Genomic DNA, 72,089 nt, shown 5'->3' on the forward strand with positions numbered 1-72,089 from the left:
CCCACTCCATGTCGGCACTGCTCGGCTTCTCCGACCAGCTCTTTTAGCTCTCCGGAATGTGGTCGACGTCGCAACAGATTGCAGGGTGGCTTTGCTTCATGTAGAACCACCTGGCGTTCCACCCCTTTAGAGAAGTATTCAGCAGTACAATGATGTACTCACTCACCATTTCATCCTAGAGTTGTAGATATACGCCGCCGACCACCTTGGAACCGCCACTGCCCGTCTTCTTCAGCCAGAACAGGTGTCTAAAGAGGTTGAAGTATGGAAGAACCCCTAGATATGCCTCACAAAAATGGATAAAGATCGAGATGTGCAAGATAGTGTTTGGGTGGAGATTGCACAAACTAATTACCTAGAACTCCAACAGATCCCTCAAGAAAGGTTGAACAGGAAATCCCAACCCACGCCAGAAATAATCCTCAAACACCACTACTTCATCAGTATGGGGCTTTGGGAAGCGCTCACCACTGGCTAGCCACCATCCAGCGGTGACTTGGTCAGGAAGAATGCTCGCCTCCACCATCTTGTTAATCTCCTCCCCCATCCTCGATGGTACCCATTCCTCATCACGGCTGGCTATGGCGGCCGCCTTGTTTGGTTTCACAACTCCCTTTTTTGGTGCTATTTCTCAGATCTGATTTGGGATTGGTGACGGAAGCACGTATGGATCTGGAAGCATAATGACCGAGGAGGAAGACGAAATGGCAAAGTGGCAAAGGTGGGAGTGCGGGGTAAGGTAGCACAGTTATAAAGCACTCCCCCACCTTTTCGCATTTGAGGGTTTTTGGGAAACCATTCCCATGATTTGTGCCTCTCCAAATTCTCTAAAACAGCAAGGTGGGCTGTTACCTAGGCTATCACGCAACCGTAGCCTATATCGCCGATTTGTCTCTGCAATTTGTTACGGCTCGCCGAATATTCGCTGACTTCTCCACCAACCGTTATGGCTCAGTAATTACTACTGTACAGCCATTACTTTGGTATTTTCTCTGTGATTTAATTTCTCCAAAATTTCCTCTTGTGGCTCGGGGACTGCGTCAGCACTATGTCTCGGTTCCTCACCACATTGGGGACTTTCTCCTGTTGACCATTTTTTCTAACCCTGGCACCACGTGACCACGTCACCTACTATCAGACTCGGGGACTAAGTGGGCACACTTCACCTTGCGGTGAATGTGCTTTTTCTCACCTTAGGGCTACGCTCGGAGACTGGCTGCCTGCTTGGCTGGTCTTTTACTATTCTTCTACTTTGTACCCTAGCACCACATGACTACGTCATCTACTGTTAGGCTTGGGGACAAACTAGGCACACTTCACCTTGTGGTGAGTGTGTTTGCTTTAATCTGGACAACTTTGTGCCTCTTGAAGCTAAAGAAGACTATCTCCCTTTCTTGTGGTCAGACTCTAAGTGGGCACACTTGGTCCACTGCAAAGAAATTTTTGATTCTGAACTTGAGCTCCTTACACCCTTATGGCAAGCCGTACTTGGGTTACACTGCTCGGCGGCAGTTCACACTGCTCGGCGGCGGTTCACACTGCTCAGTGATGGTTCACGCTGCTCGATAATGGTTCACACTGCTCGATGATGGTTTATGTTGCTCGGCGATGGTTCACATTGCTCGGTAACCACTCACAACTGCTCAGCAACTCATCACGGTGGTTGGACCATGAGTTTGACTACTTGTCTTTGTTTGCACTTGCTCAGACAAGCTCAAGATGGTGTTGCACAATGGGTACAAGGCGCTCAGGGACTAGCTATGGAGGGTACAACCCTAGATACCCATGGCAGGCCACATGGGCCATGCCCCCATGGGTGGCCTAGCCCACAAGATGAAGCCTTGTGGGGCACAACATTGCTCGGCATCTCCTACAAGACACTAGGAAGATATCCTAAAGATACTACGAGATCTATTAGGATACATATGATCCCATGATTCCTATAATCTGTTATTACTTTCTGGATATCTCTTAGATCTAACTAACATGTAACCCTACCCCCCGAACTATATAAGGCGAGCAAGGACCCCTCCAAATGCACGCAATATGATACGATAGCCAATACAATCCAACAGACCACAGGAGTAGGGTATTACGTCATACTGATGGCCTAAACCTATCTAACTCATGTGTCTCTATTACCTTCTTGTTCTAGATTACACGCATCTCTATCGATCAATCTACCTTCGTGGGATACCCGTCGGAGGACTACCGACGATAGTCTGTCGACAACAAGGCACGGATGATTCCTTGTTTGGCATGGTCAAGGACATGAAGGTTGAGTTTAGAAACAAGAAGAAAGAGATAGAGGGGACAACGATAAGGAAGAGAAAGCATGATAAGATGGAGGAACCATCTGTCATTGTTTTTTTCAAGAAGAAGTCGATTTTCTTCAAGTACCTATCATACTGGAAAACACTAGATACAACCCATGCCATCAACTGCATGCACCTACAGAAGACTGTATTCGAAAGCACAATCAGCATTCTATTAGACATCAAGGGAAAGATGAAGGATGGTCTAAAGTCACAGATGGATCTTGTCAACCTAGGCAATAGGCATGACATTCACCCACAACCATCAATGCAGAATGGGAAAGTCAACCTCCCAAGTGTGGGCTACAACCTAATGAAAGAGGAGCGGAGGGTTGTGTGCTAGTAGCTTAGGGGTGAGAAGGTGCCGACCGGTTTCTCTTCCACCATCAAGAGCCTGGTCTCGATGAAAGACCTCACAATGACCAACTACAACTCACATGACTACCACGTCATGTTGATAGTGTTCCTTCCAATTGTGATAAGGGCCATTGGTCTAGAGTATGTGAAGATGGTGATCACACGGTTGTGCTACTTCTTTAACTGCAATAGTTCATTGTGGAGACTCTTTGCCAGCTAGAGATGTGCTTCCCACTGTCTTACTTCAATATTATGCCACACTTGATGATGCACATGGTTGATCAGATACAACAATTAGGCCCCATGTACCTACACCAGATGTGGACATATGAGCAGTTCATGTCAACCCTCAATAGATACATCCTTAATCATGCCTACCTGGAGGGCTCTATGATCGAGGCATACACAACCGAGGAGGCCGTGAACTGCTGCATGAAATACATTTGAGATGGGAGGGCGATTGGGTTGCCCATACATCAGCACGAAGGCCGAACCTTGGGGATGGGGTGCATGGGGCGGAAAGTATGCACCAATGTAGAAAACAAAACGGTGCAACAAGATCACTACAACATCCTTCATTAGTTAGTGGCCATGGAAACCTACGTTGAGAAGCACCTAGACGAGATCCATGCCGCTCATGATGGGCAGCACATGGAGGCATGGGTGCAGAAATAGCACAAGAGCAGTTTCATGGCGTGGCTCCAAGAGTAGGACATACCCCATGGAGAAGCTAATGAAGCAGAGACCGTTAAGAGGCTTGTGTCCAGCCTGTCCACCCAAATCACCACATGGCAAGGGTATGACATCAATGGATATAGGTTCCACACAAAAGAGGACAAGAAGAGTGTAAGGGACCATGATGCCTAAGAGGGGGGTGAATTAGGCAATTTAAAATTCTACTTCTAACTAAGGCCTCTATTTCCACCTAGTCAAAACCTATGCAAGAAAGTAATCGATCTAAATGTGCAACTACGGTTTTGCTAGGTGTGTTGCTACCTCTACTGCAAAAGAGTTATGCTCCCTAGGTTCCAATCCTATTGACTAACCTATCAACTAAGCTAGGGATGTAAAGCACACAACCAAGGTAGCAAAGTAAATGAGGAAGGTAAAGATGAGGTAGAGATGCAAACTCCCATCGGTGACTCCAGTATTTTTACCAAGGTATTGAGAAGCGCTCAAGCTTCCCCCTAGTCCTTGTTGGATCCCCTCACAAGGGCCAAGCTCCCAGTTGGGAAACTCCATGGATAGACCCGAGCCTTCCCCACTAGCAAGTGGGTCTCTAGTGTGCCTTCCGGCAAGCCTCTCCCGGACCGCTCCCCATCATCTTCGCTATCAAGCTTCCACCCAAACCACCATAGGCCTTGTTCCCTTTGGTACATGGTGGTGGCCACACCACAAATGCAGTTGGTGTGGTCTTGCAAGACTACAAGCCCCTCCGATGTACGACAATGGTGCGCACAAGCACTGAGTGGTAAGAGGTGTGCAAACCTCACTAAACACTAGGCCTAAACCTAGAGCAATCACATATGAGCATGGTCTAACTAACCTAAGCACTTCACAAAGCACCTACTCTAATCACCAAGTGATCTTTAAGCTCTATGCGTGTGGAGAGCACCAAAGTGGTGTAGCAACACCCTAGTATCCTTTCCTTGCCCCCTCACTTAAAATGGCCAGTTGGGGCATGTATTTATAGCCGCCAAGTTGAAACTAGCCGTTGTGGCCAAGATCCTATTCTCTGTGAGGTCATCGAACAGGGCGGTGCCTAGCATTGGATAGGGCGGTGACCGCCACGTGGACTAGCCATTGCTTCACCAACAAGCTGACTATTGGGGCACTATGCACAGGGTGATGCACCGCCACCCTAGGGGTGGTGACCAGGGCAGTGCCCAAGTCCCCAAGTTGCTGCTCTCTAGAATTTTAGGGTAGGGGCACCGCCACCCCCTGTCTGGTGCACCACCACCCCATGGCGGTGACTAGGGCGGTGCACACATTACTGTCCGGTGCCCCCTTGTTCTTCCAGTTGTAGCAGCCCTTCTTTGGTGGCACCGCCACCCCTAGGGCGGTGCCCACTCAGCGACCGTTCGCTTTTGTTTCTTCGCGTGGCTTTGTTTAGGCTTCAAAATCTTCACATCTTGGACTCCTTGCTTCACTTCTAGGCTATCAACACCTCCTCCAATGTCTTCTTTTGAGTGTTGATCATTTTCCTTATGTTCCAAAGTTGATCCAAGTCCGTGTTGCATTCTATTGAACTATAAAATAAACCTAGTAAACACATTAGGCCAATTTAGTTGTGTTGATCATCAAACACCAAAATCCAAAGTAAATGGGTCTAGGGTCCATTTTCCTTACAATCTCCCCCTTTTTGGTGATTGATGACAACACGACCAAAGCAAGCAAATAATAATAAATGCAGAATTTTAAAAACTATCTACTTTCTAGCATGCAATGCAAAGGCAAGTTTAAATGATGCAAAAAGATATCACTTGTGAGAAACTTTGGAAACTTATCTTGCCCTTGCAAATGTCCCCAAATGGCATTATGGACTTAAGCCTCCCCCTTACTCCATAATCCACTATTCTCCCTTTCTCAGACCATTACCACATGTAAATTATTATGATCATGCTTGCTTTTGGTCCTACAAATTCTCCCCCTTTGGAATCAAACACCGACTTGGAAGACATTAGTAGCACAAGGTAGGGTCAAACTTTGTGATCCTTTGTATGGAGTGGAATATGTCACAAAATTTGACTCTAACATTACATAGACTAAACTTCCCCTAAATATATGCATACATATGATGGAGGATGTAGTATATGCATAAGTGGCAAATTAATGCTCAAGGGAGTTTAATCTATATAATGCATAGAGAAAGCATATAAATATCAAAGTGAAATCAACATGATGATATCGATTTAGAAATATCACATGTGGAAATCAATTTAATTTATACCACTTGCAATAGGTGGTAGATATTTGAAGTATGATGCTTAACTCCGGGGACTCTATTTTCCTTGCAATGAGACTACTACTGTAACACCGTTGGTGTTATGCCCTAAACAAACTACTAAATCATGTCATGAGCATCATGTTTATGTAATAATGCATGTGATAGAAGATGTTGATAAATTTCTTGTAGCCTAAAATGACCCAAAAAAATGTTAAATGGGAATTTATTCAATAACTCATGTTATGTCAAGTAGGGTGGAAAACCAATTTTTATTGAGTGAAAGTATTATAGAACATGTGTGTGACACCTAAATAAGGTTTGAAGTGCAAACTTTGTAGATGACAATGTAGCTCTTGCTGTAGAAAAATAATGTGACTAGCTAGTATTTCTAATGGCTTGGAAATGGAACTTGAAGTAAAATTCATCTCAAGGCTTGGAAGAATTTTAAGTTTGAAAATAGTGTGACAATGCCATGTTGGTGAATTAATTTTGGAAAATTTAGTTAAAGGTTAATGCTATGTTTTTGCTCCTTATGTGTCGACAGAATATCATCGACAGTCCTCCGAGGGGTATCCCACGAAGGTAGATTGATCGGTAGAGAAGCGTGAGATCAAGAACCATAAGGCAACAGAGACACATGAGTTAGACAGGCTTAGGCTGTCAGTATGATGTAATACCCTACTCCTGTGGTATGTTGGTTTGTATTAGCTATCGTATGATATCGCGTGAGTTTGGAGGGGGCCCCTGCCCGCCTTATATAGTATGGAGAGCAGGGTTACAAGTCGGTTAGATCTGAGAGATAACTAGAAAGTAATAACTGATTATAGGAATCTTGGGATCATATATATCCTAACAGATCTCATAGTATCTTCAGGATATCTTCCTGGTGTCTTGCGAGAGGCACCGAGTAGAGTCGTGCCCCGTAAGGCTTCATCTTGTGGGCTAGGCCGCCTCTGGGGGCACAACCCATGTGGTCTACTGTGGGTATCCAGGGTCGTACCCCCCATAGCTAGTCCCCGAGTGCCTTGTACCCATTGTGCAACACCGTATTGAGCTTGTCCGAGCAGGTGCAAACAAAGCCGAACAGTCAAACTCATGATCCAACCACCATGATGAGTTGTCGAGCAGTTGTGAGCAGTTGTCGAGCAGCATAACCCAAGTACGGCTTGCCATAAGGTGTAAGGAGCTCAAGTTCAGAATCAAAAATTTCTTCACAGTGGACCAAGTGTGCCCACTTAGAATCTGACCATGAGAAAAGGAGATAGTCTTCTCATACTTTAAGAGGTGTGGAGTCTTCCAGATTTAAGCAAACACACTCACCGCAAGGTGAAGTATGCCCACTTAGTCCCCGAGCCTAACAGTAGATGACGTAGTCATGTGGTGCTAGGGTCCAAAGTAGAAGAATAATAGAAGACCAGCCGAGCAGACAGTCAGTCCCTAGGTGTAGCCCCAAAAAGCACATTCACCACAAGGTAAAGTGTGCCCACTTAGTCCTTGAGCCTGACAATAGGTGACATGGTCATGTGGTGCCAGGGTCAGAAACAATAGTCAACTTGTAGAAAACAGAATCGCAGAGAAATCACCAGAGTAACAGCTATACAATAGCAATTACTGAGCCAGGCTCAGGTACCAAATTGTGAAGATAAATCAGCGATACGAGCCGAGGTTGTGCAAAGGCCCAGGTAATGGCCCACCTTCAGTTATGGAGAATTTGGGGTGGCAGAAATCATGGGAATGATTCCCCAAAAACCCTAAAATGCGAAAAGGTGGGGAAAGTGCTTTATAACTACGCCGCCGCATCCCGCGTTCCCACCTTTGCCACTTTGTCATTTCATCTTCCTCCTTAGCCCTCACATTTCTAGATTCGCATCCACACTTGCTTCCACCACCAAACCCTAATCAGATCTGAGAGATGGCACCGAAGAAGGGAGCTGCCAAATCGAAGAAGACGAGCCCTAAGAAGGCGAGCGCCGAAGTCTGGCTTGACGAAGAGTTGGTGCCATCTCGAATAGGAGAAGCAAAGGTCAACAGATTGGTGGAAGCTAGCGTTCTTCCTAACCGCGCTACCGTCGGATGGTGGCCGGCCCTCGGTGAGCCCTTCCCAACACCTCATACCGATGAAGTGGTGGTATTCGAGGATTATTTTTGGCATGGGTTGGGATTTCCTATTCATCTATTCCTAAGGGATTTGCTGGAGCTTTGGGTGGTTAGTCTGTGTAATCTCCACCCAAATACCATTTTACACATCTCTATCTTCATCCATTTCTATGAGGCATATCTCAGAATCCTTCCCCACTTCAACCTCTTCCATCACCTGTTCTGGCTGAAGAAGAGAGGCGGCGGTGGTTCCAAGGTGGTTGGTGGAGTGTACCTTCAGTTGCGTAATGGAATGGCGGGGAGTACCTTACTATGCCACTGAACACGTCACTAAAGAACTAGAACGCCAAGTGATTCTACATGAGGCAGAGCCACCTGACTGTCCGCTGCAGCACCGACCATATCCTAGAGAGCTAGAAGAGCTAGTCAGAGATGCCAAGCAGCACTAACATGGAGCAAGTAAGGGAGCTCCTTAACTTAATAAAGGGTGTGAAGACCAACGATGGATTGGTGGTGGTGAGCTTTATAGTGCGTCGCGTTCAGCCCTGTAAGGAGAGAGCCCACCTCACCTTTGAATTCAAGGGAGAGACTAATGGTACCCAGGAGAGGCCAGAGATGCTGTCGAGGGATGTTGTGGAGGAGCGGGCTATAGAGCTATTCACTCTGTTTGCCTCATTCAGTATGTTAGGGTATACGAAGCCCTTTAACTGCAATAATCTACCTTAGGTAAATATCTCAACTGTATGTTCTTGATGCTTGTTACCTTTTGTCATTTCCGAGCATTGGAATGATTCACTTATGTGAAGATCCACTCGTAGGATAGGATGGTGTACTTCTTGGGCATGCCGAGGAGTGAATGGCTAAAGGGAGTAGATGCTTGGCCACCGCTGTAGCCAGAGGAGCAAACTGTCAGCTTCTCTTTAGAGAGTCCATCCCTAGTGTCAGAAAAAATCCAGGGGAAGAGGGCAGCAGCAGACGAGCTGGCCTAGAAGAAGAGAAAGACGACGATCGTTGCTCCCCTAAAACTAGGCGACATCTCGCTTGGTGGCGACCAGACCACTCGAACGTGAAGGACTATGATGTTCGAGTGGTTGGATGATGATGAAATTCTGGTGGCTGCTCCACCGAGCACTAAAACACCTCCACTCAATAGGTGCATAGAAGAACAATCGAAGGGAGGTGAAGAAGTCCCTGAGTAGCAGGCGAGGAGAGTCCCTACGTAGCAGGCGATGGAGGCCTCCACGGAGCAAGCAACGGGAGTCCCCGAGCAGCATGCGAAGGAAGTCCTAGAGCAATGGGTAGAACAGAGGTCAATGCTGGAGGAGGTAGCACCTCCACCCAAAGCATAGAAGTCAACCCCCACTACTGCGCCCGGGTGCTCGGGTAGGCATCACCGGTTCAAGAAATTGTACCGATAGAGCAAACCGTAAGTATCCTTGCCTTGGAGTTACTTTGATATCGTTTTTTAACTTTTTTGGTGACTGCCAAGAAGATCTGATGTAGTGCAAAGCGTGTGGAGGATCTGGCCTCACCCGTCCAGACTATTGAGCAATCGAAGGCTAGTCTCGGAGCAGAAAAGGTGCCGGTAGACCCATGCCGGAGTCCCCAGTTGCTCGGCAGCCTATGGAGGAGTCAACCGTAGCTACTGGCGGACTTGGCAGCAGTGAGAAGTTGGATTCCGGGTCAGCGATGGTGTTAGAGGTGATGGTGGAAACCGTCGGATCTTTAGGGGTAGAGGCTAGAGCTACCGATTCTACGCCAGCGTTAGGCGCGGAGGGGCCTATGGTGCCGACGGAGTAGATGGCACTGCCTGAGGCATTGGAGGGTGTGGTCGTACATGCTATCCGACCAGCAAGCCCCTAGGTAGTGCCTCTAGCTACAGCGGAGGAGGATGAGGTGGAAGAGATCGAGCATGATGAACCTTGACCTCAATCTATCTGAATCCTCCGCAAGCGTGGTGATGAGGTGGTGGTTGTTGAGGAGGAGGACACCACTAGGGAGATGAGGAGACTGAAGTCTGCCCTTGGCGAGGTGATGAAACAAATCAAGGTTAGTACCGCATCAGGAGTGCTTGTCTTTGACGTTGTAGATTGAAATTCATCATTATCATTATGCATTTGTAGGGAATAACTCAGACTGCCGAGTAGCAGCACCAGCTGATAAAGAGGATGGAGCCCCTCACTGAGGAGAATGAAAAACTCAAGGCGGCGATGAACCTCATAGAGAGAAACATCCAGAAGGCCCAGCGCGAGCGAGACCTTGTAGAGTCCAACACGTGGGACCTAGAGTACCAGAAGGGCATCCTATCCGAGTGGCTGGCAACCGCATCCGAGTAGCTGCCAAGCAAGTCCGAGCAGCTGGCCACTATCTCCAAGCAGCTGATGGGTGCTTCTGAACAGTTGGAGTAGCTGCGGAAAGTCTCTGAGTAGAAGAAAGGTATGTCATATCGACGAATGTGCTTTGTATTGCTAAATAGCTATATCTTTGGTGATGAATGTTGTGCTTGTAGAGCAAGATGCGGAGCTCGCCTAGCTATGCTAGGCCCTCGAACAACTCTGAGAGGAGAAGGCGAAGAAGTCAGAGCGAGCAGACAAACTGGATGAGGAGCTGAAAGGTGAATACCTCCTGGTCAGAGTTACTGTTGAAGTAGTTTCCTTGTATGATGGAACATTGTAATGCTTGTAGGCTGCCATCATAAATCCAAGGCATAGTTTGATGTGCTGGTGCAGGAGGCCAGGACCCAAAGGGATAACTTCGATGCTGTAGTCGCCATAGTTAAACCGGTGCTCAACTACGTCGACCTAGAACTAGCTCCTTAGCTCGATAGCAGGCGACAACATTCGAACACCATCACCTAGAGGTGCAAGGCAGCATGGGAGAACTTCAAGAGCTTCAACCGCGATGCCATTATTACTACCGCTGCTCACACCCTTGCTGTGGTTCAGTCCCACTATCCAACCATTGACCTTCAGGCGATACGGGCTGGATTTGCTAAAGGGCTGAGCAAGGCAAAAACCTAGCAACTGGAGGATGAGGTCGAGGACGTGGTGAAAAAGCTGGCCGGCGACATCGACCTATGTGGTGAGATGAGCGGTGATGGTGAAGCTTGGTAATCTGCTCGGAGATTATCATCTATAATATCTAGACAGTGTAGTTAGAACGCGCAAAAGTGCAAAAAACATTTATGTATGTGTATAAATGTTACAAGGTGCATGTGTATGCACTTTGTTGGCATTTCGGTGAAAAAAATCTTCATAGTTTTAACCATATCGCAATTATACGTAGTATAAGTAGCGTACGAGTAGTTAGCTCGCTACTGAGCCCTATGGCCTCGGCTAGCCCACAGTCCATAATGTCAAGCATAGAGCCCGTGCACGTGTAGGAGTTGTAGGTGTGACCAAGGAACCATAGCCGACCACCCATAACGTAGAGCGCAGAGCCCGTAGCACGTGTAGGGAGAGATCGGAGAGTGGGTCTTCTCCATAGAGCGTAGAGCGGAACATCTGCTGCTCAGCATTTGGCAAAATAACTTGGAGATAAACGTAGTATAAGTGGCGTCCGAGCAATTAGTTCTTTACTGAGCTCTCGGCCTTAGCTAGCCCATAGTCCATAACATCGAGCATGGAGCCAATGGACGTGTAGGAGGAACAGGCATGACCAAGGAATCATAGCCGACCACCCATAACACAGAGCGCGGAGCCCATGGCATGTGTAGGGAGAGATCAAAGACTAGGTCTTCTCCGAAGAAAACAGAATAGAACATATGCTGCTCGTTGATCGGTGAAATATCTTGGAGATTTGGAGCAAAATGTTCGGTGATTTGGAGAAAACATGTTCGGCGATTTGGAGAAACTCGTTCGGCGAAAACGTGGTCAGCCTAGTTTTAGCGATTTCATATTGGAGTTCGTTATGGAGTAGCTGAAGGCTCGGTGACCGTAAGTGTAGATTAAACCATAATGGAGAAATAATGGAGACAAATTATGGAGACCAAAACTTTATTCATCATGAAGTGGAGAGTATATATCTGGAGTGTTTCAAGGATAGAAACGTATAAGGTGCTCGATGTGCCATGAATTGGGGACATCGATTCCATCTAAGTCACATAGGCGATAACACTCTAGTCGGGTAACCACTTTGACAAGGTAAGGCCCTTCCCATGGGGAGGAGAGCTTGTGCATCCCTTTGGTTTTTTGTTTCCTGCGGAGAACAAGGTCGCCAATAGCAAATGAACGACCTTTGATGTTGCAGTTGTAGTACCTCCGCAAGCCTTCTAGATACTTGGCTATGCAGACACAAGTGATTAGGCGTTCTTCCTTGGCCCTATCGATGTCCTCTATCCGAACAGCTACGGCTTACTCTTCATCATAATTTTCCACCCTAGGTGCTTGAAAGGCAATATCCGCTGGTAGTATGGCTTCTAAGCCGTAGACCAAGAAATATGGAGACACACCGGTGCTGCGACTAGCTTGAGTGCATAGTCCCTAGACTATAGCTGGTAGCTCCTTGTGCCATCTGCCCAGATGCTTTTCTTCTTTCTAATATAGCCTCTTTTTGAGAGCATCAAGGATCATGCCATTCGCCCGTTTGACCTGGCCGTTGGCTCTAGGATGGGCAACAGAGACGTACTTGACAGAGATGCATCGGTCTTCGCAGAAGTCCCAAAAGTGATGGCTATTAAACATAGTTCCAAGGTCAGTGATGATGCTGTTTGGGAGACCGAATCTGTGGATGATATCTTCGAAGAGCTCGACTGCTTTCTTTGCAGTAGCCAAGACGAGTGGTTTATACTCAATCCACTTGGAGAACTTGTCAATGGCGACGTAAACATACCAGAAGCCACCTGGCGCTGGCTTGAAAGGCCCAAACATATCCAGTCCCCAGCATGCAAAGGGCTAGGAAGCTAGGATGGTCTGCAGCTCTTGTGCCAGCATGTGTATTTGCTTGGTGAAAAATTTGCATCCTTCACAACATCGGATGAGGTCTTCTGAATTGGAGATGGCCGTGGGCCAGTAAAAACTAGCTCGGAAAGCTTTGTTGACTAGTGTTCTTGAGGCCGCATGGTTGTCGCAGGAACCAGAGTGAATTTTGAGAAGTAGCTTCACTCCGTCTTCTTGGGTGATGCATTTTTGTAGTATCCCTTCCTTGGCACTTTTCCTCATCAAGTTGCCGTCCACCAGCATGTAATGCTTGCTTCGACAAATTAGGCATTTGGTTTCAGTCTTATTGGCGGGTACTTCAGTGCTAGAGAGGTACTTGATGAACTGTTCCCTCCAATCGACGGCCGGTGAAAGTACCATAAGTACCAACTGCATGGTGGGAGGAACTTCCCGAATTTCCTTGTCTTCCTTAATGGATGGCGCCATAAGATCTTGAACGAAGACCCCTAGTAGAATCACGGCGCAAGAGGAGCCTAACTTGGATAAGTGGTTGGCAAGCTAATTTTGATCGCGTACCACATGGTGGTACTCGATACCATAGAATTTCCCTTCAAGCTTCCTAATTTTGGTGCAATATGCATCCATCTTCTCGCTAGAGCAAGACTAGTCTTTATTGAGCTAGTTTATGACTAGCGCAGAGTCCCCTATACCATGATGCAATTAACACCAAGCTCTACGGCTATACAGAGTCCATGGAGACATGCTTCATATTCAGTGACATTGTTGGAGGCCGAAAAGTGTATCCGAAGAATGTATTGGAGCTTATCCTTGGTCGGCGTAATGAATAGAATACCCACACTAGCACTGTTGATGTTAAGGGCACCATTGAAGTACATCACCCAGTGCTCATGGTAGGTGGCAATGATGGGCTCTTAGATCTCGGTCCACTTGGTGATGAAATCAGCAAGCGCCTGAGACTTGATGGTAGGCCTGCTTCTGAATTCGATGGAGTAAGTGTCTAGCCCGATAGCCCACTTGATGATATGGCTATTGGCCTCCTTGTTGCGTAGGATGTCCCCCAGGGGGAACTCAGTGACCACGGTGATCTTGTAATACTTGAAGTAGTGATGGAGTTTGCATGAAGTAATTAGGATAGCGTCTAGCAGCTTCTAGACCTGAGGGTAACGAGTCTTGGGCTCGTTAAGAACCTCGCTGATGAAATATACTAGATGTTGCACCTTATAGGCATGCCCAGCCTCCTCACGTTCGACCACAATGGCTGTGCTGATGACATGAGAAGTAGCAGCAATGTAGATAAGGAGAGTTTTGTCTGGCCGTGGCGCCGTCATGATCGGTGGCTTTGTTAGGAACAACTTGAGCTACTCGAAGGTTGTGTCTGCCTCCTCCGACCAGGAAAAGCGCTCAGAAGCCTTGAGGAGTTTGAAGAACGGTAGCCCTTTTTCGTCGAGGCATGATATAAAGCGGCTCAAAACAGCCATGCAGCCTGTAAGCTTTTGTATATCCTTGATGCATGTTGGCCATTTCATGTTGGTGATGGCGGAGACCTTGCCAAGATTGGGCTCAATGCCTCGTGAACTAACAATGTAGCCCAGGAGTATACTAGATGGAACTCCAAAGATGCATTTTGAAGGGTTTAGCTTCCATCAGTACCTTTTAAGGTTGGTGAACATTTCTTCAAGGTCGGCGATAAGATCATCGGTGGTCTTGGACTTGACGACCACATTGTTGATGTAAGCTTCAATGTTGCGGCTGATCTGTTGATCGAGGCACATCTGAATAGCCCTTTGATAAGTCACCCCGGTGTTCTTGAGTCCAAAGGGCATGATGAACAACGTCTTGATCTAGTCTTCTTCCTTGAGGGAGATCGGTGATAACCAGAGTAATAGTCAAGGAAGGAGAGCAATTTGCAGCTGGCGGTGGAGTCTACAACCCCGTCTATCCGAAGCAAACCGAAGGGGTCTTTAGGGTAGTGTTTGTTAAGATCAGTGTAATCAACGCACATTCTCCATTCTTTATTCTTTTTTCGAACGAGAACCAGGTTTGCTAACCACTCAAGATGATACACTTCTTTTATAAATTCGATAGCTAAGAGCCATTTTATTTCTACCCTAATAGCCTCCTTCTTGTCTAGCGTGAATCGGCAGAGTTTCTGCTTGATCGGTTTGGCGATCAGCGAGACATTCAAGGAGTGCTCGATCTTCTCCCGTGGTACCCCGGCATGTCTGTAGGTTTCCAAGCAAACACATTGGCATTGGCACATAGGAAGGAGACGAGCGCGCTTTCCTATTTGGGTTCAAGGTGAGCCCCAGTCTTCATGGTCTTGGAGGGGTCATCGAGGCCGAGGCCGACCTCCTTTATTTCCTTGGACTTGGTGGAGGCGTGAGCAGGCTCTAGCTCTAGGATCTCCATGTCATCGATGGGCATCATCTTGGCTTCAATGACCACGCTGGCCATCTAGATGGAGAGGTCAGTGGCTTTGGTGAGGGTGAGACTCTCTGTCTCGTAGGCATAGGCGATGGAGAGGTTGGCCCATAGGGCCAGAACTCCTATAGGCGAAGGCATCTTTAGCACCAGATACGCATAGTGTGGTACAACCATGAACTTGGCTAGAGCTGGCCGACCACGTATGGCATGGTAGGCAGTGTTGAAGTCGGCGACATAGAAGTTGATGGGCTCAATGCGGTAGTTGCTTGCCATGCCAAACTGTACCGGTAGGGTGATCTCTCCAAGTGGTTTAGAGGCCCTGCCAGGTACCACACCCCAAAAGGAGGAGTTGGAGGGTGTGAATCTACTAACCCGAGGCCCAGCTCCTTTAGGGCTTCGGCGAAGAGGAGATTCAGAGCGCTCCCACCGTCGATGAGCACTTTTCTAAAAAGCACCTTCTAGACGGTGGCGTCGAGGATGAGGGGGAAACACCCTATATAGGGGATGTCAACCCACTGGTTAGCCCAGCTGAAGGTGATGGGGACCTTGAACCATGGGCGATAGCTAGGGTTGGTGGCGACATCCTCCGTAGTGACGGCGAGCACCCACCGTGCGGTGAGCTTTTGTTCTCTTCTGCTTTTGGTGGAGGTGAGGCCCCCAAAGATGGTGGCGACCACCTTGTCATGGTCCTAGAAGACATTGTTATTGCCCCTAGGTGGTCGGTGTCCTCTGGATCTGTTGTTGGTGTCGTCGTCTAGCTTTTTGTCCTAGAACTCCTTAGCCAAGCCGAGGCAGTTCTTCATCTTATGTTTGGCATTCTTGTGGAGAGGGCACGGGCCGTTGACGATCTTCTTGTATTGCTCATCATAGTTGCGCTTGGCCCAAGGTTCATTGACAGCGATGATGATGTGGTTTGGCCAGCGGCGGTGATTTTGGCCAGACTTGGGTCCTTCAGGTCGATCACGGCCGCTGTCACGATGGTAACTGCAGTCATCATGGCGGCGGTCATTATGGCATTGGTCATCGGAGCAGTCGTCGTAGCGATGTGTTGGGCGATGAGTGCCCGCATCCTCATTGAAGCGCACCTCGGCTTCCTTGGTGTCGGTGTACTGGTTGGCGGTTGTGATCATCTCACCAATCCTAGTAGGCGACTTGCGGTTGAACTTGGAGCAAAGCTCACGGTGGTGGAGTCCTTAGATGATGGCGGTGATGACCTCAGCTTCCATGATGTTGGGGATAGAGTTCCTCATCTCGAAAAAGCATCGAATGTAGCTATGGAGGAGCTCAGACGGCTTCTGGTTGATGTGGTTCAGATCGTGCTTGGTGCCCGGCTGAGTACACATAGCCATGTCTAGGGCAAGGCTGGTAAACTAGCTCATGGTGGCTAGCATGAGCATGATGGGAAGATAGTTCACCATAACACTAGTGTCTCCTCCAGTGGCGTGGATAGTAGTGGCGTAAGCCTGTAGCCACTATGACCGGTTCATCCTTCCTTTATAGGGCTCAACCCTAGTGATTTTGAAACCACGGGGCCACTAAATTGTTCGGAGCACCCTTGTGAATGCTAGGGGCCCCTCGAGGTTGTTGGCACCATAGTCTGCAGCGTTGCCCTCAGTGAGCGGCTCAAGAGCTAAGTCCGGGTTACCATACTCTTGCTTGTACTCCTAGCGGCAGCGTACTTCATCTTCATGGCAACCAAAGCGACATTCGTTGATACATCGTCGTGCATCTCAAAGATTGTTGAGGTGCAGTCAGACGTCCTGGTCGACCTCCTGGTCAGGATGGTGGTGATGTTCAATGTGGTTGCCCCTAGCTCTGCCCTGGAGGGGTTGCCTGTCGTCACGGCACTGGTCGATGAAGTGACTTGGGTGGCAGTCGGATCTTACGGTGACTGATCGGCAAATCAAGGTTGTGGAGTTAGAAGGTCTCTAATCCTAGCAGATCTCATTGACCTAGCAATGTGTCACTTTAAGCATTGTGGCGACCGTGGTGACCTCCGGTGTCTATGGGACCCAGGCGAGCTCATTGGCAGCCACGGCCAGGGTGGCGCTCGGAGTCTTGTAGACGTCGTGGCTATCAACGCGGAGAAACTCGTCGTCGAGGTTGCGCTGGAGTGGCCTTCCTTGTGAGTCAAGCTGCTGCTCGACCATCGCAAGGGTAATCTCGTTTGCTCAGCGTTATGCGTGATTGATGTTTTGGTTCTCGTGAGCGGCACATTCCTCCTCAGTTTCACCATTCTGAGGGGGGCTATCGATGCTGACATTGAAGATTGCGTCGCCACGGAACGGAGGGAGAGGAAGTTGCTCGGTGAAGGTTTCAGCAAGGGTCTCCATAGAGCCTTGGGACTCAGAGTCTAGATTCTCCTCTAGGATGGTCTGGAGGGGCTCTCTAGAGCGTCGAGTGACGTGGAGCATGTTGACGGCTGGCGAAGGCTGGTCGGTGATCTGGTCGGTGAGAGGATGGATGTCTCTCACTTGGTCGATGAATTTTCCCCTTAGGGCATCTTGGAAGGTGGCAGCAACGTTGGTGAGCCCAAAGGGCAGAGCCGCAACTTCTAGAGTTTTCTAAGCAGCCTTCGGGAAATCTGGATCAGAGGGTGGTGGGCGATGAGTTGTTGAGGAAGGCGACCTTAGAGGTGGTTCCAAGATCAGATCTATAGTCATAGGTGTAGGGGTAATTGGTGTAGAATCGATCTTCACTAGATCAAGGAGCTCTCTGACTCTGTCAGCATTGATGATCCACGAGATTGATCTGACCATGAAGATCTGGCCGGGCTATGGGAGGGACAAAGAGCCTGCAGAAAAAGCTATCTTGTTCGATAAGGAAACAACACGCAGTCCCCTACCTAGCACGCCAACTGTCGATAGAATATCACCGGTAGTCCTCCGAGGGGTATCCCATGAAGGTAGATGGATCGGTAGAGAAGCGTGAGATCAAGAACAAGAAGGCAATAGAGACACATGAGTTAGATAGGTTTAGGCCATCAGTATGACATAATACCCTACTCATGTGGTCTCTTGGTTTGTATTAGCTATCGTATGATATCGCATGAGTTTGGAGGGGGGCCCTACCTGCCTTATATAGTCTGGGGAGCAGGGTTACAAGTCGGTTAGATCTGAGAGATAACCGACAAGTAATAACTGATTACAGAAATCTTAGGATCATACATATCCTAATAGATCTCATATTATCTTCAGGATATCTTCCTGGTGTCTTGCGGGAGGCGCCAAGCAAAGTCGTGCCCCGTAAGGCTTCATCTTATGGGCTGGGCCGCCCCTAGGGGCACAGCCCATGTGGTCTACCGTGGGTATCTAGGGTCATACCCCCCACATTATGGTAGACTGATGTACCCTCTTTAGCATGGTCAAGGTAGGTTAGCTTCAACTATGTTAGGTTAGTTTTTTGGATGCGCTTTAAAATTTGTGCACGTCATATGCCTAGCCTATGTGCACGGTCACCTCGTGCGGCCGCTTGGCGTTACACAGCTGGCCACATTCCATGCGTCATGGTGCCGAGTCTAATCAGCCTATCTAGCTATGGGTTGATCATGGCTGGCCCTAGTGGGCCACTGTCTTCGCCCAACAGCTGCTGGCATTCACACTACTGCCCCACCTCACTGCCGCGCTACTGCCTTCGTTGCCGCCCTTCTAGCCTCATGCTATTCTGCTTCTGCTATCCTTCTCACCATCACACGTGTGGGCTTGTCCCTGCTACCAGTGTCATTGCCTCGCCATCGCGTTCATGCTCTCTGCAATTCTACGCCGCTGCCTAGCCCTACCCGATGGCACTACCACTGCCGCACGCGCACATGGCGCACTCGATGCACCGGCACATGACCATGCTCGCAGTCGTGGTATCCCCATGTGTTCCTTAGCCCACCGCAATAGTTGTACTCCCAACCATCATCATCATTAAGCATGTCGTGTTGATGCACAAGCTGACCCCCTCCCTCCCCTTCCTTGTCATTTCCACCCGATGCGATGCCGTTCATTAAATCTAGTAGGGAGACATCACCATCTCCCGATTCATCACGTCTCTAGCTTCGTCTTTAAGCCACCAAGCAACCCGACCCCATTCGGCCATGGTTGGAGTGTGGCCAAGCTCCAATTTGGTATTTTCCTCACCGCTGGGTTGTTATGGTCATGCTCGACTGATGTAGGTGGCACCTCCCCTTAAAGCCATTAGAGGCCAGCCCAGCTACGCCATTAGCTTCGCCTCAATTCCCTCTTTGTCCTGCGCACCTCGACCAAATCGCTATCCCTACCTAGTGCTACCATCGTGGCCGTGTCCACCATGGTGTGCCGCCACACGTGGCCAACCCTCCTCCGCCATCCTCTACTCCAACTGTCACTTCAGCCGAGTACATGGTAAGCTCCAAATGCTCACTCGCTAGCTGGTTAGGCCTATAGCTGCCCTATCTCACTAGAATGGTCGTGCCACCATCGTGGATGGTCACACATCACTGCATCCCTCACCAGTGAGCCCTGCCACCCCTCACTGTCACCTAGCATAGTCATTTAGGTTAGGGGATGGCGATCGACCCGCTAGATGGTTCCGCACCGGTCCTAGGTGGTCGATGTAGCCACCCTATGCTGCTGCTCTCCACATCGTCGTGCGCCCTGCCTTGGGGATGTTCACGGGGAAATTAGGAAGAACCCAAGGGGACAAATGAGATTGTCAGAGAGAGGGGAGAATAGTGATTGGATCTCGTTGTAGTTCGGATAAAAGCTTGAGGGCTCCTTTGGAAAATCACAAGCGCGTGCGGGATCCCCTATGCATGGTTCACGTCCATGCAGGCTACGCCATAGTGGGCCACGCTGGGTCGCTTGTCTTTTTCTTTTTAGATAAATTATTTAGTATTTTCTAATTAGATTCTGAATTGGTCTTTGCTAATTAATATAAAATCATGTGGATGTCCAAAAAATTATGAAATTAATTTTGTTAGGTTCCTAAAATGATGATCTATTTGCTAGTATATTTTGTTTGCATAGTTCATAGTATTTTCAGGAGTTATCTAATTAAATTGAGATGCTTAATATTATTAAGATATAAACTTGTAGGAATTTTTGTAATAAATTGGTGATAGTATTCGCTCTAAAAATTTCACAGTAAATTCCTAACATTATTAGGTGCTCACTGTAATTTTTGTAGCTATGTATATCATAATAGGGACAACGATGGATCATGGAGTTGACCGAAAAAGCAGAAAAGATATAGCCTTGGTGATCATGTCGCCCCGATGGAATGCTAATCCTTGGCTATATCTTGCCCAGGCAAGCCCTGGTGCATAACCCGTATTATTCTACACTTTATCTTATGCTTGTGCTTTAAGTTTTAAGGAGTTGAATGAAAACCACTTGCATATATATCCTTACCCTATGAGTCCTACTAGTATGTCAAGATTGTGTAGATTGCTATGCTATAGGATCCGGTAGAAATCGAGTGATTACCTGTCACTCGCGAGAATATGAAAGATATTATTGTTGTTATTATATTACTATCACATGGAAAATATATGGAGGATAATTGGAGACCAGGTGGAATGGTACTTTGGAGCTAGACTTGGTTAGGCATTCTAGCGAGGCCCGTGTTACATTTGTTCCACCTATGTCGATTGAGGATCGTCCGTTGCTGTGGATGGTAGTCAGGTCACAGACTTATTATCCTAAGCACATACTTGCTTATGGGAGCAGGAAGGCTCGTTACGCTCTTGTCGTGGGTTCCAGCTCTTTTTGGACCGATTGATTGGAGGTGGGGAAAGGTGGAGGTCTAAGCACCATACTGAGACTGGGTCTCAAGTGTGGGGGCTTGGAGTCCAAGTTTGGATGGGGACCTGGACCCCTCGATAGGAGTGGAATGGGTTGGTCTCATTTGTGCCTGGGGTACAAGCAAGACGTGTGTTTTGGGGTACCTAGCTAGGATACATTGATTCATGAATTGCCATTTCTATGAGACAGTATGACCTGGCTATGGTCTAGCACCGTAGTAAGAACTAGAATATGAAAGATGGTAAAATGGTTCTGATTGCTTTTCACCTACTTGAAAGTAGCATAAGTGCTTACATAGAATGGTTAGTTAATGAACTAATGATGACTGCTAATAAAATTGAATATAAGGACACATAGTTAGTAATGCTTCTAGTAGATGCAATAACCAGCAGGCCAAATAAGCCTTGCATATCCTTGGGGTCTTTTACTTTCCTCCTGTCAGGTAAGTCTTACTGAGTACAATCGAATACTTAGGGTTTTATTCCCCCTGTTGCAGGTGACAGGTGGATGCTAAAGCTGACTTTTATGTGTGGAAACCTCCTGGTGGGCTCAGAGAGGATTCTTTTCACGCTGTGATCGTAGTGTTTCTTTATAACCCTCACTAAAGGTTTTATAAGAAAAGATGTAAAATCTGCTAGCATATCTAGTATATAAATGGCCACTATGTTAATGCTTCACCATGTCATTAAATTAATCTTTGTTTCTGCTATAACTCTGATCATAAGTTATTTTCCGCTGCAAGATAAAACTTGTGAACCTAAAATGTATAAACTCTTTTACATTTAAAACAATCTTATTTCCGCTATCGCATTCAACTTGTTTAAATACTCTAATGTTGTAATAATGGGATGTAAGAAATGGTTAAGAATCTTGTAAGCTTTATTCTCTCATTTATGATCCTGACAAAAAATGTGGATTTTTTAGCTCTCTCTTGGGTGGGTTCGACGGAACAGCAAGATTTAGTGCACTCCCTTGGGTACTTAGTGTCTAATGGAGGACAAGTACCCTTGAGAGAGCATTAGATTAGGCGATTCTGCCACAGGTGGTATCAAATCATAAATGAGGAGATAAAGCTTCAAAACCCTTTTCTAAATTAAAATCTAAAAACCTATTTTAGCAAAAAGTTAGGGTGTTTGTCTATAAAGTATGTAAGTAGCCCTATTGTTATGGTTAAGCATTCAGAATAGGTTTAATTAGGCTTCCTCCGATGGACTGACTCTCGTGTAGTATACGACCTTTAAGTCCTTCGCGTTGGGTTGGTATTGTCTTGATTGTCATGCTCGTATTGCCTACAGGTGCGCCATCCATAGGTGTCACATGTGTCGTATTGTGCATGGCCACCTAGTCCATGTCCATAAGTTACTGATGCACTATGACTTCATGCTCCACGTTAGTCTATGGTTCACGCTTGTCATGGCTCGCATCTTTCTGTGCTCCTTTCTATGCTCTTGTCGGATCCTTGCCCTATAGCCATACTAGTCACTAATGGCCTTAGCACTGCTCGCCTCAAGCGCACAAAAATTCCGACTAGTTAATTTGTAGTTATCCTGCATAGAAACTAAAGGTGGACTACACCAGGACCACTGACTGCTCTGCCATTACAAAAGGGCATGTCTAGCCATTGGTACCACCACTCAGTGCACTTTAGCTCACCTAGCCCTTCATCTTGAGCAAGCTTTTCGCTCAATACTCCCTTACAACCACCCACCAGGATGGTAGGAGCCTGGGTTAGCAGTTACTGCCTGAATGTTGAAGGCTTCCCCAAAATCCTGTATGTCACCCTACAAAATCTTGGAGTCAAAGATCATCTTGAGAATGAGGGCCGTGAGTATGAGAAGCATGACACTGAGTGGTGTGAAGTTACCATCTATATTAGGAAGAGTGAGGAGTTCCCCAACATCACTGAGGCCTAGAATGTGACCACAACCAGGTTTCACTTTGTCAACACCTACCAAGTTGTGGCCTGCAAAGCCTTGCGACATCTTTGCCAGATCTATGAAGAGCCCATTGCTCGTACCCCCATGAGGTTCTTTCCACCCATGGACAAGAATCGACGGGTATGGAGAGCTCGCATGGAGGCTTTGCAAGGGCGAGATGCGCAAGAAGATAGTCCAACTATGGTGCACTTAACCACGTACTTGCTTACTCTAGATGAGCAGTATGATCGGTAGGCCTCAGAGTTGAGGAAGTGTCTCCACCGCACTGAGGAAGCCAAGATCTTCTCCAGGATGCTATAGGTGTAGCTCGCTGAAGCACATGCCGGTGTGGTAGCCACAGAGAGTCATAAAATAGCCATGTCATAAGCCCTAAAGGAGGCCAAAGATCAGCATGCCCATCAGCTAGAGGAGGCCTACCTTGTCACTAGGGCTAAGCGTAGGACGCTGGCCGCTAAAAGGTAGGATCCCTTGATCTTGGAAGGAATCCATGTCTACCCACCAGAAAGATGTAGAATTGGTGTTATAGTACTACCAGCACCGCCACCCTCAGAGGTTTTAGAAGGAGAGCCCTTGCTTCCCCTCACTTAGCCACTACCAAGAAAGGAGGTAGATCCATAGCCAGGCAGTAGAAGAACCCACTAAGCCAGGGGATGATGCTATGTGGTCTGGCGAAGTAGACTAGTTGTCCTAAGGGAGATGTAACCATAGTTAGTAGTGCCTTTCGTCACTACCCTCCAGTGTGTAATCCTCCCATTGTATTTCGCCCATAGTTGTTAGAATTGTCTGGTCGTAGGAGGCACCCAATGTGTTGAGAGTGGGAGAGTAAGTGCTTGTACATTGTACCAGTATAAGGGCGTTGGAACATGCATGTTGTTTATTCTATTGTGTTTGATATGTCAATTTACCATTAGGTTCTGTTAGACTTGCTTAGGGTTCTTGAGACAACGTCTAGCAGTTACGAGAGAAGCAACCATTCCGATGCAAGCAGAACAATCAGGATTGGATAATAGAGGACACTATATCAACTAATTATGGATGTCCTCGCAGAACATTTGAATCTACTTAAATTAAATCCGTTGTGGGATTTGATTTCCTTGTCCCTTGTTGCGAAAGGAACCCTTGTTGTATGAATCTTCTCTTGCAATACTCCTCTGATTCTATGGTCTATGACCCCACTGCCTTCATTGCGTGTAAGTTGGTAATAGTCACCTGGCCAATAGCTTATGGTGCTACGATGAAACTGAGGGCCCTTGTGGAACAGCTACCATATGGTTATGTTGCTCGACACGCGCTGGTATCGAGGTTGCTGACCAAGTACCTTTACCAAGTTACACCACCATACCGCTCTTGCAACGAATATTCTCCTTGGGAAAATATCTTTGTGTTCTAATGAGAAATCCATAATGGGTTGATGAAATAGTGTTCCCTCAAAGTAAATAAGAGAATGTGGTTTTGGAGGAAGCATGTATGTCATGATCTCAGTTCATACAAAAGGTTGGCGCATATTATGGTCAAGGAAGGGAAGGAAAAGAAGAACTACAAGGAAAAGTTAGCCCTCGAGTTATCGGGAGTGATTGGAAAAGCCTGAGTGGACGTCATGTCCCAAGCCCCATGTCTAGCTCGACCACGCTACACACGCTAGGTCACTATTGTGGCATGCCTTGCATACGCCATCAGTGTTAGGGACCACTAGCACCGTGTCCTCGTGTAACCACGGCATTATGTCGCACCCACCGTACTCATGCACTATACGCTTCCCCTTTTCCTGGCTCCCTATCGACTACTGATCCCTGCCATCACTCCCATACCAGACCCTCTCTTCCCCTCTCCTTTTCTTCTTTTGGGGACACGGTCTCTCGCATGCCTCCTCATCGAGCAAACCCCTCTCCTCTCCTTTTTCCCTTCCACTCAAGCTCATGCAGGGAGCGCACCATGGCTGACGCTCTCCCAAGCTCATGACCCGCTAGTGTTTCCCTTCCACTCCACCTCCACTTCTTGGCATGTTGCACCACCACCTCCATCCACCAAGCTATAAGATGCCTCCTGGTGTGCCTCCTCCTTCATTCCCATCCCCACGAATCCAAAGCAGAGCTACAAGATCCCATCGTCGTTCGTGGAACTAGGGTCGTCAGTTAGAGGTGATTGTATAATCTGAGAAGAAAGGATCTGGATTTTTTTAAAGAAGTTCAAGTCCACCTCTGGTTAGTTAAGGTTCACGATCATCGATTTCTCACTCTCCTATTTCTAGATCTGTTGGGTATACAACATGTTCTCGGTGATCATTTTCTTATTGTTCCTCCATTGTCCCCGTCTATCCTGACTTTTGGATTAAGTTTTTGGTTGTACCAGGGTTGTTCTTAATCGTGTATCTCTAAATTCCTAAGTGGTTTAGTATTCAAAGTCGTGTGATCTCCTGTGTAATTTTAGATTTATGAAGTGTAATCACATTTTCCCTTCTCTGACTATGCTTTGAATCTCAGGATGAGATTTTGTTTAAGGGGTGTAGAGCCATAACACCCTCCATGTTACACCCTAAACAAACTACTAAATCATGTCATGAGCATCATGTTTATGCAATAATGCATGTGATAGAAGGTGTCGATAAATTTCTTATAGCCTAAAATGACCAAAAAATGTTAGATGAAAACTTATTCAATAACTCATGTTATGTCAAGTAGGGTGGAAAACCAATTTTTATTAAGCGAACGTATTATAGAACATGTGTGTGACACCTAAATAAGGTTTGAAGTACAAACTTTGTAGATGACAATGCATCTCTTACTGTAGAAAAATAATGTGACTAGCTAGTATTTCTAATGGCTTGGAAATGGAACTTGAAGTCAAATTCAGCTCAAGACTTGGAAGAATTTTAATTTTGAAAATAGTGTGACAATGCCATGTTGGTGAATTAATTCTGGAAAATCTAGTTAAAGGTCAATGCTGTGTTTTTGCTCCTTATGGTAGACTGATGTACCCTCTTTATCATGGTCAAGGTAGTTTAGCTTCAACTGTGTTAGGTCAATTTTTAGACATGCCTTAAAAGTCATGCACGTCATATGCCTGGCCTGTGCGCACGGTCACCTCGCGTGGCCGCTCGGCATCGCGTGGCTGGCCATGTCCCATGTGCCTTAGTGCTGAGCCCTATCGGCCTATCAGGCTATCGGTTGGCCATGGCTAGCCCTAGTGGGCCGCTGTCTTCGCCCTACAGCTGCTGGCAGTCGCACTACTGCCTAAACTCGCTGTCGTGCTACTGCCACCGATGCCGCCCTTCCCGCCTCATGCTGTGGTGCTGCTGCTATCCTTCTCACCATCACACGCATGAGCTTGTCCCTGCTGCCAGCGCTGTTGCCTCATCATCGCGTTCACGCTCTCTGCAATTCTACGCTGCTGCCTGGCCCTACCCGATGGCACTGCCACTGCCGTGCGCACACATGGCGCACTCGCTACACCGGCACATCACCATGCTCATAGCCATGATATCCCCATGTGCGCCTTAGCCCACCACAATAGTCGTACTCCCAACCATCATCGTCTTTAAGCACATCGTGCCGCTGTGCAAGCTGACCCCCCTCTCTTCCCTTCCTTGTCATTTCCAACCGGCGTGATGCCGTTCATTAAATCCAGCAAGGAGACATCACCATCGCCCAATTTGTCATGTCTCTGGCTCCGTCTTTAAGCCACCAAGCCGCCCAATCCCATTTGGCCATGATTGGAGTGCGGCCAAGCTCCAATTTGTTATTTTCCTTGCCACTGGGTCGTTGTGGTCGCGCTCGGCCGGTGTGGGTGGCAACTGCCCTCGAAGCCGTTAGAGGCCTGCCTATCTACACCATTAGCTTTGCCTTGATTCCCTCTTCATCCTACGCACCTTGGCCAAACCACTACCCCTACCTGGTGCTTCCATCGCGGCCGTGTCCACCGCGGTACGCCGCCGCATGGCTTAGCCACACACGGCTAGCCCTCCTCTGCCATCCTCTACTCCAACTGTCACTTCAGCTGAATCCATAGTAAGCTCCAGATGCTCACCCGCTAGGTGGTTAGGCCTATAGCTGCCCTTTCTCACCAGAAAGGTCGCGCCGCTATCATGGATGGCCGCGTGTCGCTATAGCCCTCACCAATGAGCCCCACCACCCAACACAGTCATTTAGGTTAGGGATGGCGATCGACCTGCTATGGGTCCGTGTAGGTCCCAGGTGGCTGGCGTAGCCACCCTATGCCGCTGCTCACCGCGTCGCCAAGCGCCCTGCCTCGGGGATGTTCACAGGAAAATTAGGAAGAACCCAAGGGGCCAAATGAGACTGTCAGAAAGAGAGGAGAATAGTGATTGGATCCCGTTGTAGTTCGGATAAAAGCTCGAGGTCTCCTTTGGAAAATCACAAGCACGTGTGGGATCCCCCGTGCATGGTCTGCGTCCATGCGGCCTGCGCCGTAGTGGGCCGCGCTAGGCCGCTTGTCTTTTTCTTTTCGGATAAATTAGTTAGTATTTTCTAATTAGATTCTGAACTGATTTTGGTAATTAATATAAAATCATGTGGATGTCCAAAAAGTATGAAATTATTTTGTTAGGTTCCTAAAATAATGATCTATTTGCTAGTATATTTTGTTCGCATAGTTCATAGTATTTTCAGGAGTTATCTAATTAAATTGATATGCTTAATATTGTTAAGATATAAACTTGTAGGAATTTTTGTAATAAATTGGTGATAGTGTTCGCTCTAAAAATTTCACAGTAAATTCCTAACATTATTAGGTGCTCACTGTAATTTTTGTAGCTACGAATATCATAATAGGGACAACAATGGATCATTGAGTCGACCAAAAAAGCAGAAAAGATGGAGCCTTGGTGATCATGTCACCCCGATGGAATGCTAATCCTTGGCTATATCTTGCCTAGGCAAGCCCTGGTGCATAACCCGTATTATTCTGCACTTTATCTTATTCTTGTGCTTTAAGTTTTAAGGAGTTGAATGAAAACCACTTGCATATATATCCTTACCCTATGAGTCCTACTAGTATGTCAGGATCGTGTAGATTGCTATGCTATAGGATCTGGTAGAAATCCAGTGATTTCCTATCACTCGCGAGAATAGGAAAGATATTATTGTTGTTATTATATTACTATCACATAGAAAATATATGGAGGATAATTGGAGACCAGGCGAAATGGTACTTTGGAGCTAGACTTGGTTAGGCATTCGAGCGAGGCCCGGGTTGCATTTGTTCCGCCTATGTTGATTGAGGACCATCCATTGCTGTGGATGGTAGTCAAGTCACAGACTTATTATCCTGAGCACATACTTGCTTATGGGAGCAGGAAGGCTCGTTACGCTCTTGTTGTGGGTTCTGGCTCTTTTCGGACTGATTGATTAGAGGCGGGGAAAGGTGGAGGTCTAAGCACCATACTGAGACCGGGTCTCAAGTGTGGGGGCTTGGAGTCCAAGTTTGGACGGGGACCTGGACCCCTCGACAGGAGTGGAATGGGTTGGTCTCGTTTGTGCCTAGGGTACAAGCGAGGTGTGTGTTTTGTGGTATCTAGCTGGGATACATTGATTCATGAATCACCATTTCTATGAGACAGTACGACCTGGCTATGGTCTAGCACCGTAGTAAGAATTAGAATATGAAAGATGGTAAAATGGTTCTAATTGCTTACCACCTACTTGAAAGTAGCATAAGTACTTACATAGAATGGTTAGTTAATGAACTAATGATGACTGCTAATAAAATTGAATTGAATATAAGGACGCACGTTTAGTAATGCTTCCTGCAGATGCAATAACTAGCAAGCCAAATAAGCCTTGCATATCCTTGGAGTCTTTTACTTTCCACCTGTCGGGTAAGTCTTGCTGAGTACAATCGAGTACTCAGGGTTTTATTCCCCCTGTTATAGGTGATAGGTGGATGCTGGAGCTGACTTTTGTGTGTGGAAACCCCTTAGTGGGCTTAGAGAGGATTCCTTTCACGCTGTGATCGTAGTGTTTCTTTATAACCCTCACTGAAGGTTTTATAAAAAAAGATGTAAAATCTGCTAGCATATCTAGTATATAAATGGCCACTATGTTAATGCTTCACCATGTCATAAGTTATTTTCCGCTACAAGATAAAATTGGTGAACCTAAAATGTATAAACTCTTTTACATTTAAAACTATCTTAATTCTGCTATCGCATTCAACTTGTTTAAATACTCTATTGTTGTAATAATGGGATATAAGAAATGGTTAAGAATCTTGTAAGCTTTATTCTCTCATTTATGATCCTGACAAAAAAATGAGGATTTTTTAGCTCTCTCTTGGGTGGGTTCGACGGAACGGCATGATTTAGTGCACTCCCTTAGGTACTTAGTATCTAATAGAGGACAAGTACCCTTAAGAGAGCATTAGATTAGGCGGTTCTGCCATAGGTGGTATCAAATCATAAATGAGGAGATAAAGCTTCAAAACCCTTTTCTAAATTAAAATCTAAAAACCTATTTTAGCAAAAAGTTAGGGCGTTTGTCTACAAAGTATGTAAGTAGCCCTATTGTTATGGTTAAGCATTCGGAATAGGTTTAACTAGGCTTCCTCCGGTGGACTGACTCTCGCATAGTATACGACCTTCAAGTCCTTCGCATCGGGTTGGTATTGCCTTGGTTGTCATGCCCGTATTGCTTGCAGGTGCGCCATCCATAGGTGTCACATGTGTCGCATTGTGCATGATCGCCTAGTCCTTGTCCATAAGTTATTGATGCACTATGACATCGTGCTCCGCGTTAGTCTATGGTTCATGCTTATCATGGCTCACATCTTTCCATGCTCCTTTCTATGCTCTTGTTGGATCCTTGCCCTATAGTCGTACTAGTCACTAATGGACTCAGACACTGCTCGCCTCGAGTGCATAAAAATTCTGGCTAGTTAATTTGTAGTTATCCCATGCAGAAACTGAAGGTGGACTGCACCAGGACCACTGACCGCTCTACCATTACAAAAGGGCCTATCTAGCCATTGGTACCACCACTTAGTGCACTCTAGCTCACCTAGCCCTTCCTCTTGAGCAAGCTTTTTGCTCAATACTCCCTTACAACCACCCACTAGGATGGTAGGAGCCTGGGTTAGCAGTTACTGCCTAAACGTTGAAGGCTTCCCCAAAATCCTGTATGTCACCCTGCAAAATCTCAAAGTCAAAGATCATCCTAAGAATGAGGGCCGTGAGTATGAGAAGCACGACACTGAGTGGTGTGAAGTTACCATCTATATTGGGAAGAGTGAGGAGTTCCCCAACATCACTGAGGCCTAGAATGTGACCACAACTAGGTTTCACTTCGTCGACACCTACCAAGTTGTGGCCCGCAAAGCCTTGCGACATCTTTGCTAGATCTATGAAGAGCCCATTGCTCATACCATCATGAGGTTCTTTCCACCCATGGACAATAATCGATGGGTATGGAGGGCTCACATGGAGGCTTTGTAAGGGCAGGATGCACAAGAAGACAGTGCAACCATGGCGCACTTAACCACATACTTGCTTACTCTAGATGAGTAGTATGACCGGCAGGCCTCGGAGTTGAGGAAGTGTCCCCACCACGCTGAGGAAGCCAAGATCTTCTCTAGGATGCTGCAGGTGCAGCTCGCTGAAGTACATGCCGGTGCCGTTGCAAGATAAAACTTGTGAACCTAAAATGTATAAACTCTTTTACATTTAAAACAATCTTATTTCCGCTATCGCATTCAACTTGTTTAAATACTCTAATGTTGTAATAATGGGATGTAAGAAATGGTTAAGAATCTTGTAAGCTTTATTCTCTCATTTATGATCCTGACAAAAAATGTGGATTTTTTAGCTCTCTCTTGGGTGGGTTCGACGGAACAGCAAGATTTAGTGCACTCCCTTGGGTACTTAGTGTCTAATGGAGGACAAGTACCCTTGAGAGAGCATTAGATTAGGTGGTTCTGCCACAACTACACACATGATAAGCTTGAAATAGTGTTAGTCTCAAAGCATCCAACTTGTAGAGTAACCTCCCCCTAAATTTGTGCATACAAGCATGGAATACTTGTAGGAGACATGCACATTGATTTTAGAATAAAAAATGCCACTTGAAAGATGACATCACATGAATGTGATAATCATTTTCCAAAGTGATATTCGGGGGAAATTATCTACAATTTGGACTTTGGCACTTATTAGATAAACAATTGTAAAACAAGCTATGTGTCATGCTCCTAAGCAATTTAAACCATGTAGGTTTGCTCCAAGGGTTAAGAGTGAAACCGAGCAAGCCTACCATAAGATATACCTAGTGTATGCAAGACAAAAGATTAAACATGCAAATGCAAACCTAGGCATGAAAAGGAACTAGATGCTAATTGAGATTGCAAGAAATTAAATCTAGTTACCTAACATAGGAAGGGGAATTTGGGTCCATAGTATTCACTAACCCACTTGGCAATTACATGATCTGATGTGATGCACCCCATAAAATGCACCCAAAGTTTGCCAAGTCTCCAAATTCCCCGAAGTCCATCGGACTTCTCACTTTCCCTTCAGGATCCAAACCTTCTTGGTGCTCTTCATGTTGGAAATGATCTCCTTTGGCACCTAAATACGTATGGCCCTATTGTTGGCTTGCTTGTTCCCCTTGATGGCCACCACCTTGTCATTTTTCTTCTTCAAGAGAGATAAGGTGTGGAGGCTTTCTTGTCCACCTTGTTGCTGTAGGTGTTGGAGAGCTTGCTTGTTTGTTTTTTGTTTTTCTCTTTCTTCTTTGCTCCTCCCCCATTCTCCACCTTGCACTCCTAGGACTTGTGGTCTTCCTTGTGGCATATGTAGCAAACCACGGTTTGTCCTTCATCAAGCTTCTTCACTCCCTTGACGGTGTTATCTTGATGAAGTTGGGTTTGCTCTATCTTGCCTTGCACTTGAGTCAAGTCCTTGGTGAGGCGAGCCACTTCTTGCTTGAGCTTCTCATTCTCCAATGCGACCTCTTGTGTGCATGTTTCTACAACAACTTTCCCAAAACAAACTTAATCGCAGATGGGTGAGCTCAAATTGTATAAATCATTGCAAGAAGTAGAGGCATCCTTTTTAGACATGTCAAAGATTGAACTTTTCTTTTTAGGTGCCTTGGTGAGGGTTCTACCGATGGCTTCAAGATTAGCAACTTTATTAGTTAGCTCATCACAATGTTTGCATATGGTTTCCATTTTAGCAAGCAAACTTTTATAAGCATCTTGTGAGCTAGCTAACTTTTCTTTTTATTTTTTATTTTTCTTTACACATTCCTCATCATTGATTGTGCATGCATTTGTTGTTGCGCTAGCCTTAAGTTGCTCAATTTTAGTAGATAGTTCAATATTGAGATTAGCAAATGTCTCATATTGTTCAAGCAAGGTTTTATATGCTTCTTGTGAACTATCTAGCTTTTCTTGAAACATTTATAGCTTCTTTTGTTGGCTAGTGCAAGCCTTAGCACATTTAAGATTTTCTTGCACAAGTTCATTAAGAGAAGGCATTTCATTATCACTATCACTCTCACTAGAGGATGAGCTTTCATTACCTCATGCCATAAGGCACACATGAGAAGAGCTTGATGATGAGTGCTTGTGGCCTAGCTCATGTGTTGGGCTTCATCTTCACTTGATGAATCATCCCACATTTTGATTGTGGTGAGGGCTTGGTGTTTTGCCTTTCTTGCCTTCTTTTTGTCTTGGGTGTGGGCATATTTAGACAAACTTCCATATAGTGCCCCAACTCATCGCATCCATAGCATCCTTTCTTCCTTTGCTCATTTCTTTGATTGGTGAAAATGAAATCTTGAATTTGGATGGGCACACCCTTGACATTGAGCCTTTGGATCATCTTCTCCACCTTGTTGATAAGTTTAATTGATTCTTTATCAAGGTCAGAGGTGGTGGAGAAAGATTGATCATCATCACTTGATTCATCATCATCATCCTCATCATCATCTTCTTCTTCTTCTTCACTTGAGGAGCTTGAGCTTGAGCTTGTCTCAACTTGCTTGCCCTTCATCTTCTTGTGCTCACTACAAGTGAGAGCTTTGCCTTTGCTTGATCTAGAGGCTTCTTCGTGGCCTATCTTACATGACATCTCAAATGCCACTATCTTGCCAATGACTATGACCAGGGTCATGGTGCTCAAGTCCTCCATGTTGTGAAGGATGGTGATGATGCTTGCATATTTTTTTGTGGTAGCATGGAGATGATCTTCGTCATGATGTCTGCATCACCTAGCTTTGTTAATACTATAGAATTGAGCTCATTGATAATTAGATTCAAACGAGAATACATATCACAAACAAGCTCATCATCGTTCATTTCAAAAGAATCATAACTTTGTTGAGCTAGGCAATGTTTTTGCTCACGGACATTACTTGTGCCATCATGGAGCTCTTGTAATTTTAACCAAATTTCATATGCCGTATTTAAAGTGAACACTTGGTTAAACACATCCATGCTAAAAGATTCAAACAAGCAATTTTTAGCTCTAGCATTGAAATGAATTTCTTTTTCTTCACTCTTTGTGGGTTCATCGGGATTCTTAATGGGTTTCATCCCATCATGAGTGACTCTTCAAACACCCAAATCTACCACCTCAAGGTGACAATCCATTCTAGCTTTATAGTAGGGGAAGTTAGTGCCATCAAAGTGCAGAGGCCTAGAGGTATCCATCCCAACTACTCTAAATAGCGTCGGCTCAATGACGGTGAAGCCAAAGGTCCAAATTGAGCCAACCTGGCTTTGATACCTCTTACAAGGGACTGTGATATCTAAGAGGGAGGGTGAATTAGGCAACTTAAAATTCTACTTCTAACTAAGGCCTCTATTTCCACCTAGTCAAAACCTATGCAAGAAAGTAATCTATTTAAATGTGCAACTACGGTTTTGCTAGGAGTGTTGCTATCTCTACCGCAAAAGATTTATGCAACCTAGGTTCTAATCCTATTAACTATCCTATAACTAAGCTAGGGAATTAAAGCACACAACCAAGATAGCAAAGTAAATGCTAGAGGTAAAGATGAGGTAGAGATGCAAACTCCCATCGATGACTTTGGTATTTTTACCAAGGTATCGAGAAGCGTGAAAGGTTCCCCCTAGTCCTCATTAGAGCCCCTCGTAAGGACCAAGCTCCCAGTAGGGTAACTCCATGGATAGCCTCGAGCCTTCCCCATGTGCAAGTGGGTCTCATGTGTGCCTTTCAGCAAGCCTCTCCCAAACCGCTCCCTGTCGTCTTCACTATCAAGCTTCCGCCAAACTGCCGCTGGCCTTGTTCTCTTCTGTACACGGTGGTGGCCACACCACAAACGCGGTTGGTGTGGTCTCGCAAGACTACAAGCCCCTTCGATGTACAACAATGGTGCGTGCAAGCACCGAGTGGTAAGAGGTGTGCCAACCTCACTAAACACTAAGCCTAAACCTAGAGCAAGCACATATGAGCATGGTCTAACTAACCTAAGCACTTCGCAAAGCACTTATGCTAATCACCAAGTGATCTTTAAGCTTTATGCATGTGGAGAGCACCAAAGTGGTGTAGCAACACCCTAGTATCCTTCCCTTGATCCCTCACTCTTCAAATGGCCGGTTGGGGCATCCATTTATAGCCCGCAAGTCAAAACTAGCCGTTGTGGTAGAGATCCTCTTCTCTACGAGGTCACTGGACAGAGCGGTGCCTGGCACCGGACAGGGCAGTGACAACCATGTGGATTAGCCATTACTTCACTGACAAGCTGGCCATTGGGGCACTGTGCAAGGGCAGTGCACTGCCACCCTAGGGGCGATGACCAGGGTGGTGCCCAAGTCCCAAAGTCGCTGCTCTCTAGAATTTTAGGGCGGTGGCACCGCCACCCCCTGTCCGATGCACCACCACCCCATGGCGGTGACCAGGGCGGTGCACATGTTGCTATTTGGTACCCACCTCATATTCTAGCTGTAGCAGCCCTTCTCTGGTGGCATCGCCACCCCTAGGGCGGTGCCTACTCATCCACCGTCCATTTCTGTTTCTTCGTGTGGCTTTGTTTGGGCTTCAAAATCTTCACGTCTTGGACTCCTTGCTTCATTTCTAGGCTATCAACACCTCCTCCAATGTCTTCTTTTGAGTGTTGATCATTTTCCTTATGTTCCAAAGTTGATCCAAGTCCATATTGCATGCTATTGAACTATAAAATAAACACTAGCAAACACATTAGTCCAATTTAGTTGTGTTGATCATCAAACACCAAAATCCAAAGTAAATGGGCCTAGGGTCCATTTTCCTTATAAAGAGCGTGGCATAGAACAACGATGTTCGATATGAGGGCATCGACAAGTCCACAGGGCAGAGGAGGCAATACTATGGGTAGGTTGAAGAGATATGGAAACTTGACTATGGCGGTAAACTATAGATACCCATCTTCTAGTGCCAGTGGGTCAAACCAAAGGGGGTTGTCGTGGACGACTATGGGCTAACCACCATGGAGCTCCAAAGTGTTGGCTACAAAGATGATCAGTGGGTACTAGCAACCAAGGTTGCGCAAGTAGCCTATTATGTGATGCCAGAGGACAACAGGAAGCACATGGTTGTGTTAGGAAAGTAGAGGATCGTGGGAGCTGATGGGGTCCAGAGTCCTGAAGAATACAACAACTATGCAGAGCTTGGGTTTTTTACCAATCATCCAAGGAAGATTAAGGTCGTCGAGGACCGCTTTAACAAGTCCAAGATCATGCCCTGGGCCTGGCCCGATGGTGAGAAGAAGACCGTGGGAGCACCTGCAACAAAATGATATATGTATGCCACACATTTATGTAATAATGTAGGGATTGGACTCATTTGAAGACAATTTTTTGTAACTTATTATTATAATGGAACCATATATATGCCACACATTTTATGTATGCATCGTTGTGTTAAGTGCTACTATACTACTTCCTACTCCTGCTGTACACTACAACCACTGCTCTATTACTCCTATAGTACTACCACTGCTCTACTACCCCTTCTCCATACTCCTAGTACTATCAAAATAATTATTAATTTTAAAAAGCATTACAAATGTAATATCAACTTTACAACTTAGTAAAAACAATTAAACCAAGGCATTTCAAATTAAAAAACTAAATAATCTTAATGGAGGCGGGCACTCTAAGCCACCCGACTTAGTTAACGTTAACCATGGCGGGCACCCTTATCTGCCCCCTTGGTTAATATTAACCGAGGCGGGCACTGTAACTTGCCCTCCTCGGTTATTCACTCCCTACATATACACCAGAGCACCCCCAAATCTTCCTAAGTCCTTCGGTGCATTTGATTTCACCCTGAAGGGCTACCAAAATTTCGAATCACGTCGCCGCCGCCATCGCTAGTGTGCTCTCCCCCCAACCCCGCACCCGCCCCTGCCCCCGCCCCCGCCCCCACACCGACTTCCCTGGCTGTGTTCATCGTTTTCCTCGAGCCATTGCGGAACCCTAGCTATGGGTGCGGAGCTCTGCTGCCATACACCGAAACCCTAGCGGCGTTCCTCCATCTTCCCTGCCTCCGTCTCCATCTCTGCGCCATCCACCGTATTCGCCTCTGTCCTTCGGTCCCAGTGCGGTGCTCCCTACAATGAGCCCTCCTCGACGGCGTGTCTTCGTCCCTGGCGCCGGTCACCATGTGGCCCCCCTACGGCGAACTTCAGTGCGTCGTCCACCGGCGATCCTCCTCAACACCGAGCTCGTGCCCCTGGTTCCCTGACCCCGACGTCGACCCCGAGCTCATCTCCGATGGCCTGTATGTTGTCTTGTGCACATTCAAGTTTTGGCTCTGATGCTCTCTAATTCAGGTTTTGGCTACCCATTTCTTGTTGTGCGAATTTGAGCAATCAAACCTTAGCTGCTTTATGATGCGTGTGATGATCCCTAGCATATATGCCACTGCCTATGATGCCTCTATTTTGTACTATCTGAGCATATGTCATTTTCTGAGATTGTCACTGCCTATGATGCCTCTATTTTGTACTATCTGACCATATGTCATTTTCTGTGATTGTCACTGCCTATGATGCCTCTATTTTGTTTCAACTGAGCATATGTCATTTTTGCTATTTCTCCTCTACTCACTGAATGTCATCACTGATTGAATTTTCATTCTAAAATTGTTATTTTTTACTGTCTATGATGCCTCTATTTTGTTGCAATTGAGCATATGTGATTTTCTGAGCATGTCATTTTCTTTGATTCTTACTGCCTATGATGCCTCTATTTTGTTGCAATTGAGCATATGTGATTTTCAATGCCTCTATACAAGTGAAATTGAGCATATGCAATTTTTTTACTGAGCTTACTTGTCAACTTAGCTCGTTGTCCTATACTACTCTCTACTACTACTACTGTCCTACTACTAATGGTGCTGGCTGGCTGCTGCTCTCTACTATTGCTTGCTCTCTACTAATCTACTACTCTATACTACTCCTACTACTTACTACTCTACTACTCCTACTACTTACTACTCTACTATACTCTATGCTCCAACTACTTGCTCTCTACTACTCTCTACTCTATACTACTTACTACTTACTACAGCTTACTACTCCTACTACTTACTACTCTAAACAACTTACTACTACTACTACTTACACTACTACAACTTGTTGCTGGTCCTATACTCCTACTACTTACTACTCTATGCTCCTATACTCCTATGTACTACTACTTGCTGGTCTTCTCTATGGCATAGAAATGATGAAATGTTTAATCTTTTAAAAATTTGGTGAGGCAGTGGCATACTACTTGCTGCTACTACTTGTTGCTACTCTATACTCTATGCTTCTACACTATACCTATACTCTACTCTACTAATGGGGCTGCCCGCCTCGATCGGTTAACCATTTTTGCCCGCCTCCATTAAGTTTTCTGTAGTACCCTCTTACTCTATGCATGATGTGGATCCGGTGTGATCACACTTCTCTGTGGCATATACAATGATGAACTTTTTTAAATTTCAAAAAATGTGCTGAGGTAGTGGCATGTGCAATGATGTGAACCCTTTTATGCTGAGACTACGACTATGATGATTGAGTGCACCCCCCTACTTGTAAACTGCTAAACTAGGATGGCTTGTATACCATATACAAGCAACCAGTTTAGAAGCGATGTGATATCGATGACAACGGGGCAAATCTGAGCCAACTATGTGAATGAGTTTTTGTATTTAATACTTTTGTCCTTTCCTTTCTACAATTTTATATTTTTCTTCTATAATTTTGTTCTATCCTTCTATTTATATATCCCAATTCCAAATGTTAATGAAAAAAGAATTTTGTATTAAGTTATGAGATGAATATAATCAATCTATTGTCTATACAAGTGAATTGTCCATATAACCCTATTCTTCATATATTATAATGGCGAACGAATCGGAGGCTCTTCGCAAGTGGCGTGAGGCTACTCCTGATGACGATAGTGACAAAGGGTCATCGTCTGGCTCAGACGGCGGGAGCACCGAGTATGAGAGCGAAGAGCTGACACCGAGGCCGCAGAAGAAAGCTCATGGAGAGGAAGCAAATTATCCGGACTTCGACCCGTCGGTCAAAACACAACGTTCTCGCAAGCAGCCACTGCAGATTCCTCCTAGTGAACTTGAACCCAGAGGAGAAAAAAAATCCGGGAAGATCTAAAAATTGAATATAAGTATCGGGTAGGAATATACATCTATGGAGCCATGAAGAAGGTCCGAGGAAATGGGTGTGCAATGGCCGCCCACCAGTTCGGGTAAGTCGAAAATCTTCTTGGAACATATATATATATCTACTTGGATCATGACTTCTCGTATTTGAACATTTCAAATCTGTATTGTGTGAATGGTGCAGTAAGGGCATCATGGGCCACTGGATTGCATTTATAATCTATCCTCAGGATGGAAGGGCCTGTATATTTGACTCTTTGCGGGATACAAATAAAGTAGGCTACAAGCACTTTGAAAGTGTATTGAGATAGTAAGTGACAGAACTTATTCATTAATAGTTAACATATGTGTTCAAATTGTCATTGACACTACTGGTTTTTTTCGTACAACGCTTATAAGAAGTACGTGCAAGTGATCAGAGATTTGAGAAGAAGAAGGTCAAGAATGGCACGAAACTAAAACTCAGGCGCGAGTTCCCAGTAAGTACATCAAAAGTCCTTTGTGCTATTATATCGAGCATGCTCTCTACTACTACTACTACTACTACTTGTCAACTCTTTGCTACTACTCCTACAACTCCTCCTACTACTACTACAACTCCTCCTCGTCCTCCTCCTCCTCCTCCTACTACTACTACTACTGCTACTGCTACTACTGCTGCTGCTACTACTACTACTTCTACTGCTACTGCTGCTACTGCTACTGCTACTACTGCTACTACTACCACTACTACCACTACTACTACTACTACTACTACTGCTGCTGCTGCTGCTGCTGCTGCTGCTGCTACTGCTGCTACTGCTACTACTGCTACTACTGCTACTGCTACTGCTACTGCTACTGCTACTGCTACTGCTACTGCTGCTACTGCTACTACTACTGCTACTACTGTTGCTGCTGTTGCTGCTGCTGCTACTACTACTACTACTACTCGTACTACTACTACTACTCATACTACTACTGCTACTGCTACTGCTACTGCTACTGCTACTGCTACTGCTACTGCTACTGCTGCTGCTACTACTACTACTACTTCTACTCTACTATACTCTACTCTACTCCTATACCTACTCCTACTCCTACTACTCCTATACTATACTATCCTACTACTACTGCTCTCTATATATGCTCTAATGATTGTGTATTATATATCGTGTAGTGCGCCAAACAACCCTATGGCTCAGTTCTATGTGGATTCTACGTTTGCGAATACCTGAGGACGTGCACCAGATTCAGCAGCAGCTAGTGGCAGCTGAAGAAAGCACAAGGATGGTGGCGAAGGGAGAAGGTTGACCAAAACTTCAGACAAATAGTAGCAGACATATGTATGTTTGTCACAGAGTGTGCGCATGAAGGGCGACCGTTCTTCAACAAGGAAAACGAGTTAGCGCTTGATCCGAAGTTCGAGAAGATCAGAAACTGGAGCACCAAGTTACAAATCAAGGATTACATGTTGCCGGACTACGTGATCTTCGTTTCACATGTAAACATTTGACATCATGCATGTGTAATAAATTTGAATGATGTTGGTTGATGATGGAGGACACCAATGAATGTGTTATATGTTTGTGCTCGATATGCGTAATATGTGTTTATATATGTCTTGATTAAGCTTTTATATGTGTTTGATTTGTGAAAATAGAATTCAAATTCAAATTCAAATCAAATTGCCGAGGATATTTTTTTAAATGGCGGGCAAGTAATAGCAGACCGCCACCATTAGATCTTTATTTGTGGCGGTCGCATTATAGAGACCGCCTTAGTTAATTGTTTAATGGAGGCACGGAGGTGGTTGCCCTAAGTTGCCCGCCTCCATTAAACAATTAACCATGGCGGGCAGAGCAACCACCTCCGTAAAGTCACAATTAACCATGACCTTTAATTGGAGGCGGTTGCAATGCCCGCCTCCATTAAGCATTTTCGTCCGTCTCCATTAAGATTTATGTACTTGTGCTGGTCCCCCTTCTTTCCGAACATGCAGCTAGCATTTTCTTCTCTTTTTATTTCCTCTCTCCTCCATGTCGCTATTGACTTGTAGCAGTATGTTGGGGATGCCCTAAGCATTAGCAACGGCGGACCGCTTCCACCTCCATTTCAGAGCCCATCGACTTCTGAGTATTCAAGTTTGTCTTTTGTTTTTACTAATTTCCAGAACCATATAAAGGGTTTAGCCCACATATTTTTAATAGCTATAAAGCAATTTTTTCAAATTACATGCAGAGCTTTTTGGAATGTTATGTGGTTCTCAAATCTCAAGGTGCTTTATACATTACGGACACCACTTCCCTACCTTCGTAAAAGAACTCAACTAGCAGGGGTATAACCTTCCCAAACTGTCCCAACCCATTGCCATTAGGGTAGAAGAACTCAGCCTAGCTGCCTGAAAAAATCCTTGAATCGTGGCTTTGCTAGGGAAGGAAAATTTTTAACCAGCCTAAAATTTGCTACCACGGGAAAGTTAAACCCAGACGAGTAGGTGCTATAAAGTACTTGCACCACTAGGCTACATGTTCTATCGGAGTTCCCCACCTTCATTATAGTCATCATTTAGTGGATATGTGTCACCAACTAATTTGTAGAAAAATGTAACAGACAGAATCTGTTGACATGTGCATTAGGCTAATCTCAATAGAGAGTTTCATTTTGATGTTTCTAAAAGTGTCACATCATCTTGAGTCATTTTGATACGTGCATCAGCAGCTAATTTTGTGGGTTACATGTGGTAAACAACAAAGTAAAGCCTATTTATGGGTTTGTGGCAAACCCGATTACATCCCCAGCCCAAACGCTGCTACGGGATGCTCAAACAAACATGCCCTCGAAAAACAACTTTTTCCAACTTTGACAAGTTTTGCTACAACACAGTCATTCGTGGAATTGGCTGCAGGACATTGTAATTATTTTCATTTGCTTTAGGTACACTGTGACTGTGAGGTGTCCTACAACGAAGAAATTAGTGTCCTAGAGCAATAAAAATATATTTAAGTGTCCCACAACTAATTTCATAAAGTGTAATTGTCCCATAGCTAAAATTTCCAATTTTCACCAACATGTGCAAGAACAAATTGGCTTCTGCCATTCTGTATATGCTCTCTTGTTTTCTTAATTTGGGAATATCAATGCTGATGTCCTTGCTATTTGCATGAACCCACCGTGTGCATAAGTGTTTCATGTTAAGCGTGTGTATATTTACTCACTACAAAGTTTGATTAAGCGGTTGTTAGAGGTTACAAGAGATTTGTTTTATTGTAAGGGGGGCAACCGTTCGTGTTTGATACCATATTGCATATGCATTTACTGATATACAAATCGATTAACCATGACAGTTAACAAAATGCTATACATAAGTTCTGTGATCTGTGTGCAAAGAGAGTATATGCCGAGATGCTAGATTTTTTCTTGAGCATCTTACCAGTCGGAGTGCTGAAAGGTTTGGCAAAATCTAGTTGCGTATATTGCTCTGATTGTAAACATACCAATGCTAACCGGTCACATGAAGATTGTACAGAATGTCAATGTTGTCAGGAGCAATAATGCTGATTAGTCACAGTTTTTAAATCACAATGACGATTTGGTAACATATCCATGGATGCCAACTGAGTTAAATGTGCACAAGCATTTTCGCAAAAACAAAAATGTGCACAAACAAAAGCTTTGGAACAAGAAGCAGAGTAATCATCTCAATGCAAAGCGCCAAATTTAGAAACGCAGCACGGTTGAATATCTCAAAAGTCAAAACCATACCACATTCTAGATGGCAATTAGGGGACGTACAGTACAGACAAGTGAGCCCCCATGGAGCTTCAATGTGTTCAGTTAACATATCAAACTACAAGCCAACTTTTTACACCGTAACTGTTAACCACAATTTAGGAACCGAAATTTCTGTCAGTTTCAGAATATGCTCACACAAACAATCCACAGTTCCTAATTTTTCAGTACATAAGCACATTTCAGATGTTGCCTACTCCCTTGAAGCAGATGGTCAAAGTAACTGTGAGTGCTGATGAAAGGTGGCTGATGAAAGAGCACCACCACATAGACATAGCAGGAAGAATTTAGAAAGTAGCATCCATAAACCATTGCTCCAGTACCACATCTTGCCTAGTATTCTCACAATCACATCAGCCAAATCTGGTTACTTGAATAAAAATTTGCCCACCGAATGTGGTTCGTACCTCTCCACCCTGCTATACCATTTTCCTCCACAAACGATATTTCAAAAAAAAAAAAGTTCCTCCACAAACCATCATGCATACTGTGCTGTTCCACCTCTGAGAGACTGAGACAGCAAAGAATCTGTCAATGGCATCACCACTCTGCTTGATTGGATCAGAACAATGTAGTATTGTTTTGTGGAAGAAATGAGGAGGAAAAACAGGGTTGCGCTCCAAGAATCGAGCCTCAGGTCAAAATCATCAGTGTTGATTATGCTTCATGAGAAACCAGGCTGCCAAGAGTTGTTGGGTTCAGTCCATGACCTTCATACAGTAGATTCAATAATGCATTCCTGGTATATTCCTTTTTAGAATTTATTTAAAATAAATAAATGTGATCTCCACCACAAACCATATTCAGATTTTTCTTCAAAAGAAAAGTTGAAACCGAAAACCCAAAAAATTGTATGTTTCTGTTTGTTTTAAAACTTTTTCTTTTTGTGTTTGCCCTGCAGCTCCCTATACTTGTGCAGTAATATTACTTAGCTTGCCAAACTTACAATTGATTGCCTTGGGTCCTCAATGTTTTGTCCTCTGCGCCATCTGCTAACAGAATTTGATAATGGGGGTAACCGCTCAGCTTCGACCAGCAGATTTGACCTCCACATCCTATGTCAGACCAGAAGGAAATGTTGCCTCCAGTCTGGCCTTGGAACACCGTCACGATGGGAAATGGGTGCATCATACATGCATATTAAGCAATAATGTAGACCACTCAATAAGATGATTCAAGCTGGTGCCTTCTGTAACAGATATCAGCAACTCAACCAGGCCTTCTTGAAAGTCCATATATAATAGATCGACAAGTCTCGCTGTTTGGAACAAAACCCAGCTCTAACATTTGGTCCTGCAGTGCTAGTGACTCTGCTGTGCTCCTAGTCTCGCAGTAAGTCCTCATCAATGCATTGTAGCTCTCATTACAGAGGATCTGAAAATCAAGCGCGAATGACTTCACAATTAGTTCTCCTCTATCAAGGTCGCCTTCCTTGCAGAAGCCACAAACCAAGGCAGCACAAATGGCCTCGTTCGGATGGAAATCGGACTCAATCATCTCCACCATTATTGACTGACCTGCCAAGCTCTTTCCCAATCTGCAAAGGCAGGTTATGAGTGCCTGGTAAGTGTCATAGTTGGGTTTCACTTCTCTAGAGGTCATCTCAACCTTCACATCCAAAGCCTCCTTTGGATTATCACATCGGCAGAAGCAATCCACGATCATATTGTACACCTGCAAACTAGGACTGTGCCCATCCTCTATCATCCACTGCAGCAGACCCCTCGCAGCATTAGGGTGCATATCCTCACACAATGCACTGATGAAGCAGCTATAACTATGTGATGGGATAACAATACCATATTTCCTTAGTGGCGCCACCATGTTCAAGCAGGTAAGCAGCTTCCCAAATTTTACATGACCCTCAATGACAACCCTGAGAGCGAATGCTATGTCCAAGAGCCCACTCCCAGCCATCTCCATCAGCAGCGACCTCGCCTCCTTTAGTCGTCCCTCATTACAGTACCCTGTGATCAGAACACTATAAGCAACAGCGTCAGGGCACAACCCACCCTGCACCATCCTGTCAAACATCCGGCGAGCATCGCTCAGCCTCCAGGCTTTGCACAAACCGTCCATCAGGATGGTGTATGAGACCAAATCAGGGCGGCATTACGTCGAACAGGTGCAGCACGTCCTGCAGCTTCCCCTTGCGGCAGTAGCCCGCGAGGAGGGTGTTGTACGTCACGACGTCCGGCTCGAACCCTTGCTCCTCCAGCTCCTCGAGGAACCCCTGCGCGCGCTCGGCGTCCTCCCCGCGGCAGAGCGCGGCCACGAGGATGTTGAACGTACGGGCGTCGGGACGCACCCCGGCGCGCGCCATGGCGCCGCGCGCGGCCCAGAGCTCATCGAACCCGCCCGCGCGGGAGAGCGCGGCGAGGAGCGTGTTGAAGGCGGCGGCGTCGGGGGGCGCGCCCGCGGCGGCCGCGCGGAGGGCGGAGTGGAACGCGTCCCGGAGGCGGGCGTGGCGGAGGAGAACCTTGACGAGGAGGCCCGGGAGGGAAGGGTGCGGCGCGGTGGCGGACGCGAGGAGCAGCGTGGGCAGCGCGTCGTGCCGCGGGTGGAGGCGGATGAGGTGAGAGAGCGCGTCGAGTGCGTGGGAGAAGAGGCGGGAGGAGGCGAGCGAGTGCGCAAGGAATGCAAGGTGGGGAGGCGAGGGCTGGAGCGGCGGCGGGAGCGCGAGGAGGAAGCGGAGGGTTTGGAGCGGGTGGGAGTGGCCTGCGCGGAGAACAACAGCGGTGAGCTCGTCGTGGCTGAGGAAGGGGAGCAGACGGGTGAGGTCTACGGGCTTGGCGTCGTCCGTGACGGCGGTGAGGTGGGTGGCGACGAGGTCGACGACGGCGACGTGGGGGTTGAGGGCGCGGGGGAGGAGCGAGGTCAAGGTGCTCGACGGAATGCGCGACACAGCCTTCGACATGGGTTCGTGCCAGAGCCAGAGGTTGGCCGTGGGCCGTGGCTGGTGCAGGTGACACCAAGGAAGCCACTCGAACCCGAAAGGCCGAAAGCCCAAAACCTACGAAGGGCAAGTAGGACCCACTGGTCAGCCACGGAGCATAAACCCCATCACTGAGTGCTTGTCTCTTACGCCTTCCGCGTGCTCCGCCGCCACGACCCCAGATTAGAGAGGAGAGCCAGAGGAACTGAGATGAGTCTGCAGATTCCGGTGAGATCAGGCGCCCTCCGCCGCCTCCTCCTTCTAGGTGGCGCTGGGGGTCTCCAGCGCCTCTACTCCACCGGCGACCGGCGCCGGCGGGTGATCCGCGAGGCACGGCAGGAGGAAGAGGACGAGGCGTTCCTCCGCACCCTCAACTTCGGCGCCGACCCCGAGAACAACCCCCTTCCCCCGCCGCCGAGGCGTGGCAGGGGATTATCTGACGCCTCCGCTGGGAAGCAGCAGCAGCAGCAGCCCGAGCGAAGCGCCCAGAAGGTCGTTGGGGAGACGCTGCTGGAGAAGCTTAAACTGGGCGATGGTCCCTCCGCCGCCGCTACGGGAGGCGGCGATGAGCGGCGGCAGCCTGAGGACGAGCCTGCGTCCGCGCAGCCGGTGGATGTGGACGAGATCTTCCGAAAGATGAAGGAGACCGGGCTGATCCCAAACGCCGTGGCCATGCTTGACGGGCTGTGCAAGAACGGCCTGGTGCAGGACGCCATGAAGCTGTTCGGCCTGATGCGAGAGAAGGGAGCCATCCCAGAGGTGGTCATCTACACAGCTGTCGTCGAGGCATTCTGCAAGGCGGCCAAGCTAGACGACGCTGTGAGGATTTTCAGGAAGATGCAAGGGAATGGAGTCGTCCCAAACGCATTCAGCTACTGGCTCCTGATACAGGGGTTGTACAAGGGGGGCAGGCTGGATGATGCTGTTGGGTTCTGTGTGGAGATGTTTGAGGCTGGGCTTGCGCCGAATGCTGAGACGTTTGTAGGCTTGCTTGATGCAGTGTGCAAGACAAAAGGGGTGGATGATGGTGAGAAGCTTGTGAGGAGCTTCCAGGACAGGAACTTTGCTATTGATGAGAAGTCAATCAGGGAGCACCTGGACAAGAAAGGCCCATTCTCACCAGTGGTGTGGGAGGTGATCTTTGGCAAAAGAAAATCAGGCCGACGTTTCTAATCCCTACCAGAAAGTAGTATGTGCACACTCTCGTCATTTTGTTAGCCTTGTAGTTATTATTTCTCAAGAGTTTGCTTGCTTCCATGATTAAACAAAATGGTTACCGTGTCTTCTTATATGGAATCTATCATTGTGGTGATCTGTATGCACTTTTGTTATATGCAATTCACCTCGATCTATTCAACTGTCCCAATTAGGACGTGCTTACTGCAATTCACCCCGATCTATTCAACTGCCCCAATTAGGACATATTTACTGCAATTCACCTTTATGTATTCAACTGTCCCAATTAGGACAGCTTTCCATGACATTGAAAATTGCTTTGTTATGATGTTTCTATTATGAAGGCAATGGGTTGCTATTTGCACTGTATTTTGACTATTGGCAATGTAAGTGCATGATGATCAATTCACACATGAATACGTAATCAATGCTCAGATACAACTTCGTTGTCATCTTATTGCTACGTCAATACAATGACTTGATAATTTGAGAGTCAAGTTGTTGATACTTCAAGCAAGTGACCTCATAAACCACAATTGGCTGACTGGTAACTTGAAAATCCATCCAAACACATTTCTAGAAGTTCTCAAAATTATTGGAACACTTGCCATTTTCAGATGATACCATGCAAAATTTCAAGGCCAATCTCCACATCATTTGAGAGATACAAAAATGACAAATCCAGGGTTTAGAAGGGCAAAAGGACAAAATATGTGCATGTGTCTGACAGTTTTTCCCTTTTGTATCTCACAAAATGGATGAAGTTTGGTCGTGAAAGTTGAATTTTGTGTGATGTGGTAATATAACGCGAGTTTTAATGATAGTGAGTTTTCAGTATTTTCAGAAACTTAAAGATACGATTTTTTGATGGGGGTTTCAAACTTCCAGCACTCTGCTTTTCATGGGATATGCTCACTTCAAAGTATTAGTTGAAGACTCATGCTTTTAAAGTAGAAAACACAATTCACATTACTAAGGGTGTGTTGTTAATTGTCGCAACTCGCCGTGCCACAAGTTTGGCGCACCACACTTGCTTAGGACACTGTTTGATTTGTGGCTGCATCTTTGGCGTGCCGTACTACTCTGTTATGCATCTTTGTACTCCCTCCGGTTGACTTTGCATGATCTTTGACCACTAATTTCTTCTAGAATGTATTCTTAAAATATTTCACAACAACAACAACAACATAGCCTTTCAATCCCAAGCAAGTTGGGGTAGGCTCTTAAAATATTTCAAATTTATGAAATTTTGTGAGTATATGTGAATGTAACTCTACGTAAATAACTTCCATGTTTCCGAACTAAATAACCTAAAAGTTATTGATATTTGTAGTTTTTAAGGTTTGGCCATCTTGTCGTAAACGACATGTTTTTGTGACAGGAGGGTGTAGTTGTTTACAACTGCCACATTCATAAAAGTTTTGCAAATCTTTTGCTCACCAGAGATTTGGTGGCTGCACTTGCAGCATGGTGAGGTTGGAAAGCCATTCAAACATACCCTTACATATACAAATAAATACATAATCTGGATATTCATGCTAATTTATGATATCAGTAAAAAGTAAAGAAGTGTTTTTTTTCTCATGCATTAGTTAGCAACTTTAACCTAAGTTGCTGCCCTTTTACTATAAAAAGTTGTGTGCACAAGAACCTACTACATAATCTGGATATTCATGGTTATGATATCAGTAAAAAGTAAACAAGTGTTTTTCTCATGCATTAGTTAGCAACTTTAACCTAAGTTGCTGCCCTTTTACAGTTTTACTATAAAGTTGTGTGCACAAGTAACATACTCTTTGCCTATAAAAAGTTGACCACTCTTTTCTAAATATCATAAAAGATCTTTTCTTGAGCTACATTTTGGGAAATGGGGACTAGGTTGACCTCGACGTTGCCATCCATCCAGGTGCGAGTTTGCTTGTTCCTTAGCTAAAGGTGTGTAGGTATGGACGCATGGTGCACTGAAAATCTACCTACTAGGACAAAGGAAGACTTGCTTGGTCATTACTCACCAGCATTGGAATGACCAAATCGACCAAAAACTATATGGGGCAGAACTGTATTTGAATCGAAACAAGCATTTTGAGCTGAAGACAGATGATGTTCAGACTGGTAAGCTAAGGTCTTCATTCACTGAGGTTCTTGGAAAAAAATGGTGCCTAATGATGATCTTCAAAACAAGATTGATGACCTAGCTTTGGAGTTTGGAATATGAGGACCTAAGGGTTAGTTTCAGAAACAAAATTGCAATCAACAACCTCAAAACCAGGTCACCTAGTAAGTTATTCACAAACTTTATGTTCAGTTGTTGAGATACAATCTGAATTTCTGATTATTTTTTCCTAATTTCTAACATAAAACTGTTTTGTGGCGATTTGATCTTATCAATGGCGGCATTGATATGGTGGCAAAGCCGTAGAGCTCCAAAGATTTGCAAAACGTGTTGAGCTTTCTGTCTCAACTTTGGGCTGTGAGCACAACTGGAGCATATTTGAGTTTGCATGTAACTAACTAATATTGTCAATCATTTGAGTTCAAGAACTAAATCGAATCTATCTATGCTTGCTGAAAAATTCTTTTTTTTACATTTTTCCATTGTAGATTCATACTAAGAAAAGAAACAGGTTATAGCTCAAGAGGCTGAATGGTTTGGTCTATGTTCTGTACAACTGAATGATGGCAATGAGGTTTCAAAAAGCGTCATGAGAAAGAAGCAGGCAGCTTTGATCCTTTGTGTTTGGATGATTTTGATTGGAACAATGAATGTGTTGATGTGGATGCTGAACCTGCCCATAGTGGTAGCGGACATGACATTACATGGTAACAAGTTAATGAAGCTGTTGGTGCATACCAAATGCTTCGAGGCCCTAATTTTCCTAGGGCAGCCCGTGGCGATGTGACAGATAATGATACAACCTGTGCTTGGAGGCGGTCAGTATCTGCTAGTGCTGGAAGTCGGATAACTGAAGAACTTGAAAACCCGGAAGATGATGACTGATGAATATTATTTGGTTGATGATGTGGAAGTTGATGACTGGTGAAACTGCATCCTAGCCACTCCACTCTGCCCTCTCCCCATTCGTTCCCCGTTCAGATCCTGACACTAGCAACACTTGCCTTCCCTCCAAATCTCCAATCCTGCTCCTGCAGGAACCCGGTGGTGGGCTGGTGGCTCTTCACCACCAGTGACATGAGTAGGCAACTGTTGCAACGACACACAATGACACAACCTCACTAGGGCTAGGGCAGGGCGCTGCACATGGATGCGTGGCTTGGTAGCACCCAAGCACAGTGTTCTTCTGAAGCCTGTTCGGCTGGCTGGTCGGCTGGCTTGTTCTGTTTTTTTTTTCAGCATAAATAGTATTTTTCAACATGAAACAGTAAATAATCCAGGCTTCGGTGTGGTTGGCAACACTGCACTCACTCAGGCAGTGCAGCCATAGAGGAGGTGCAGGTCTACAGCACGCAGCCAGGGCACCGCCGTACCAGGTAGCTGCAAGCCACGTACACTTAAAAACACACAGCATGTAGTGCTGCAGTGGTAGGTATTTTGATTTGGCACCCAACCAACGAAAAAGCGAGAAATCAAGGTCAATAACTAGAATGTCCTATTTTTCAATCCCTCTTTTGTTTATTTCATCACTTATGTTTGATGGTTCAATATTTCTCGTAATTTTTTAATTTTTAACATGGAATAAGAAACTGGTCGCATGTTATATAGTGACCTCAAGCAATGCCTAGTTATACTTTGATGTGTTTTACGTGTTACTATTTTTTAGTCTGTACTCGAACCAGCAGACATGTTGAACCAGTAACATAAAACGCTAAAGCTCGAACCAATAGTTCTCAAAGCTGGATAGCGGTACTAATCACGTATTCACGTTTGATTATTCGCCGCTTCACGGGCCTGATAACTACTCCCGTTGCAAATTATATAGAGTGTTTGGCAGAATTCTACGCAGCTCTAGATTAAAAAAAACAGCTCTGCTCATATTTTTCCAGCCAAACACTCTAGCTCCGTAAACTCTAGATTCGTCAAAAACGTGGATCTAGCTTCCAAATCCACCAAATTCATGAAGCACCTTAAGTGGTGCTTTGAAAACACCAGTTTTGTAACCCCTCCCACCAATGCCATCGATTACACACGTACCAGTTCGCTTTCTTTTTTCTTTTCCCCCGACGCTGATACTAGGTCGCGATCTTTCCCATTTCCCGCAAGGCGCATCGTCTTCTCTAGCACATTCGACCGCAGCCGCCCACGCCCCCATCGTCTTCCAATATGTCTGCCAGGATAAGAAGATCTGCACCTCCACCTCCTTCGCCCCATCGTCTTCCAATCCGGCTACAAAAACAACGGTTGGACTTCCCCGTCCAGTCGCCGTTGGTGTAACTTCGGCCGGCGCCCCCTCCCTTCACCTCATTGGACAGCGTTGCCATGGCTGGCAGTGCCCTTGGCGCGGCTGGCCTGGGCTCGGGCGGTGCTAGCAAGGGCGCGCCCGGTAGTGGCCTGACCTCGGGGATCGGCGATGAAGTACGGATGTTGTCGCAAACATCTGTACGTCCGGTGCGCAAGCTAGGGGACGTGCTCCATCGGGCAACAAAAGGTCAAGGGATGATGAGGTATATTTTTCTTCCAATCTAGTGCTAGGTATTTGTAATTTCAGACATTTGAACAATGTTTTGGGGAAACCATGATTAGGGAGATCAAATGGAGTGGAATGATGAGTATACCGCACTTGTTTGTAAGTTGTTTGCTGAACAAGTTAGAAAAGAAAATCGACCAAACACTTATTTGAACAATGTGAGTTATACCAAGGTGAATGAAAGGTTTTTTCAGTACACCAGTATCATGTTGAAAAAAAACTCAACTTAAGAACAAGTGGGACAAGTTGAGGGCAGATTTGACTGCATGGAAAAAATTGATGAGGAAGTAAACTGGTACGGATTGGAATTGGGACAAGGGAACTATCAACATGGACTCCGAGTGGTGATCTTTTGTTCATTTCTAGACTGTCAGTGTTTGATAACCGGCAACTCGACACGGGGTTACCCGGGACGATGGTTGGTGGGCTTCGGCGTATGTAGAACTCGACGGTGAATGCAGAAACAACAATTTATACTGGTTTGGTCCATCGGAATAGCGTCCTACATCCAGTCTAGGGTGAATAGTATGTTACGCCCTGCGCTTGGGGTTTAGACCGCGAGGTCTATTGCTCTTCCCATCTAGGGAGTCTTATCCTCCTTTATATAGCCCAGGAGGTAAGTCTCTTAGTCAGTTACAAAGTAAGAGTCCTAGTAGGATTACAGGGTAGCAATGTTATTAGGATTATATATGGGAAATTTCTAGACTAGATCTTCTCCCTTCCTTGTGGGGTACCCAGGGACTATGTCCCACAAGCCCCCGAGCACTGTATGGTTGATTTTGGAAGCCTTCTTGTTCCTCCAGATCTTGCCGAGTAGAAACAAGCTCCATCCGAGTGCTTTCTGAGAGAAATCATGTAGTGCTTCTTGAAATCTTCGAGTGGTGTGCACTTTTTGAAAAAGTGCACTCATTGAGCGTAGCCTCCGACCATCGTGTTGTTTGGGACTAAGAGTTCGAGGGTCTTATCTACAATTCTTTTTCGAAGAAATTTGAATGCATCCTCTGAGGATATGTATCCCGCAGCCCCTAAGCCTAAAACCGACTATTTGGTAGTCGATTATAGGATCTTGTAGACGTCCTCAAGGGTGCAGTCGAGTAACCCCTAGAAGACAATGATTAATGACCGCTTGTCGCCGAATGGTTGAATGCTTGAAAATTTAGTCTTCCATCCTATCTGAGCCCCCGAACATAGTTGGAGTGAAGCTGAGTAAGCTGTAACAATGGCCGAGCCCCCGAGTTTAGTGGCGTGGTATATCTGAGTAGATAGATGAGCATATACGTGTACGCCTATAGTAAGAACGTGTACGTACGATTTAAATCTCCCAATAACTTGCTAGCTTGTCGTCATCTTTTCTATGTTGGATGAAGTGATGAATATGTGTCCAAGGCGCAGCAGGGCATATTGATCAGCCTGCATGCTTTGCGTATCTTCCTCAACGTGGTCCACCAACATGACCTTCACTAGTACAGATATTATTTATAGGGGCGGCTCAAGACTATTTATAGGAACGGTTTGGCCAGCCGCCCCTATCAAACCGTCTCTACAAATCATGTATTTATAGGGGCGGTTCCCAAACCGTCCCTACAAATTGATTTATAGAGGCGGCTGGTGTAATGAGCCGTTCCTATAAATCGATTTGTAGGGGCGGCTGACAAATAGATTTGTAGGGTCGGCTGTAGTACCAGCCGCCCCTATAATACCTATTTGTAGGGACGATTCAGTACATTTTCCTGTCAAAAAAAAATTCAAATTCGACCAGAACCGCCTTGTTTCCGCGTATTCCCGCATTCGCGTTGCGAGTGAGCGATCAACGTTCCGAACCGCGTTCGCTCAACGTCCAACTGAACGCCCCGCGACCAACGTTCCGAACCGCGTTCGCTCAAGAGTATTATATAAACTACAAGCACAAGAGTATTATATAAACTACAATTACAAGTCCAATTCACAAGAATGTATACAATCCATCATTAAATAGACATAATTCACAAGGTAAAACCAATGTCAAATTCCATACACATTGTTATCAACGGCCTAAAGCTAGCCTTTCAGTCTTACGAAGGTGTTGGTACTGAGGATTTCTATCTAAGTCAGACTCTCGGTTATGGTAGGTGCCTTTGACGTGTACAATCTGGTCCAATATGAAGTTGCAAAGGTCGCCAACGAGCTCTAAGAGTTGGTCATCCTTGTATGGGTCTCTTTTTATTTCTTTCTCTTCTTTCTACTACAAGAAAATAAGTTTCGGTTTAGTATTTCATATCATATGCTAAGTTTTTATACTGCGGGTGAAGAGGTTCAAACTTACCCTTAAGGGGTATCTCCTGTAGGCACCGATGTTACTTATCATAGAACATACATAGTATCCACAATGTACACTCCTAGGCTTCTGCTTGGGGCACTGTGTGTTTTGCATATGAAAATGTTAAGTAATGCTTTTGACAGTCATGTAATGGAGTACTGAAGAAGTAAGTTACACTTACGTATATAGTGTTTTTATAGCCAGCTTTTCCTTCCTTGCTAGATCATGTCTTCCATGATGTTTAGTGACATAGAACCTAAATGCCTTGTTCGAATTATTTTAGCAAATACAACTTGTTAGTATCCAAAAGTGAATGTTACAAGTATGTATACAAACATATAAGCTAATGAGGATTATCGATATGTATACGTCTTGAGAATCGATATGAAGTCTTTATATGTCACCGGGTCCCTATCTATTGAATCAAAGACCCATGCCATGCTCCTCCCAACATCGACGCCTATACAAATCCAGTGGTTGCTACATGGATTTAATCATAGAACTAGATAAGCTCTTTTGTATCGAATAAAATATATCAAGGAAAGCTTTAAGTATAGAGTTGAACTTACTCGAAGTTATATGGTAGCCATATAGTAGTGCTGTTGGAGAATTTTGAAAGCTAGGGCAATGTATGCCGCAACCTTAAGGGACTCTTCCCTTAGTTTCTTTATACGGATATTCTCTTTCTCCCGAAGGGTCTTTCCAGCAGCTAGCTCTTTGTCATCCAATTTTCACTGTTTAGGATAATTAAAATTTGTTTATGCTATAGCTTGAGGGTCTATATACCTAGTTTTCGCACTTGGCATTTGTTTTACAATGTGCACTTGCATTCTACAAATCACGGCGTGGGTTAGTTATAACAAAATTCAAAGATTACATTCATATCATATCAGGAGGACAAGGACTTACAGTCACCACATGTGAATTAGATTCATCTCCATTGCTCCGAGGTGAAAGCATGTCTGCATGTCATTGAAGTCAAAGACAAATTTTCTAGCTGGGCTTCCAAATGTGCCGATGGAGAAGCATGCTTGTATGAGGTCTATGCTCGTTGGGAGAACATGCAAGTACCAATCATGAAACCTTCTCATTCCAAGTGGTAGGTACTAGATGTCCCAGTTTGGTAGGAATGGCTTGCCTCTTTCATAAGTTTTCGGACAATCCTTTGACCATTTGATGGCATCAACATTTGGATACTGCTTTGCTATTTGGTGGAGTTTGCTAGTGACGGCCTCCTTAGAAGTCCATGATGGGACTTTTTAACTTGGTTCTCAGGCTTGAACTGGTCATGGGAATACCACTTGGACACCGACGAGACGTCTTTCATCGAAACATAAATTAGTCTTATGGTGATTGGATGCTTCTTTCGAAGTTCCCATTCAGGCACGTCCTCATCTTCTTGTGCATCACCTTCTTTAGGAGGCACTCATTGTTTATGTATCAACTATGCTTGTTGAGAAGACTGTGGCATCTCATCATGCACTTGCTCGGTACGAGCTGGAGAAGGTTGTGGCTTATCAGGCACATGCTCGCTAGGAGGTGGAGAAGAATGTGGCATCTCAGGAATGTGGTGGTCATGAGATGGTGAAAATATCTCCCCGACCTCAACAACTCGCTCCAAATTTGGGAGAGGGGAATGCGGCGAAGAAGTAGTTAATATAATGTCCCATTTGTGCCAGAGGATGAACTGCCCCATTACATCTCTGAGTAACACTAGCCCCTCAGGAGTTGCATAGTCTATCCTCCACTGCATGAACTCAGGATTCACGGTATGCACCTCGACCCTAGTGTAGTCCGGTGGTATCTTATTATTGTGGTGTAAGCCACCGGGAGGATGTGCCACACCCATTGCCACCTCCATCACAATGTTCTGTTGATCACTAAGAAACACCAAGGTACAACTAGTTGGTTCTCGTATACGATCGACAGGGGTTGTGGCTACAGTGGAACCTTGGCTGCTAGGAACTTTCGGAGGACTACCAACTAATGCCAGTTCTCCCGGCGGCATCATTAATATCCGTGGCTCCGTAGATAGTCCTTGCTCTTCTAGCGCCTTCACAACTAGAGCCTTCACTTGGAGCTCAAGATTAGTCTCCCGGTCTCTGCCATGTTTCTTGTACATGTGCCTATCCTCTTCGAATCATTGCTTCCAGGTCGTCATTTTCCCTAGCCCCTGGTGCGGCCTATGTGCTCCTTGTTTCCCAAGCCAAGGCAAAGTCGTCCCTCTCTCTAGAAGGTTTGAATGAGCCATTGTCCTTGTCTTCAGCATATTTCAGTATCCTTGATACTGCCTCTTGGGTCTCCGGCTTATCAAACTTAAGATTACTGTTGGATGATTCTGTACTCCTCGCATATATCCAATTCCTTGAGCATACCTTCAAATTCATCACATCGATATTCCCAGCAGCTACAACCTCTTCGTCCATCTTCCTAAACTGCTCTTCCTTGACATAGTAGCTATCGGGGCCTAGATGATGGTGGTGTTTGTTCCTCTTTGCCAGCTCGGTGTTACGGGCACTGAGCTCTAATGCCTCTAGTGAAGTCTTCTGAGCCACGGGCTCCTCCTATTGAGTTATGTTGTTGAACTCGTTGAAGGGAGTTAACCCCTTTTGGATATACTTCTTGTTGAGCTCCGACCTCCAACATCGGAATGACTCTCCCATCATCCTGAAAGTATTTTTTACTAGTTCGTGCTTACCCTCCAGAAATCTAAAATTGAGCTTCAGTTGCCTATCCCATAGTTCATCCTTTTTTTTCTCTGGTACCTCTTTCCAGTTAGGGATTGTTGGGTTCAATTTATCTCTAACTAGGGCCCCGATCGCATTACGGAATCGTTCTCTTAATTCCTTTGGCTCAAGGATCTCCCCTGCTGGCCCAACCTCCGTTATCACATAACATGCCTTATCTGGATATTGATTTGCTTTTCTATCCCTTTGTTTCCTCTTAGGCTTGGTAGTCATGGTTGTGTCTTGAGGTTGTGGAGCAGAGGCCTCAATGTCCGTCTTTGTGGTTGTTGCCTCTGCTCTCATTTCCTCTACTCCGTCTTGTCCAGCGAGATGTCATGGACATTGTCTTTTTTGAGTTTTAGGAGGGACCTGTATATACGACAGGTCAAAGTGTTAGCAGAGGTAACACAGCCAAAGCTTTAGCAAAATTTATAAGCTAAGGCTTTATCCCTACCTCCTCGTTCGGGTCAAAATCCTTATCTAAATCTTCCTTCGTTGGCCTTCTTCTGGCTTCACGTGGGAAAGAATCCTCGAGACTTACATATCCCTCTTCTGAGTTATCATCATACTCTTCTTCTTCGCCTTTAGTAGCCTCTCCTGCTCTTCCTTCTGCTCCCCTTCCTCCTCATCACACTGCTCCTGAGTAAGCATCACTTATAGATCCTTTTCTAACTCATTATCGAACTGCTCCTATGTAAGCTGGTCCTCTAGTGCTTGCCCCTCATAGGTTGAATGCTCATCATGCCCGGGCATCGGGCTGCACTGTCTGGTGTCCGTGATATTATTTCGCGCTTTGTTCTAATAGATGCAAGAAAGTGTGCTTTAGGTACACGGGAAGGTATAAGAAATCAAAAAGGTTTATAAACCAAAGTAGTCCTATAAAATAATAATATATATAAAACGAGTAGTAGCAGTAGTAGAGGCCTCAGAAACATGTCAATCATTATTTGATCATGAACTTGAAGCATCAAGGCATCATAACAGAGAAGAGAGGAGAAGGTAATGTAGGGGCGGCTACTAATGATGCAAAGTTCCTCACAAGTTCTTGATCATCAGCCAATATTCCATATAATGTATGGATTTAGACAATTTCATCATCGACAAAACAAAGGAGAGGAGAGGAGAGGAGAGGGGAGATTTGGCAAAAAAAAAAAGCAATAGCTGCTTAGCAAACATAGAGCAGCAGTTGATGGCAAAAGACATAGGGATCTGAGAGCAAAAGAGAGGACAAAAACAACAAGTTAATACATAGGGATGCATAATAATGCATAGTACCGGGGATTTAATACAGAATATAAACATGAAGAAACATTAGCCAAGCCAAGTAAAGGGGATTGTGCATCTGTTCCACATTTCTATCTAGTAAGATATTTTATTGTACAAGTATGTATGCTGAGAGAATGCAAAATGCATATATGTACACTGAGCTGAGAACAAATAGAGATGAGGAGAAGAAAAAGGAAAAGTGTAGGTATTGTGAACCAATATAGTAAATAGTGGTGATATAACACGAGCACACGACAACATGTAATACGATTTTCTGAGAAAAAAAGGTAGCATATAATCATGTACCAATATCTAAACTGTGCAATTTTCGCAAGCAGAAGAAAATAAGTAGAGAGAGGAGGAGGATAGCCAGCAAACAATGAAAATAAAAAATGAAGTATAGAGTGTAATAAAAAATCACAGCAAGTACAGAGAAGATTAGTAGCCACCAGCCATATAGTAAGAGAGAATAGTAGTAGAGAGTAGAGACTATGGAGTAGTAGAGTAGTAGTAGGACAGAAGTAGTAGTAGAAAGGACAGCCAGCAGCAGCCATAGAATAGAGAAGAGAGAAGAGTTTTCGCAAGGATGTAAGGCCACCGCAGCTCTGGAGCCAGAGCTTTTGAAGTGCAGAGAGTTCGCCTAGCCACTTTGAAAGCTAGGTCAGCGCGCCACACATACACAAGTTGAGAGATTGAAGTGAGGTGAGGCGTTGCATGCTCTCGGGAAGACAAGTCAGGGAAGGCAAATAAATTATGCTGAGGTGCTGGAGTGAGTAGAGTTCTCCTATATGTTCAGGCAGCTGCTGGAGAGCAACTGCCACTACACCACCTTTCTCCCAACCAGGCCATCAATGAATGCCACATATGAAAGTGCTAAGTAGCATCCGGAGTTCTCAACTGAAGGGGCTCAAAGTAAATCATAGAGCATGCCCTAATGTTTAATTAATTCGATTAACAGATGATTTGAAGGAAATCTAATGATTCAAACTCATCAATGATAAAGATGCTAATTTTCAATCGGCGACTATTAGGGTCTCACCTTAAACATGATATGCTTAGGATTGTCTTTTTCTCTCTTCAAAACAAGGGTAGCACCAGCAGAGTAGAGTCACACAAACCAAACCGCTACATGTAGAGGAGCATGCAGTTTGCTCTTGGTCAACTAAGTAGAGATTCTATTTTTTATTTATAAAAAAATCTTCGGTGCTAGCTAATGCAACAAGGCATGCTTTTGAAATCAGTAGAAGCATAAATTATTTAATCACTGAGTTTCTCTGCACCAATTCTTTTATCACAGCAAGAAGCACAACAAGGCCCATCTGTTATTCTAAATAGCATCACACTTGTGGTTCCAACAAAAAAAATGCACATGCATATAGCACGCAAATGTTACTACTGCTAGTTACACTTAGAACTTTGAAAGTATGTGATTCTTCAACCACCACCAGATCTAGCACAAATGCCAAAACTACAGTGCTGCTCAACTGAGAACACAGTTCTTTTACTGCCATCGACCAAGTATTACTATTTAGATCTTCAACCATTGAGAAAACTATATAAAACAACCCCAAGGAACATTTCACCCTAATCACTACATGTGGCATTAGTCAATACTCAACATGATCACATAAACTATCCTAGCATGTGTTATAGATCTCATTCCATGTGCATTAGTCCAAAGAAAATATTATACTAACTGTTGATTTGTAAAGCAATTGGAGTTTAGCTGATACAGGTTACAGGTATGGACTATGTGGTGCAGCTGGTTGCACAACATATAATAAATAAAGTGTCACTATGCATCGTGTTATTTTCACACTAAAATAAATGAACTGAACACGGTTCAACAATACATGAGGCAAGCAGAAGGATGAAAGGCACCTGGAACAGTGTCAGCTGCGCTGAAAGAGTAGTAGCCTCTATCTGAAGAGTTTGAACCTTCTGCTCCAATTCTGTTATATATCGAGCTTTTCTTTCCTTTGACTATGCTGCAGATTGTCTGTTTGCAATAATTCTGCACAAAACCCAAGCTCAGGAACTCAATAGGCATTCATAAAGTATAGGTTACAAATACAACAAGCTGGTTAGATGATTTAGGTAAAACAAAGTTGACTTGGACAGATCATATAGTCAACTGATTAAGATAATTTATAGGGAACGTAATACAGTTAAAACTAGTTGACTTAGATTTACTAATCTGTTAAGATAATTTAGGTAATTTAGTAAAGTTCAAACTGGGTTCACAGTGAGAAAAATCCAGCATCACAACTAGAGTATTAGATATGTGGCTCCTAGCTCTTAAATCCTAGATAGAAGTTCTGGAACTCCACTCTTTGAACAAAATTACATGTTTATGGTTCTTCCTTGTACAAAATTAAGTTTCAGGCAATAGGCAGTTGGTTCAATATGCATCAGTTTACATATTACAGACATGCTTAGTTCCCAGGTGCATGACTCAAGAGATAAACATGTATGCAAAATATGCACATTTCTTAACAAATGTATGCAAAAGAATACACATTCCTTGCTATCTCACATTTCTTAACAAATGTAAGCAAAAGAATACACATTTCTTAACAAAAGAATACAATGATCTTCACATAACTAAGATGAAAGTAACCCAATTAGATGCTGGGCTAAGGGCTAACTCCTTATCTTCAGTTTTCAGTCCAGAATTCAGATTCACAAAAGGAAAATCATCCATGAAAAAAGAACGAAAAGCTAATTATGCTACCCACTTCCCACACTTGTTACGCTGTACACATTTGCACCGAATTCAGTGACTGAATATTTCAAGAGTGACTAACTAACTATAAAAGAAGAGTTGCCATGAAGGAGAAACAGGCACCAAAGCATTCAATGCAAAAATAGTCTTAATGCCATAGATGAGGCATGACCGCTAACAGATTATTTTCTTACATTTTCCTATAAAAATCACTTGTTGAGTGACACACTATAGGCTACCAAGCAATTGATAAACGATTGACACATAGCTTCTTCTATTTGTGTAGTGCGTCAAGGATATATCTACGTTTCACGTTCTTGAACCCCTCTGTGCTTATGCAAGCACTCACCAATACAATGTTCTCAAGCTGAAGATGAGTTCAGGTGTTCAGAAGATGGGACAGATACTAGACTCACGTAGGCAACAACTAGTGTCTCCCATCCAAGATTTAGAAGAAATCTTTTTTCACATGAAGGTGTCCAATAACAAATCATGGACTTACTACTCCCATCCAAGATTCAAATCATGAGAGGAAGGAGCCAAGTGAGCGTACCTATAGGGGGACTCGACGGGGACGAGAGGAGTGGCGGCAGAGGGGGATCTCGACGGCGACAGCGATGGGGAGGTTCGAGCCGCAGGGCACACCACGGGGAGTAAGGAGCCACGCCGTGGGGCGCGCTGTAGGGAGGGAGGAGCCACGCCGTCGCCTCAACTCACGGCGATGGAGGGCCAAGGAGCCCAGGGACGGGAGGGCCGAAGGGGTGGTGGTGTTGCGGAGGAGCCCTAGCCGCCATGGAGATGGGGCGCAGAGTGAGGCGCTCGGGCTCTAAAACCCTAGCGGGAGCACCGTGGGCACCGAGGAAAAGGTTGGGTAGCCTGACGGCGTCGGGAGGAAGAAGAGAGCGCCCAACACTTGTTCACCCGAGTGCCCATGGTTATATACCCAGAACGATTTGTAGGGGCGGTTCCTGATCCAGCCGCCCCTACAAATGCATTTGTAGGTACGGTTCCTGATCTAGCCGCCCCTACAAATATTTTTTATTTTATTAAATTATTAATTCTATATTTTTTTATATCACAAAAACACAAAGTAAATGTATATAATATTTTGTATTATTCTATATATGCACAAATATATATAAAAACAATTGTAGTAAAAAATGTAGAAAACAAAAAAACAAAAATTAAAATTTTGAATTTTAAAACTTTGACTACAATTTAGGACATTAAATGACCTAAAATGAAAATGTTGTAAACATAAAAGTTGTATAACTCATCAACATGTACAACTTTTATTTTGGTCATCTTGTCATGTGACTTTGTTTGAATGATTCAAAATTTGAAATTCAAACAATTTTAACTTGAAACAATATTTTGAAAGAGTAAATGATTTTAGCTAAAAACTCATGAATACTAAAGTTGTAGAAGTCATCAATATGTACAACTTTTATTTTGATCATCTTTTTATTTGACCAAATTTGAACAGTTGAAATTTTGAATTTCAATAAATGACAACTTCAAACAAGATTTTAAAACCTTAAATGATTTCAACAATAAAAGTCATAAACATAAAAGTTGTTGAACACATCACTATCTAAACTTTTATTTTAGTCACTTCTTCATGTGCCAAAGTATTAGAAAACATTGTTCACAAATTCACATATGACTCATAGTTTCATAAACTATACGAGAGACATGTTGATTTGTGAACAATATTTACTATCACTTTGTCAGATGAAGAAATAACCAAAATAAAAGTTGTAGATCTTGATGAGTTATACAACTTTGGTATTCATCACTTTTTCAGCTGAAATCATTTAGTGGTTGAAAATCTCGTTAGAACTTGTCATTTTTTAAATTTGAATTGCTCAAACTTTGTCAAATAAAAAGAATGACCAAATCAACACAGTAATTTGATAGGGCATGATTTTAGAAAATTTTAGGAAAAAATCATCACATTTGGAGTTAGTATGAGGGAGAAAGACTAGTTACAAATTTTACCCAGAGATTAAAAAGAAAAATTACAACTGATCATGACGATCAATGATGAACAAGTGTGATTTCTCTTTTTAATCTGTGGCTGAAACTTATAACTAGTTTTTCTTCCTCATACTAACTCCAAATATGATGGTTTTTTTCTAAAATTTTCTAAAATCATGATCTATCATTTTAGTCTAGTCATCTATCTTTATCACTAATTTTGAACAATTCAAATTTTGAATTTCAGAAAATGACAACTTTAAACATGATTTTCAACCAGTAAATGATTTCAGCTGTAAAGGTGATGAATATAAAAGTTGTTGAACACATCACTATCTACAACTTTTATTTTGGTCATCTTTTTATTTGATAAAATTTGAACTGTTTAAATTTTGAATTTCAGAAAATGACTGTTTCAAACCTGATTTTCAACCACTAAATAATTTCAGCTGTAAAGGTGATGAATATAAAAGTTGTATAACTCGTCAAGATCTCCTACTTTTATTTTGGCTATTTCTTTAATTCATAAAGTGTTAAGTGATTTCATAAAGTTTTAATAGTAATAGAGTGGATGTTGAAATAGATTCATCTGGATGTTGCAAAGGGTAGTCTCACACACATGCATAAATATAGTATCACACACAGACATAAATATATAGTCTTACACACATACATAAATATATAGTCTCACACATATGCATAAATAAAGTCTTACAAACACACACTTACACAAACACTCCACGTTCAACAACTAGCTAGCCCGTTATAACGACTTTCCCCTTGACATCTTTTTTTTCCCATAGCAATATATCTTTGGATAGGTTTTTTTCCACAACACTGATCTTCTTAGAAAAGTCTATGAATAGCGATATCTCATCGTAGTTATTGTAAGCTTCAACATCATCCATGCCATCAACTCTGATAATGTGCTGTTTCCTAGAGGCAACCACATGCTTTATCTTCTTCTTCAGGGGGAGGTTACTTTGTGGGTCAGACATATAGAAAACTTGTGCGACATGTGAAGCGAGCACCCAAGGGTCATTTTGGTAGCCTAGATTCTCGAGGTCCAGGACTCTCAATCCGACCTCGGTCAGTTGGTGTTGCTTGATCCAGCAGCATCGAAACAGGGCCATCGTTATATCCCTTCCATAGTCAAGTTCTCATATCTCTTCAATGATGCCAAAGTATTGGATCTTTCACCCCAATCCATCGAGAGCCTCTATTCGAACGTCGTTGTTTTGGTTCACATATTTACTATCCTTTGCGTGGGTATAGTACGTATACCCATTGATGTCATAAGCATTCCAAGATGTCACTTGTCTTGATGGCCCCTTTGCCAACCTACTAATGATAATAGAGTCTATGGTTTCTCCAGGCGGTATGTTTTGGTCCTTTAACCATGTAGTTAGTCGTTGCTTATGCTGTTTTATGACCCTAATCATCTGAACGATCATTTCTCTCCGCCATAATGATAGCCAAGTGTTTATTAATGTACGGTTGCATCAGTTGTGTACTATGCAAGACACTGTAATGCGCCTGACTCATCTCTTTGTAATTATGGTCGATGAACACTTTTCTACCACTGATGCCCCTCCTAGCCAGCCTACCCTTGTGATGAGAATCAAGTTTACCATTCCCTTTCTATACTTTTAGGTACTCTTGACAGCACTCGATGACTTATTTAGTACTATAACCCTCTATCATGGAGCACTCTGGGTATGCTCGATTATGCACGTATCGACTTAGAACAGACATGAACCACTCATAGGACCATATTTCATGCAAGTAGCAAGGGCCCAGCGCCTATATCTGATGAACTATGTGAATCATGAGATGTTGCATTATATAAAAAAAAGCAGGAGGTAAACACATCTCTAGTTGGTTTTGTGTCTCCACCATAAATTCATGTAGGTCACTCAGCACTTGCTTGCCAATCGTCTTCTGTGAGATCTTCGAAAAGAAGTAGCACATGCGGGTGATGGCCATTTTCAAGAACTCTGGCTTTAAGCCCTGATTGCAATAGGTAAAAACATTGTTAACATCACATGACAATCGTGAGCCTTGTAGTGTGTTATTGACAAGTCCTTCATCGACACTAGCTTCTTCACATTTGCTGAAAACCCAGTCGGGACTTTGACCCCCCTTAGGAAAGTGCATATAGCTCTCTTCTCGTCTAGTGTTAGGTTGAAGCATGCCGCAGGCAGAGTGTATTTTCCATTAGCCTCAGGTATCGGGTGAAGCTATGGCATCACATTTAGCTGCACCATATCTTTTCATACTTTTAGACCATCCTTTGACTTGCCTGTGTCCATCAAGGTAGCAATGAGACTCTCAAAGACATTCTTCTGCACGTGCATAGCATCAATGGCATAGAGGACCTCCAAGTCTGGCCAATAAGGCAGATACTAAAAGAAGATCGATTATTTCTTGAAAGGTACGCCTTCTACAGGAGGTGTGCTTTTATCTTTGTTCATCCCATCTAGATTCTTCTTTCCATAGATGACACATATGTTTTTCATCATTCTGTACATGTGTTCTCCATTATGACGTCTCTCCGGAGGGGGTTCAATCTTTGAGGTGTTGTCATAAAATCTAAAGAACAATTTGCTGCGGTACTTATGACTTATCTTTAAAAAGCATCGGTTCCTTAGGTAAATTATCTTCTTGGATGCATCCAGGTACACCCATGTAGTACCATCCAAGCAAACCAAGCATCTCATCTTCCCTTTGATCTGTCCAGACAAAGCAAATAGCATAGGATAATCATTGATAGTAACAAATATTATTGCTTTACATATAAAGTCCTCCTTTCGGAACGTATCATACATCGGCTCCCCATGCCTCCATAGCTTCTCTATTTCTTGCATCAAAGGCTCGAGGAACACGTCTATATCAATGCCCGGTTGTTTAGGGCCAGAAATAAGAATAGTAAGGAGAAGATACTTTCTTCTGACATAACTACGTTGGGATGTTGTACATGGTCAAGATCATGAGCCAAGTGTTGTGGTCGCTCATCCTCTCATTGAAGGGATTCATTCCATCGGTGCTCAAGCGAAATTATACATTCCTTGGATCATCATTGAATTCTTTGTGCTTCTTGTTGAACCTTTGCCACTAACTACAATCAGCCGGATGTGCAATCTTATCATCATCCACCTTACGCTCATCATCCCACCATATCATGAGTGTGGCTTCTTTAGGGTTTAGGAAGATATATCTCAAGCGGTTGATCACTGGCAGGTACCACATTATCAAGGCTAAAATTCTTCTCTGCTTTGCATCGTTGCCTAATGGAGTGTCCTCTAAAGGCTGAGATTTTTGTACCACCTTTTTTGTACACTTCTTATTCCTCTTTTTTCCCGTGGAGGTTTCGTCCCCACCGTAAAGGTCATTGTTCTTGTACCGGCTGGCCCCACACCGGGGACATTTATCCAGTGACTTGAACATTTCGCCATGAAATAGTATACAGTGGTTGGGGCATGCATGGATTTTTTTCAACCCCCATTGTCAATGGACTTATGATCTTTTTCGCTTGGTATGTGTTGGTGGGAACTGAGTTTGGTTGTGGCAGCACCCATGACAGAAGATGCAATAGACCATTGAAACTACAGTCCGATCAGTCATACTTAGCCTTCAGGATGAGTAGCTCAAGCACAAAATATAGCAATGTCCAATGTATCGGACAACCCTTTTCAACACCATAAACAGTCTCCTTCGATGCTTTTATCACCCTTTTCAAATTTTCTAGACCTTTTGGGCTATTTAGTAAAATCTCTGGTCCAAGAGCTCGAATCATGTCCTCCAAATCATCTTCATCCCCGACACGTTCTCTACCATCATTATTGGCACCACCTTTGTCGTTTCCATCCCAACCACCAGCATCACCACCATGTTCTTTGCCAAACTCAGAATTTATTCATGCATCAAGCTCTGCTAAACATTGGGACAGGGATTCTAGGGTTTCATCGTCGTATTCCTCCTCATCCTCGTCGTTAACAACAACCATTTCACCATAATGAATCCATACTGTGTAGTCCTCAACAAATCCTCGCATAATCAAATGTGATCTGATGATAGTCACATCTATCCATGCCATACGGTTCTTACAATCTTTATAGGGACAAATAATTGTATCCTTATTCTCTGTCAATGTCGTTGCATGCTTTTTTGCGGCTTCAATAAATTTATCCACCTCTTCACGAAACCTGCTTTGAACCTTAATGAACCATACATTCAAGAGTTCCTGTACTCTATCTTTTACAACAACAACAAAACAAACATTAAAGGACTACTTATTCAGATATATATAAAAATAAATCAAATTAATAATTACTTAAGAATAATTGTATATACTTCAGATATATATGAATATAAATTAAATATAATTACATGAAGCATACAAACACACCATGGTAGAGAAAAATTAATTAATGGCCTATTTATCTATAAATAATTAAAATACATATTTGTTGATTACAATAAATAATTTTAAAGACAACAATTAGCAACAATTATATTTTACCCAATATCTTTCATGCAAACCCTAGTCCAATTTCATCAAATACAAATTTACAAAAATGAAATTAATAAAAAAATCAAACCCTAGATCTAAATCTACATGCACATGAAGTATCCATAAAACTAACTAATTGTTCACTAAAATCAAGAAACATGAACCAAATAAGGGTATGATCTTGTGCCCCTCCCTAATTTACCCTAGTACATTTAAAACTTGGGTCTAATTTGCTTCATAAGTAGCTCAAGCACCATAGAAGAGAGAGAAAAATAAAACTCTAATTACTCACTAACCAACCATTAAAACTTTAAAAAAAATATGGAATAGCATTTTCTTACCTTCTACAACCTCTCCATCAAAATATTTGAGACAAAAACCTTCCCCCTTAGTAGAGCAATTTTTGGGAGGTGTCCAAGGCCTCCCCACCTTTCTTTCACGGGTTGGAGTAAGTGACCCAAGGAGAAAAAATGTGCTGTAGTTTTTTATATGTGAGTCATTTGTAGGGACGGCTGGTGATTGAGTCGTCCCTACAAATAGCAGGTATTTATACGTGAGGCATTTGTAGGAGCGGTTCAATCACCAGCCGCCCTTACAAATACCAACACCGGGGTGGCTGGTCAATGAGCCACCCCTACAAATCATACCCTATTTGTAAGGTGGCTTATATCACCAGCCGTCTCTACTGTTCTATTTATAGGGGCGGCTGGTCTTTAAACTTCCAAGCACATTACTATAGAGATAGCTCTATCACTAGCCGTTCTTATAAAAAATTTATCCAATTGTTACGAACCATTTTTGGAGTAGTGCTTTTAGCTCTTTTTTGAGTGGACGTCAGCGTGAAAGGCAGGCCGATGGTTATCGTGGCTGAAGCCTTGATGACATGTATGCCTTTATCGGAATATTTAATGGCTTGAGTCTAACTCCGTATTGATGGTACGTGGATGTCCCTCTTTGGCTGCTTGCAGGTGAAGCCTCATCGTGAAGGCATGATGTCACTTTGACGTGGGGACGAATCAATAGTCCGAGTAAATCGACGTGCTGATCTCGTGTATGCACGGATGAAGACGGATCGGATACGAACGGATATCATCGATATTATATTTGTTTTTATATTTTTGTTTGGATTTAGATTTGAATATGGATAGTGTTAACTATGTCGGATAGGATATGATTGGATATCGACATCATAAATATGCGATTTGAGTATTTGGATACGGATACAGTATCGGATGTTGGATATCCGAACTTGGATACGGACAGATCTCAACTTCTCTAAACGGATTCGGTTTTAAATACGGTTAGAAAATATCCATACCGTTTTTATCCTACGCGTATGAGTTGAGCCATGAACGAGCAGTAGTCAACATGTAAGCACACGAACAGCTCCAGATTTTGGTTTCGTGTCTTCCTGATGTGTATGTACGTGTGTAAATGCATCATGCGAGTCCCAGCCAATTAACATCTTCGACGAAAACATGTTTGACAGCTGTTCTAATTGACTTAGGACGAGTGGTGCGTTCATTAACACTTGAGGGATAGACGTAGTTGACCAGACATCTTGACCGACTTTAGAGTTGTGAAGGACGAGTCTGTCCATAGTGCGTATATATATATACTACTCCATATAGCTTCTGGAATTCACGTTAGAAGAGCGCTCTGATTACGGTTGGAATCCACGTTAGGAGAGCGCTTTGATTACTGTTTTGCTCTTGTTGACGAATCGTGTGCAGCCAGGCTCGTGCGTGTGTCATCATCGATTCGCTCTCTCTTCGTTAAATTGGGCCAGGTCCGTCAGAGTAATAAGAAAATAGTAATAAAAAAATCGCCGGGACTCCAGGCTCGCCGTCTCCGTCCGCGCTTCTTCTTCCTCTTCCTCTCCCCTAGCTGCGGCGCTTCCTCTCCCCCAGCGGTGACATCGCAGGCCCACCGCTCATACGTCGGCGCCACCGCCCCGTAAGAAGCACCGCCGCGGAGGCCGCCTCCTAGCTACCTAGATCCAGCTTCCCTCCTCACGCCCCAGACCATCCCGTCGGTGGCATCAGGGGACGCGTCCTTGGCCGGCTTAACGCCGACGCCCGCGTGCTCCGCCTTCAAGGTCGGCCGGGAAGCCGAACGAGTCACGGGACCTCCGCTCCATCGCTAGGCCCACGGTAGCGGAGCCTCCCTTCCTCTGCCTCAACCGCCGCCGCCTGGGCCAGCGCGGGAGCGTGCCGGTGGCGCGACGTGCCCAGCATCGTCTTAACGCTCCTCAGCGGCAACCCAAGGACCGACTCCTACAATGAGACCCGCAGAATGTTCGTTGTATGCAACCATGCCTGATAAGCAAACATGCCCGTCCCCAGGTTTGTGCCTTCTTCTTTATTTGGTTCTTACTTTATTTGTTGATTATTTTGGTTCTATTACAAATCTGAATATCATGTGCCAACCGGCCTTAGTTTAGCCTGCCCTGCATATCATCAGTATGGTGACTTTGGGCACTTCTTTAATTGTCTTGCTTTAGCCTACTTTTAGACTCTACAGTGAGCAGAGCTGGAACTCAATGGTCTTGCTTCACTTTTGTTGGTGCCGTGCTTCTTTTTTTGACATTAAAATGATGATTCGTAGTTGTCTATTCAACCGCTTGAAAAAGCATAATGTACTACTTTATATCCTATTTTTGCCTATATATGGTTTCAACGATATGCTTCTACCGTTATAACTTTATATCCTATTTGATATTCCCTTTACACTTTTATTTAATTGTTTTCAGCTTTCAGGACAAAGTAGTGTGCTTGGCAGCATCAAAGTCTGCAAATTTGGTGTTTCAAGATAAAAAATGCTTTTATTGTATGGACTTTTTTTTTTTGCGAGAGCGTGTATGAGCCTTGTGTTCCTGGAAGAAGTACTTCTCAAATTGTTTTTTTATGACGCATGAATGATGAATGTATCCTTCTACCAGACATTTCTTTACGGCCGATGATCAAGCCCATGTCTTTAGTTTAGTAATTTAGATCAATGTTCAGAGTAGATCTGTATCCAATTTGTCAGTTGTACTTTTCTCTACCTGTACACACAACTTCTACATCAAAGTGAAATGATCATACATGCCATCGTGATAAATCCTCTCTTTACCATGATGCATGATGTTTACATCTATACTCTTCCTGTTGAAGCCTAAACATTTGTGTCGCAATGCCTGATGATGTAACTAATGTATATTTTACTGAATGGCGCTTCACTCTGTTGTACATATATAGATTAATGAATCTGTGAACGCTTGCCATCTACTCCACTCTACTGAATATATTGCTGTTTCCAAAGCTATGTGCAGTCACTACGGGCGCGGCGAAGCGCGCCTGCCTAGTCTGTTAGTAAGCCGAGTGCTCGAGGGGGTTGGCTTGTTAATATAACCTTTATTTAAAAGGTAGACTATTAGTCTTGATAAAGATTGTAGCTTGTGTAAATCAGATGTATACTATATCATCTTGTTAGGCCTAGCAGGCGCATAAGACAGTGTTATTCGAGTAAAAAGTAGTTGACTTAGTCACTATAGTTGCTAGAAACTATGTTGGACCCTACTGTTAGCCTTAAGTGCGTAATACCACTTGTATCAATGGGGCCTTTTAACGATTGTTCACTGTGAGGGACCCGCACTAGAGTGAACGAATCAGGTGCCTTGCTTTCGGGAATCACCCTACCCAGGATGACATGCGATAGTTTAACTAAATGTCGGTAATTGGCGCAGACCGGCCATAGAGATGTGAGCCGTTTGAGTAATCGGCATATCTCACAAAAAGGCAATATAGCCAAGTCTCCAGTGTATGCAACTTGTCAAGATTGTGTGTCAGGTGACGACATCATAGTCGAAGAGATGTGTAGCAGCGTGGATAGCTGGCCTATCTCGTAGTTTAGAAAGTAGCAGCATGGCTACTTGTCGAAGGTGTGAACAACGCTAGGTTGTGTACCTTGTAAAATAGATACGACATTAGTTGTAGAGATGTGAGCCATCAACGGCATATCTCTGTAGCGGACGTAAGGTAGCAGCGTAGCCACCTGTTCGTGTAGTGAGAAGGAACGATCGGGGCCGTTTGCATGCTGACGATGATAACCGCCGTGTATGCTGACAATGATAGCCAGAGCCATTGATGACGAGGGCCGAGGCAGCGGCAGCGGTGAGTTGTCGACGAGAGCCGACGAGAGCTGAGGTGGTCAGCAGGGCGAGTTGTCGACGCGAGCCGCGGTGGCAAGTCGTCGATGAGGGCCAACGAGAGCCGTGGCGGCGAGTTGTCAACGAGGGCCGACGAGAGCCGTGGCTGCGAGTTATCGACGAGGGCCGATGAGAGCCGTGGCGGCGAGTTGTCGACGAGAGGCAGTCCGCGGAGGCACGTACCTCACCCAACTAAGTAGTGGTCCGAGTAAGGTAGCGTGTGAAGGCATGTACCTCACCCAGATCTAGTTTCTGTAATATAAACATACAAATTTTGTAGTTATTGATATTCGGGATATCAAATCGGGAGCAAGTCCCATGCATGTAAAATAATAAGTCAGGAGCGGATCATAGTATTATGAAAGGCATGTAAAAATTTTTCGCGTCTTGCTCTTGTTAGGCGGTGTTAATGCTCCGAGTAGCTGACCCCGTATGTGTAAGCACTTGTATCTCTGGCGTATGGTTGTGAGGTTCGTGACCGTGACCGTATGAGCCATGTGAGTAAACAGTGCGTCACATATGAGTTCGCACTATTCAAGTATTTTTGCAACCGTTAAGAGAAGACTAGAGCAGTCGGCACCGCAAGAAAAAAGATAATGCGCGCGGAGCACATGTTATACACCCATTAGGTGTAGTTCCGACTACAGCGCGGAGCTGTGTGAGTAGTCGGGAACGTAATTTTATAGTACGACAGCAAGGGCACATGTATAATATCCGGAGATATATGATTAAATAATATTTATAAAAATATTAAAGTTTGACTTAGCTTGATTGACGACCGAGTGAAGTAGTCGGCGTGTCATAGAAGCGTAGTCGAACCGCGTTGGCCATGAAAAGGCCGGAGCCTAGAGGAGACAAAGCACTCGGCACGTCCGACTGAGGCTTAGCCCAGCGCCGCTAGTCGGGCAAAGGTCGAAAGCCCCCGAGCGTGTCTGAATGCTCTTGCATGACCTTGTATACTGGGTTCGTGCTCTTAGTTTGCTTTGCTAGTTGGTCAGATGTAGTCGGACGGCCCGCTTTGTGGCTTGCAGGGTGCTGCCGCGTGGTTCTGTTGCCGATGTCTGCGTCGCCAAGTCCACACTTCTTAGTTGTCTTTAGCTTGCTTGCATGTCGACGGAAGTTGAGCATGCATGTAGTGGCCAAGAATAATCCGATCAGGCCTTACATGTGGGTATCGATGCTGTAGACGTGAGTGGCGAGTACTGAGTCCACCTCTGGTCAAGTCAGCGCCGTGAATCGGCCTGATGTAGTCGGACCCTTGTCGGACTACGTTAGCCGTGCAAAGGCCGGGCCCACAGGGGTGCAAAGTTGTAGTCGGACCAGGGGACGCGATTCAGGTGAGCTGCCTGCAGAGGCCGCTGCGCGGAGAATCCCGGCGGCAAAGTTGCTTGCTGCTAGTAGAGTACGACGTCTTTGACGCTTGCGGATGCACGTGAACCAGGGCAAGTTCTTGACGAGGGACGACGAGAGCCGAGGAGAGCGGCAACGGCGAGTTGTC

General features: G+C 44.7%; 2 protein-coding genes and 1 long non-coding RNA gene across 3 annotated transcripts; 2 read left to right on the forward strand and 1 right to left on the reverse strand.

Moving 5' to 3' along the window:
* Positions 1-42,115: 42,115 nt before the first annotated feature.
* LOC136452210 (pentatricopeptide repeat-containing protein At5g40400-like) lies at positions 42,116-45,163 on the reverse strand. Its single transcript, XM_066452844.1, is given in 3 exon segments — positions 42,116-42,852; positions 43,089-44,249; positions 44,251-45,163. Coding segments are annotated over 2 exon segments (1,707 nt in total). The 5' UTR covers positions 45,060-45,163; the 3' UTR covers positions 42,116-42,852; positions 43,089-43,351.
* A 60-nt stretch (positions 45,164-45,223) lies between these two features.
* LOC136452211 (pentatricopeptide repeat-containing protein At4g38150-like) lies at positions 45,224-46,530 on the forward strand. Its single transcript, XM_066452846.1, has one exon. The coding sequence runs from the start codon at positions 45,288-45,290 to the stop codon at positions 46,248-46,250; it is 963 nt and encodes a 320-aa protein (XP_066308943.1). The 5' UTR covers positions 45,224-45,287; the 3' UTR covers positions 46,251-46,530.
* A 21,670-nt stretch (positions 46,531-68,200) lies between these two features.
* Positions 68,201-69,542, forward strand: LOC136452212 (uncharacterized). Its single transcript, XR_010758774.1, has 2 exons — positions 68,201-68,747; positions 69,155-69,542. It is a non-coding gene; the product is annotated as an uncharacterized lncRNA (long non-coding RNA).
* Positions 69,543-72,089: the final 2,547 nt, after the last annotated feature.

Source organism: Miscanthus floridulus, chromosome 5 (genome assembly GCF_019320115.1).
Source record: "Miscanthus floridulus cultivar M001 chromosome 5, ASM1932011v1, whole genome shotgun sequence".
NCBI classification, from domain to species: domain Eukaryota; kingdom Viridiplantae; phylum Streptophyta; class Magnoliopsida; order Poales; family Poaceae; genus Miscanthus; species Miscanthus floridulus.

Coding starts and splice junctions, on each gene's coding strand:
- LOC136452211 (XM_066452846.1), top strand. CDS start 45,288: ATGAGTCTGCAGATTCCGGTGAGATCAGGCGCCCTCCGCCGCCTCCTC.